Raw genomic sequence first — 72089 nt, forward strand, 5'->3', positions numbered from 1 at the left:
AACGTTTGCTTTTTGGTCTTAATTTAAGTTTAGGGTTAGTCATAATATTAGCAGTGTGGTTAAGATTAGGGTTAACGTTATGGTAAGGTTTGGGGTGGCAGTGGTTAGAGCGTTGGACTAGTAACCGGAAGGTTGCAAGTTCAAATCCCTGAGTTGACAAGGTACAAATCTGTCATTCTGCCCCTGAACAGGCAGTTAACCCACTGTTCCTAGGCCGTCATTGAAAATAAGAATTTATTCTTAACTGACTTGCCTAGTTAAATAAAAAAATAGCTAAAAAAGTTTAAAATAGGAGGTGTTTTAGCCATAATTATGACTTTGTGGCTGTGGTAACTCGTGATGACCAGCAGTGGGTCAATTTCCGCAACAACTATGAGCGTTGAAGTGCGAGGCTCAATTGCACTGCTGTTTTGGTGCCCTGACTAATACGCTGTGAACAGCCTGAAGCGAACCCAATGCACATGCGCTGTGTGTGATTGTTGGAGAGCGAAGTCTTGCATCTCGCTCCTCTCAATATCTGGCTTTTAACTAGATGGGATGCCGCTTTTCTCAGATTTGACTTTTCATAGCAGGTTAGGAGAATTTACGCGAAATGTTAGGATAATTAACGTAGGATAATTATGTTAAGGTTAGGAAAAGGGTAAGGTTAGCTAAAAAAATGTATTTGACAAAAGTTGTAATCCTTCTAGCCATGACCACATATCTGCTTGTGGCGACATCTTTTCGCTGAGTCTACCTTTAATGTTTTAATGTTTTAATGTATGAAAAAATTTGACACACAAAACTTTTTTCAACATGGGAAAATGTGTGGAACATTTAAAGGGGCCACCGCACGATGTCATACTGCCTGCGTAACTACTGAAGTTTGGCGGGACGACTATCGTTAAATTTGAGGCAAATCTATTCCAACGTATCCTACAGATGTACTTCAATAATACGGTTAAGGCTGAGATGAAACCTGTTGAATTGGGACTTTGTGAGATTCAATGTAAACGTTTTTTGTATTATTATTTATCAGTTATATGGTCTTACCGGTTACAGGTGGTAATTTGAGAAGAACACTGAAGTTAGTCATTGGACCTGCCAGCTTTGTGATCTTTGAATAATTCAAATAAGAAGAAAAACATCCTAATATCATTGTTGTTTTAATAAGATGATGTAATAAGCTGAATACAAACATATTTCAAATAAATTTGAGGAGGTATATTTATAATTTATTGTTACACACCAGTGGATGTCGTTGTTCTCTCTTTTTGCTCTGTGACCTCAAGCTCTGCTGGATAACAGGGTCTCACTTCTCTGTTCAAACAGTGAGAGCGTCAGAAAGGGAATGGGACAGACAAGAGACAGAGGTAGACAGAGGTGTGACTGAGAGGAAGACAGAGTCAGGGAAGCTAATAGCGAGCTGGTCCTTCCAATTTATGTCTAGAAACCCAGAAAAGGCAAACTAGCGGTAGATTTTCGTGCGTAAAAAAGAGAGTAGGCTGCCCTCTATATTCTTAAGTTTTACAACACTTCTCTTCCAGGCTGAACAGTTATTCGGAGGTAGTGTCCTCTGTGGAGTTTTCTTTGTCTCGTAAGATGATTTCATTCACATACATGTGCATGACTGTTTGTGTTCATTTGTTTATATGTGGAGAACAAAACACAGAAATGTACATAGGCTATTGATTTAATATTAACATGTGTGAATATTCTGCTTGTTTGTCTTCACCATGGATACTTTCAGATGTAGACTAAATAGCATTTAAATATAGATGGTCACACACACACACACACACACACACACACACACACACATATATATATATATATATATATATATATATATATATATATATATATATATATATATATATATATATATATATATTATTATTGGCTATTCGTTGTGTAATGCATGATATGATAATGTTCCTCTAAATCTATGTAACAAACATCTTAAATATGTCTCTCTTTTTCTACGACTACATTTCAGCGCAAGTGACACTAAAGAGCACGGATTACAATGATAAGGATTTTAGAGGTTTGGGTCACCTCGGTGGCCATTTCTCTGCTGGTTAAGGGGGCTCTTGGAGGTTATGGGATGAGTATGTTTGCTGCCCAGTCGTCCCCTCCAGACCCATGCTATGATGAGAACGGCAACCCCCGGAGGTGCATCCCCGATTTCGTGAACTCTGCTTTCGGGAAGGACGTGCGCGTCTCCAGCACCTGTGGAACCCCGGCCTCAAGGTACTGCGCCGTGACCGAGAAGGGTGAGGAGAGGACAAGGGATTGCCACACCTGCGATTCAGGGGACCCAAAGAAAACTCATCCACCTGCGTATTTAACTGATTTGAACAACCCTCATAACCTCACCTGCTGGCAGTCGGAAAACTATGTCCAGTATCCTCAGAACGTCACGTTCACTTTGTCATTGGGTAAAAAATTTGAGGTCACCTATGTGAGCTTGCAGTTCTGTTCACCCCGACCCGAATCTATGGCTATCTTTAAGTCCATGGACTATGGCAAATCCTGGGTTCCTTTCCAATTCTACTCTACCCAGTGTAAGAAGATGTATAACAAGCAGAATAAGGCGGCAATTACCAAGCAGAACGAACAAGAGGCGATTTGCACCGATTCTCACACGGACATGCACCCGCTGACAGGTGGGCTCATTGCGTTCAGCACCTTGGATGGCAGACCCTCGGCGCACGACTTCGACAACTCTCCGGTGCTGCAGGACTGGGTGACAGCCACCGACATCAAGGTTACGTTCAGCCGACTGCACACGTTTGGGGATGAGAACGAGGACGACTCGGAGCTGGCTAGAGATTCCTACTTTTACGCGGTATCAGACCTGCAGGTTGGCGGGCGGTGCAAGTGCAACGGTCACGCTTCAAAGTGCGTTAAAGAAAGGGAAGGAAACCTGGTATGCGAGTGCAAGCACAACACCGCGGGGCTGGAGTGTGACAGGTGCAAACCTTTCCATTATGACCGTCCTTGGCAGCGCGCAACCGCAAGAGAGGCAAACGAATGTGTTGGTAAGTCAGCTATTTACCTTAATAACTCAAAGCTTTGCGCTATAACGTATTTTTTCGAGATTTAAATGTACTTTCTAAATTGCAAGAATCATAATGATCTAAAGTATTTTGTGTGATTGCGCAGGTTTCTCATTATGCCTAGAAAAACGCATTTTACGCATAGTCTAACGCAGACCTGATTTGTTCATTATTCCGTTTCTTAAATTCAAATTCAATTTAAGCATCTCACATTGATCCAATATGAATTAGGCTTTGTAAACCACCGATTGTTTTGGCTAATTCGTTTTATTTAAATCGTTTAATTGTGTCAAATAAAACAAATGCACCGTGCATTCGTAAATTACACCAGTAAAATTAATTACCCTGTTCAAATATGCCCTATTTGATAACGAATCAAAATGGCAAAACCACAGTAATTGTGAGGAGGGGATTTTATTCAGGTATATCAACCAATTTGTCAGAAAGTCAGCATAATGTATATCAAATGTTGTCGCCTATAACCATATTATTGTGTTAATGTAAAAAATGGATTTTGTTAAAAATTATTTAATTAAATGCTTTGAATTTAATAAAGTGAGGCCTGGTCCGTGTTTCAAACTTTGTTTTATAACTCAAACCACCATACAAAAATGGAATGGCATAGTTAGTTTAATTTACAAACAGTTACCCACGTAAAACCAAACGCTGATTAGCTACACATTGCAACGATTTATGCAAAACGTAAATCAAAACCAAAAATACAGATTCTTTGAAAAATGTAACCACTATGTGTTGGCCTAATTACATTTTTTAAAAACGTTGTTTGTGATATCATTTGTTACACTCATGTCAAAATGCACTGTAATACTCATCAACTTTTGACTAGCCTTGAATTAATTAACATTTAAATCTCCTCCTTTATCTTCATCCTCCTTTAAAAATAATGGACAATATTCAATTCATGAATTGAATAGTATTTCATCTCCTGAATTGACTGAGTTGACACCAACCATGCCAATGACATGTTTGGATAGTTTAGAACAACTCATCATAGATATACATGTAACCACATAAATCATTGGAGAGTAAAATGGTTAGATATTGATATCAACAAATGGAAATACCCCCAAAAAAAAAAAAAAACTTTTTTTTTAACATGTCATCTTTGCACACTATCCATTTTGCATTTTGGAGGACATGAAAACACATAATTACTGTGTAGTCTAAATGCTTTAACTAGGTTTATATTTTACTCTCAGAAATGAGTTCCCCCAAAGGAAGTGCGGGTGCCCAAGTGCCGAATTGCAGTTTGAGCAGCGTTTCCAACTGTAGTAGCAGTTCAGTAGGAAGGAAACATTGGAAGAGAAACATTGCCGAGGTAGAGATAGACCGCAGAGTTATGTTGTGTTTCCGACTGTAGTAGCAGTTCAATAGGAAACATTGCCGCAGTTCAATAGGAAGGAAACATTGCCGAGATAGACCGCAGAGTTATGTTGTGTTTCCGACTGTAGTAGCAGTTCAATAGGAAGGGAAACATTGCCGAGGCAGAGATGCCGAGGTTATGTTGTAGCAGTAGATAGACATTGCGCAGAGATTGTTATGTTGTATTTCCGACTGTAGTAGCAGTTCAATAGGAAGGAAACATTGCCGAGGCAGAGATAGACCGCAGAGTTATGTTGTATTTCCGACTGTAGTAGCAGTTCAATAGGAAGGAAACATTGCCGCAGAGATAGACAGAGATTCAATAGAAGGAAACATTGCCGAGGCAGAAGTTATGTTGTGTTTCCGACTGTAGTAGCAGTTCAATAGGAAGGAAACATTGCCGCTGCAGAGATAGAAGGGAAACCGCAGAGTTATGTTGTGTTTCCGACTGTAGTAGCAGTTCAATAGGAAGGAAACATTGCCGCTGCAGAGATAGACCGCAGAGTTATGTTGTGTTTCCGACTGTAGTAGCAGTTCAGTAGGAAGGAAACATTGCCGCTGCAGAGATAGACCGCAGAGTTATGTTGTGTTTCCGACTGTAGTAGCAGTTCAGTAGGAAGCCGCTGCAGAGATAGACCGCAGAGTTATGCCGCTGCAGAGAGTTCAATAGAAACATTGCCGCTGCAGAGATAGCATGTTGTGTTTCCGACTGTAGTAGCAGTTCAGTGCTTTAGAGCAGTTCAGTACCAAATGTGAATGGGCGGTGCTTTTACCTGAATTTTATTGGCATTTTTGGCACATAGAGAATAAACTGCCACTTTGGGCCAAGTCAACTATTCAGAGAGGGACAAAACACGAGGTACTTTGAAACCAGAACTAAGTTTAATTCCATCAGTAGAGTATATTTTCAACAGATCTGGGTGCTTGTATCAACAGTACCACACAGCATATACACAGAACCACAGAACAAACCTCATCTATAGTGAAACAAAACCTGGAAAAGAAACAAGTTCTGACACCGCCATTGTTTGTTCAATGACACAGAACAAGTGAACAAGTTGTTCCCCTTGCCCTCTGCATTTTGCCTGTGCAAGGCCAGCATGTCAGTGTGTTTTACTGAAACAAAAGGTTATCACTTGTGGCATCCATCATGATGTCAGTATGAGGCCCCTTTCACCACCTCACTTTCTTTGTCAGCAGTGTCATTAGATAAAGCGTCAGAACAGGCAGAATAAGCATGCAGTCCAAGGGGAAGGGAAGGGAATAATAAGGGTGGCTTGACACCTCGTTGTGTGGAATGGGCGAGGGAGGCTGTTATTCACTGGGCTACAGCCCAGCTCAGTGGTCTGGCTAAAGGGGCTCAGAATGGCTACTGCTAATGATCTTTCTGGGATTCCGGTTGGCCCCTGACTTTGAGTACTATCAGAAAGACAGAGAGAGAGGTTGAAAGACAGAGAGAGAAGTGGAGAGACAGAGAGGTAGAAAAACAGAGAGAGAGGTGGAGAGACAGAGAGATGGAAAGACAGAGCGAGAGGAGGAGAAATTGAGAGAAGTGGAGAGACAGAGAAGTTGAGAGAGAGAAGTGGAGAGACAGAGAGAGAGAGAGGTGGAGAGAGAGAGAGAGAGTGAGAGAAAGAGGTGGAGAGAGAAAGAGAGGGGGAGAGAGAGGGAGAGAGAGAGAGAGAGAGAGAGAGAGAAGTGGAGACGGAGAGAAGTGGAGAGACAGAGAGAGAGGTGGAGAGAGAGAAAGAAGTAGAGACAGAGAAATGGACAGAGAGGTGGAGTGAGAGATGTGGAGAGAGAGAAGTGGAGAGACAGAGGGAAGTGGAGAGAGAGAGAGGTGGAGAAAAAGAGCTAGGTGGGGAGACAGAAAGTGAGGTGGAGAGACAGAGATAAGTGGGGAGACAGAAAGAGGTGGAGAGACAGAAAGTGAGGTGGAGAGACAGAGAGAAGTGGGGAGACAGAAAGAGGTGGAGAGACAGAGAAGTGGGGAGACAGAAAGAGGTGGAGAGAGAGAGAGGAGTAGAGACAGAGAGAAGTGGAGAGACAGAGGGAAGTGGAGAGAGAGAGAGAAGTAGAGACAGAGAGCTAAGTGGAGACAGAAAGGGTGGAGTGAGAGATGTGGAGAGACAGAAGTGGAGAGACAGAGGGGAGAGTGAGAGAGAGAGAAAGAGGTGGAGAAAAGAGCTAAGTGGGGAGACAGAAAGTGAGGTGGAGAGACAGAGATAAGTGGGAGACAGAAAGAAGTGGAGAGACAGAAAGAGGTGGAGAGACAGAGAGAAGTGGGGAGACAGAAAGAGGTGGAGAGACAGAGAAAGTGGGGAGACAGAAAGAGGTGGAGAGACAGAGATAAGTGGAGAGACAGAAAGAGTGGGGAGACAGAAAGAGGTGGAGAGACAGAGAGAAGTGGGGAGACAGAAAGAGGTGGAGAGACAGAAAGAGAGTGGAGAGACAGAAAGAGGTGGAGAGACAGAGATAGTGGGGAGACAGAAAGAAGTGGAGAGACAGAAAGAGAGGTGGAGAGACAGAGAGAAGTGGAGAGACAGAAAGAAGTGGAGAGACAGAGAGAAGTGGAGAGACAGAAAGAGGTGGAGAGACAGAGAGAAGTGGAGATACAGAGAGAAGTGGAGAGACAGAAAGAGAGGTGGAGAGACAGAGAGAAGTGGAGAGACAGAAAGAAGTGGAGAGACAGAGAGAAGTGGAGATACAGAGAGAAGTGGAGAGACAGAGAGAGGTGGAGAAACAGAGAGAAGTGGAGAGACAGAAAGAGAGGTGGAGAGACAGAGAGTGAGGTGGAGAGAGAGAAAGTTGAGAGAGAGAGAAGTGTAAAGACAGAGAGAGAGAGCTAGAAAGATAGACAGACAGTGATGGAGAGACAGAGAGATGGAGAGAGAGAGTGTAGAGAGAGAAGTGGAGAGAAAGAGAGAGATGTGGATATGGGTGAGTAGTTGGCTACACTGCAGGTGCTGCACTGGGGAAGTAAAACCATATCCATTTCCCATGTGGCTTTGCATGCGGGGAGGCCATCATATTTAGTGGAAATGCATTCTTATTGGCAGCCGTTACCCTCTCATTGCATTCCCATCCAATGATGTGGCACGCAAAGCAAGTTAGTTCATTTAAACCAAATTAAAATCTTCCTGATTTGATTTGCCTTTCATTTTGCGTCTTAGATGCTATGAGAAAATGCATCTCCATGATCAGCTTAATCTGTTGCCACCACACCCCCAAAGGCCAGTGATTGGTTTATCATTGAAGAGATAAATGAAGGAGATAAATACACACAGAGAATTGGCTCCTCCCCTGACCATCAGGTTTTCTCTTCCAGAAGAGGCACATCTCTTAAATTCATCCCAGCTGCTTTGTATTCCAACCATGCACAGCGTAGCATTGACCCTTTTGCGTCAGACCTACTCTGCTCACTTCGTTGACTGATGGGGTGTGAAGGAAACTGTGGGAAAGACTTGCCTGCCAAGTGGCTTTTGAGGCAAGTTGAAAATGGTAGCCTTAGTCACTCATACTTGTCATTTTGCACTTGTTCAATTTGAACTTTGTTTTGAACAGAGGTTAAATGCAACGCTATTATTTCATTGAGATGGGGCTTTGACCTTACCGGCTTTTACAGTTGTGGAGCATTTGTGCATCCAAGCCTAGTTATTGATTTCATGTTCTCCTCTTTAATGTATGTTATAGGCTTTGGCCCACTGATGTAGAGGGAGAGTTGGAAAATTCCTGCCAAGGCCTGGTAATTCAGCATGGCCTTCTTTTCTCTCTGAGCTGGGATTCTCTGGCAGAGGGGTAGTATCAGTCACAAGCCACTGGCTCCTCCGCCATGTTTGACCTGTTGCCTTACACAGATCTCTGCATGTGTCTAACCCCTAAACTATCAACATAACAAAGAGCCTGTCACAAAGAACCAGAGAGAGAAAGCAATTGAAAAGAAACTGTCCAACCCTATGGTTTATAGTACATACTGTATTACAGGAAAGGACAAAAGTGAATTTCCATGTAGATTGAAAGAGGATACAAACGACGCATGGCATGCACCTGTATTCCCTTTGTGACAAACCTATGAAACAGCCACACTCTCTCACAAGATGCTCTTTTCCCTATAATTGTAATCAGCATGTTTTGTACGCTGTTGAAAGTATTTGGCAGCTATCGAACAGAAACAGAAGTCATTCTTGGTTTGGACTGACACGTCTACCACCTACAGGGATGTTGAATTAGATGTGATTATATCAATATCCCACAGGCTCTCCTCCTGGGCGGTCCAGCACATACTTGGACCGACACTAAAAATAGCGTCAAAGTGTGCTGAATCTTTATGTGAGCTCTTAAATCACCCCGAAAGCCCCACTGGATTGCGTTCACTATGTCTCAAAGGGAACTGATTGGAGAGAACATTTTTAAAGTAGAAGTTCATATTCTACTGCAGAGGTTGTTCAGTCAAAAGACCCTGTTATAGAACACAGAGCTTTGTTTAAACTGTGATATCTCTGGTTGAGCTATCCCACCTGTCTGGTAAAAAGTGAAGAGGAGACAGGCTCCAACAAATCCCAGACCTCTGCTTTGACCGCATGTTGACGAGGCCTTCACTACGTGTGCAGCAGCTCAGTGAGTCTCTCTGCAGGCCTGTTCTTTCTCCATGTGGCTGACTGGGACCATTGACATTGACAGCTCAGTTCTTTCTCCATGTGGCTGACTAGGACCATTGACATTGTTTCTGCTGACTCCAGTCCGGCTGTCTTCCCCTGGGCTGCCAGGCTGGGTCGAGGCCGTGGCTGCCCACCATCTGGGTCTCATTCCGCTTCCTTTGTAGCCCATGTGACAAGAAAAATAACTTCTTGAAAAGATGATGTCATAGATGTTCTTGTAGAGGAACTCTTCGGCCCCAAGCAGCCATCATCTACTGCCAGGGGTTAGGTCCATCTGGATTTGGTGACATGTTTGTAGGTTTTGATTTTTCAAGTTATTAATCCCTATTTTGAATAGTTTTATATGATTGTTATTTCTATTATGTTAATAACCTTTATTTTGTCTGTTTTAACAAATACTTTGTTGGTTAAGGAATATAGCACATTAAGAAAGTATATTGGAGCAAATAACCACTGAAATGCTTTCACTTTATTGAATTACTTCCTACAATGTGATTTTCTGGATTTTCTTTCCTCATTTTGTCTAGTGTACCTATGATTAAAATTACAGGCATCTCTCATCTTTTAAGTGGGAGAACTTGCACAATTGGTGGCTGACTAAATACTTTTTGCCCGACTGTACATGCAGGAGAGCTTTCTGAGCAGTTAATCGGAAGCAGGTGGGTTGCAGCCAGGTCAGTATTGGGAGTCTCTCAACAGACAGATGAAGACACCTTTAAACGCCCCACTGGGAATAGAAGGTCAGTTAGACTGCACTTAGACTAAAATCATATCATTAGGCCCATGTGAAACCATGAGTATAGAGCACAGTGCCAGGGGGAAATATGTACATTGTTTGGCCTCTGTGATTCTTTAAGGAAAAATTATGGTCTGCGCGTTTGTAGAGACACACTGTATATTTTAAAAACTGTCAAATTTGCAGTCTTAAGAAAATTAAAGCATCTGCGGTCAATATCAGGAGTTCTAAAGGGCCACACGATGGACCTCTATGCTAAAAAGGTAATGAATAGCAGTACATTTGGGCTGTTACTCATTCCAAAACATCCCCAGACTAATTCTGTTCCATAACTGAAGTGGAAACTACAGTGTATCTCCATATGGTGGGCCTGCAGGACAGTCCTTTTGGCACATCAGCCTGTGTGCCTGTGGTGAGCTGGGAGGTTTCACTGTATACAGGGAGACTAAAAACAAAGATGTATATTTCTGAGATCTCAAAATCCAAGCTCTGGTGGAATCCAGTGTCCTCTGGGCAAATGCTTCATGTTTCTTGGGATTTTTGTTTTGTTGAGCTTATAATTCAAGACAGACATGAACGTAGAGCCAAAAGAGGCTTTACTCTGCCTTTTAAGACAATAGAGAAAATATTCTATGGCTATGTTGTGGACGGCGGATTGGAGAGGTGGTCCTCAACATTTGGAAGGAAATGGTAGCTTTGGTTTAGGATTCCTTTCTCTTGACTCTGACATCAGACGACCATGAGGGGTCATTTCACACTGCTTCAGGGTGTCAGAGGACACACAGGTCCAGTCTCTGTTTATCTGGGTGGGCACTGTCCTCTCTTCAGGACCTGAAACCGTCAAGTCATTGTCTAGTGTTACTAATATGTGATAACTGCTGACAAGTGTTGCAATATACATATCACAGGTCATATTACGAATGCTTGAGGTGCTGTATCACAAGCCAAGAGGAAATTGTAGAGACTGTATAATTGAGAGATCTCACAGTGAAAACGGAGACAGGTGGGTCTGGCAACTAAATGGAACAGCTGCACACGTTGCTAATCTGTGACCTCATTGTCTCTATGGGGTAACCATGCTGCGGTACATTAGTGATGCTGGGGTGGCTTAAATCAATGCAGGCTTAAATATACAAGGGTTCTCAATGGTCAACAGAGGAGAGGGAGCACACAGGTAGAGCTGGGAGTCTGTCTACTATATATCCATCCTGTGTTGGCATATAAACTGTCCACCAGAATAAAATCTGCAGTCTTGTAATTCCAAAGTAGAGAGCAGGGGATGTGGCAGATGGAGAGGGGATTACATAGTGTTACACTGTTTGCTAGATGGTATTATCTTCTAGTGTCTGAAGAGAAGCCGAGGAAGAGATTGCCACTTCTGTCAAAACAAGCAAATATGCTATATTTATACTGTTGATAACCGTGATGGAATGAATGTCTATTAGTTTGTTTATCTGTGTGTGTTGTTTGGGTGTATCTGTTGACATAGGCATGGGAACCTGATGTGTGTGTGTGTTTGCGTGTTTAACCTACATGGGTTTAACCTCCGCCACCCTCTGCCCGCCTTGGCTGCCACGGCAGTGGCAACAGGACCACCTAGTTTGAGTGTGAGCGCATGGAGCCCCCTACGCGGCGCTGGAGCTGGGGAGTCTGGGAATGATTAATGGCCCAGTGAAATGACACGCTCCGCGCACCACCGCTCAGCTACAGACCCCCCCCACCAGCTCCCCCCACTGTGCTGCCACCCAACACAGCCAGTACTGGGGACGTTACCACCCCCCTGCCCACACACGCACACACACACATACACACACACACACACACACACACACACACACACACACACACACACACACACACACACACACACACACACACACACACACACGCACACACGCACACACACACACACACACACTTCCCTGTGTAATGGCATGGCTGGTTATCGCAATTACCCTATTACCTCAGCATTGTGAAACTCCCAGTAGAAGCCGACCTAACGGCCCTTGGGTGATGCCATCCTCCCTGTTGTTATGGATAGAAACTCCCAGTAGAAGCCACTTAACGGCCCTTGGGTGATGCCATCCTCCCTGTTGTTATGTGGATAGAAACTCCCAGTAGAAGCCGAGCTAACGGCCCTTGGGTGATGCCATCCTCCCTGTTGTTATGTGGGATAGAAACTCCCAGTAGAAGCCGAGCTAACGGCCCTTCTTGGGTGATGCCATCCTCCCTGCTGTTAAGTGTGGATACAGGACCTTTAAACTAATAGACAAAACAACAAATGGCAACTAGCTCTACGGCTGAACGAAGGCTTGACTCATTAGAATCTGGAGACATTCAGCAGGAGGCTTTTCATTTTCACTATGTCGTTTGCGTCAGAGCTAAGAGTTTTCAGCAACTGTTGCTTTTACACCAACAAACTGGACCAACAAGTCAAAGTAAAAATGTTTGACTGATCCATACTGTTGAATGGTAGTGTTGTATCAACACTCAAATCATTTCCGCTGGAAAACGTGTCTTCAGATACAGCAAAGCTTGTGTAGCTTCTAATTGTAAAACGTATCTCTGTTCAGTTTACATGTGCAGACTTCAGCAACTCTTCTCGTCCTCCTCATTAAAAACCACTTCTCTCCAGAACGACTTCAGCGACTCTTCTCGTCCTCCTCATTAGAAACGACTTCAGAACGACTTCAGCGACTCTTCTCGTCCTCCTCATTAGAAACGACTTCTCAGAACAACTTCAGCGACTCTTCTCGTCGTCCTCATTAAAAACCAGTTCTCCCAGAACATTGTAAAACAAACAAACAGCAGACCCAATCACCGCCATGATAAGGAAATGGAGTTGTTCCCACTTTTATTTATTTGTCCAAATAACTTCTACTTGGGCCTCTCCAAGGGTCTTCAGTACTTTTAAATTGATTTCAGTCACCCCTGACACAACACGTCTTTCTCCCATACCCCAGTGACCACCTTTCTCGAATAAGGAACCACTTAGTGGATTTAGGGGAAATCAGGGGGATAAATAGCAGTAGGATATAATCAGTAGGTCTTGAGGACAATGGCTACCAGACCCCCCTCCTTCCCCACAGAACTGTAAATATCCCTGTGTTCCATCTGCTGCAAGAAGTAAAAACCTGGGGGATTCATCAATCGCACTCCTCCTCCTCCTTCTGCTGTGCTGTGTGGAGCCAGACCTCTGTTCTGTTGGCTCCTGGAGCATGGAATCCTGCACAGGCAGAGGATTACGCAGCCTTTCATACGTCTTCCAGTCAAGGAGAGATGGACGAAAACCAGGGAGGCTGTCACTCTGGCCAGGGAACCAGCACTTGCCTGGGGTCATGGTCATTCCACACACCCAAACCCTCAGGCGTTACTTTCTCCCACTCCTGCTGGTCCAAACCCACAGGCAGAGATAACATCCTCCCTGCCATGCTGATGTCTTGGTGATGAACACTGAGTGTACATGTGTGCGTGTTTGTGTGTGCATATAATGTGTGTGCATGGGGTTGGTGAGGTGATGGGGATCATTGGCCTTCTTTTCACAACACTTTTCTTTATGCAAATGGTTTTATTTTCCAAGATATTGAGCTTCGTTTCTTCAGGATAGTGAGTTTGAGATAGGGTATCTGGTTTCCTCATAGACGGGTTTGGGAAATGGAATGAGCTAAGAGGCCCAATAACAAACAGAGACCAAAGCCCAAGTTAGATTACGCTGTGATGAAACAATGGCAGAGTCTTGGCTCTGTAACACAATGTTTTGAACTTCAAGAGTGACATTTCCTCAACACGTATCAAACCCAAAATGGTGGACCTGACCCATCCCATCAACAGATGGAGATGATTCAAAGGAGACACAACCATTTTAATGACCTTATAGGTCACAGCAACTTCCAGGCCACAACCTCAATGTCCATGTTCAAATCACAATGAACACAATAAATAAAACAGTGGCCAGTAGCTTCAGAAGGGTTTCCTCTCCGTATCTCAGGGAATTGCATAAATTACACCAAACCCTTAAAGTTAACATGTCGTATACACACTGCATTCCAGTTTAAATTACCCCCACAATGATCATTAACTAGCCCTGGTTGACTTTTAAGCTTATTTTATTGTTTCATTCTAGGTTTGGCTTCTCACCTAAGAGCAGTTTCTTTAATGACGCTAAGTTTGTCTTGGTCTCCAATCACTCACAACTGACAGACAAATCAACATAACAAGCCTGTAGCATATAGTGTTGCAGTGAAACACATATTGGAACTGTCTAATCTGAATAAGTCATTGTGAAAAGCCAGACAGTTCTGTGATATCTTATCTGGAGACAAGTTGATAATTCTGACCTAAGTGAAAGTGACAGAAATGACAGACATCAATGTGATGTAAGTCTATGTGAAATGTAGGATTAAACTGGATCTGACAGTGATTGGAACCAGATGGTTAAAACGTACAGGTTAGATTGGTGTATTTTCTATCTGGCTCAGGATGTAGTTACTGTAGGTTCATTGGGTTCCCTACGATAACAATACGTTGGCGTGCAGAAGGAGGAACCCTGCCTTTTCCTCTTCAGCCCAATTCCATCTCCTGAAAGCCACCTAGCAACCAGAACAAACTTTGGGACTTTGGTGAAATTAGTATGAAATAACACAACTCACAATGACTTCTCAGTGTTTCCACGAAAACAATCATTAACAATTATTCCATAACATTTTCTTTTCTCTCGCCAGAATGGAACTGCTCAGTCCCTTTTCCCAAGGCAAGCTGGGAAAAGTGCTCAAACATTTCCTCATTTATCTCACATTATGAGCTTTCCACCTGTTTTGATTAATAGAGAAAGCTTAACAAGCCATGAAAAGGAAAGCCTCCAACAACACTGGGATAAGGACCTTTAATGATCCTCTGATTATTGAGAAATAAAATGGCTGGCCTGACACAATCGAAAACACAAAACATATTTGAGAGAGATTTTAACATCGGGAGTTTGCGTGGTTATAAATGAGCCCATGGAGAGAAGGGAGAAAAGCCCATAAACATGTCAGGTTACAATGGATCATCGTTTATGATTTACAGCACAGTGGATTTCTGCTCGCTCGCTACCCACCACGGGGAGACAGTGTGGAGGGCGCGTGTGGCAGAACACTAAAAATCCTCCTCGCGCTGTGGGGAGGATTGGACTGGAAGCCCACCACTGCAGCCCTCAAAATCCCAGAGTGCCCAGGGCAGGAGATGTTCACTGCAAGCTTTCCAGTATATCTCCTCTGGTCTGGAGACTGAATGAATGAGAGACTCCCCTCTGACCACACACTTCACCACACCAGAGCCTGTTTACATTCTGATCGCTGACACCTCAGCCTCAGGACATGGAAGAAGAAGAAAGGTGAAAGGGACCTAAGCCAGGGTATGACAGAGGCTGTGTGTAGATGTTGTGTTCATGGATGTGCAGAATTCATTAATCTCTGATCTGCATTGGCTGTTGTGGACCTTCTTTGCCCCCTCTATGTCATGCCCACCTCACTACTACCTGAAGTTATTTTCACGCCCAGTAAATTACCCTGACGAAAGGTCCCCTGTGGAGCTGCTGCATTCCAATAAAGCAGCGTGGAAACTATCAACATCCACCAAGGAAGGGAAATCATAGGGGGAGGAATGGAAGGCAATGAAGGATGATGACATCTGCACCAGGAGAGAGGGTCTCTCCTGGACCATGACCACATGGATCTCAGAAGGAAAGTCTCAGAGATGAGATGAGGAGTGGATGAGCTATAATGCCGCACATCTGTTGAACTGCCTGTCTAAAACCTGTGTATCGTCAGCATTGCACTAATCATTTCATGATCTTGACTCAGTAATAGTAAATTAACAAAATTATGTGACTGACTTGTGACCATATATAGTCACAAGTCAGTCAGTATATATATATATATATATATATATATATATATATATATATATATAGTCACAAGTCAGTCAGTATATATATATATATTGTGCTGCGTTTTTTTTGGGCCTGGTGTAGTGGATGTTGCTATACACATTTAGAGTAAATCAAGAAGAACTTGAGCCGTACCTCTCATCAACTGACCATTGTGAAAGTTCAGGAAGAGTGTAAACTTTGCTTATTGAGCTTGGTAAGCAAGGATTTTACATCACCTCTCTCACAAACTCAAAAAAATAAACCTGGGGAAGGAAAGGAACAGCCTCCCTGTCAGTTGGTTTCTTCACTTACACACTGGATGTAATACAGTACAAAGAAGTTATATAATAAATTCCACGCAGACAAAATATAGACAAATAAACCAGAAATTATTCATAAGATGATACATCACCTATATTTTATTTAACTAGGCAAGTCAGTTAAGAACAAATTCTTATTTACAATGACGGCCTACCCCGGACAATGCTGGGCCTGGTGCATGGACTCCCAATCACATCCGGTTGCGATACACCCTGGAATTGAACCAGGGTCTGCAGTGACGCCCCTAGCACTGAGATGCAGTGCCTTAGACCGCTGCGCCAGCACTGAGGTACATTTCATGCTGTCGTGTTTCCTCACAGGTGCTGTACAGTACATAGGCCAAAGAGGAAATGCACCCCAGACGACCCGTCAAACCGACATCCCCCCCCATATACACTTGTTTATTTTCTCCCACCGCCCAGCAGCTCATGACACCACAGGATGCTCTGCCACTAGCACGTCAGCCTGATACTTTCATTCGAAATGTTATAGGCCAATGTTTTCCCACATTGACCGCCCAGGCAGCATTTCACATAAGTCACAATTACCCTTAGTGCGGTTGCTAACATCTAATGCACACGCTAAGTCTTAGCAACCTTTATCATTCATAAGTAGCTCCCCGGAGGTGATGAGGACTCCTGACTGTGGGGACCTGGAGTGTTTAAATAGAGCGTGACTCATTCAGACCAGAGGCCATGAGAATAGGTCTGTGGATTGGGAGAGTAGCAGTTTGATTGGGCTCTGTTTGATAGCGAGATCATTTCCACTGAGGTGTTCTCCTGCCTGCTCTTGTCCTGTTCCCAGCCCTGTGCAGGCAGGATAAATGGACTGAGATATGTTGCTCATTATATATTATTATTCACAAGACATGGTGTATTATCATTGGCACCACAACTAGTTGTTGAGGGGAGGGAGCAGACCTCTCTGGCTATTACTGATTGCACAATTATATCATTTTTCTGTTCCATAGTGTCAGGTCTTTTTTTTCTTGTAGTTAGGGGTTAAGGGTTGTGATACAAATCAAATCAAATCAAATGTATTTATATAGCCCTTCGTACATCAGCTGATATCTCAAAGTGCTGTACAGAAACCCAGCCTAAAACCCACAAACAGCAAGCAATGCAGGTGTAGAAGGACGGTGGCTAGGAAAAACTCCCTAGAAAGGCCAAAACCTAGGAGGAAACCTAGAGAGGAACCAGGCTATGAGGGGTGGCCAGTCCTCTTCTGGCTGTGCCGGGTGGAGATTATAACAGAACATAGCCACGAATGTTCAAATGTTCATAAATGACCAGCATGGTCAAATAATAATAATCACATGCAGAACAGTTGAAACTGGAGCAGCAGCATGAGCCAGGTGGACTGGGGACAACAGAGTCATCATGCAGGGTAGTCCTGAGGCATGGTCTGGAGCTCAGGTCCTCCGAGAGAGAAAGAAGAGAGAAGAATTAGAGGCGTGCTTAAATTCACTAGGAGGACAATTAGGAGGCACCGTCTTGTGACCTTGCAGTAGTGTTAGGTATGTACGGCAGGACCAAATGAAGAAGATGGTGAGCAAGCCCATGTAATGCTTTGTAGGTTAGCAGCAAAACACGAAATCAGCCCTTGCCTTGACAGGAAGCCAGTGTGAGAGGCTAGCACTGGGTAATATGATCAATTTTGTCTCATCTTCTGCCCAGCGTATTTAGCACTAACTGAAGTTTATTTCGTGCTTTATCCGGCTTTATACAGAACAGTCTCTGTGGGTTCATGTGTAGGTGATGTGCGGTTCTACTTGAGCTATTCTAAAAGGACAAGGCGGCATACCATACAGTAGCTATGCCTTTTCAATTGATAACACGAGCAAAGGAGTACTTGGGAAAGATGGCTAACACAAACATTGTCATTGAGATCAACAATGGTTTTTGAGAGGATTCCAATGAACTCTCAGACAACATGGATCCAACCCCCACTTCTTGGCATCGTTTAGGCCAATTAACAATGGGTTTTGACAGTGGCACCAGTCACCACCCATCAAACTGAATACATTAGCATTCGCTAATGTCACATTAGATTAGCTAATGTTATGCTCAGAACAGGAGAAACACGGTTTAATTCTGCCTTCGTTCTTAGAGCACGGCTTGGCCTGACATTGGGTGGCTGTTTTTGTTGAGATGCCACGTGCCCGGTCGCCAGGCAACCGCTCTGTTTTACGAGGAGTTACTCACACAAAAGCAGGGGAGGCCTGATTGCTCAGCTAATTGATCTCCACCAGAGATCACAGAGCTGTGCTCGTAAAAAGAGAGCGCTCCCCATGACATCACTGCATAGCGAGGCGGAGGGGAGATGCCTTCCCAGACTGCCTCTGTGTGAGAGAGAGCCCACAGGGAGAGAGGGGTAGGGTGTCCCACTGAGATGGGGAGCAAGGAGCGAACACACACACTGCTATTAAACCTGCGTTAGTAGTGGGAAATGGGAGCCCATTAGGGAGGCTTTGTTGTTGCTAAACACGGCCACAGGGGTTGGTGGTGTAAAGGAGATCCTATTAGTCCTCAGGCACACAGTGCTGCTCAACATACTTCACTTCTGACATTTTGCTGCCAGGTCAAAGGGCCTTTATAAAGGAGTTTTCTGGAACATAGAAATTTGGGCCACTTGATCTAGGACACATAGAACAAGTGTTTTTCAGACTTTCAGTAAAACACAATGTACAGTCATTTAGAGTGCAAGTTCTCATTATGGTACACTATCATAGTCAGGGTCTTTCATGGTGTTATAAACATGAAACATTTGTGTTGTACTATACCACAAAGTTTAGGCAGTCTGATTCTTTTCATGACCATGTAGCGGCTCCTGAAGTTTACGTTTACCTTCAGTAGCAGGTCTTTAACATTCTTCGCGGTGTATTCTCTTGGCAAGAGTGATAGCTTAAAGCTGGAAGGTTATCCTACACTCTGACTTGGTTTAAGGCAAGCAGTTACTGATAAAATCAGCATTTATCTTTCTGAAGACTAAAAAGGGCTAAGCGTTTTGACCCATGCATTGGCCTTTGACATAAGAGGATGCTTGGGTCCTTGGGTCGAATGGAAAAGCATCAGAATCAAACACCATTTCATGACACAGAAATACATTTCATTAGCCTGGCTTATCTCTTCCATCTTCCATCTCAGGGCACAAAGTGCACTCTTGTGTGGTTTGGCAGGTCTTCAAAGGTTAAAGGTGAACTGAGTGATTGATCATCATGTCTCCCTCAGTGTTGTCATGGTAACCAAGCACAAGCCATAGCCCCCCAGGGATTAGACATGTTGGGATTAGACATGTTTCTAAAAGAGAGAGCTACTGAATGCCTAGTGTCAGTGGTATGGCGTGAGGGGCCACTAAGGGGGACAATGCAGATGTTGGACCTTCCAGCGTAGAGAGGTCAGAGAGGTTTCCATTCAGTTCCTATAGTCGAGGAAGGAACTGAGACAGGTGCTGCTTCCACTGCAGATGAACCCCAGCCCCAGGGTTGTTCATCACTGCATCCTGTTTAAACCTCCTCCCTCACCGCCTCCAATGTGTGTCTCAATAATAACGAATCACACATGCTAAAAGTCCTCGTGTTGAAACAGTTGTCTGTCTCAACCTGTCAGCTCTGCTCAGACGGAGTCTTTATACGCTCTTTATCTGCACTCTCGCTTGTTTATTTATTTGTTAGCGTTACGCCGAGGTGACGGGTTGCTATGGAAGAACACCAGGGCCCTTGGCTGAATCAGTCCTCCCAATATGAGACGGTTCCATTTTTTTTCTTACAGTTTCTGTCTTTTCACCCCAGCTCAAGTCATCAAAAGCATTCCGGAAACTCGTAAAATGATTCATCATCTGGATAGCTCATTCCAAAGGGCCTTTGTTGTTTTTTCTCCCTCATCAAAATAGCAGCTGCTCGGCAATGATACCGTCGAAATATTTATTGTGGGAAAATGTTGGTATATGCAGGGCTTGAGACTAGAGCATGGGTGACTGATCTAACGGTGCCCCTGAGAAGGCGTTCAGGGGCGTTTGTGTACCATTAAAGTCACGCAGTATGTATCAACAGCCCAGATGCACAGTTGTATCTCTTAATTCTGTGGTGACAAATCCCTTGGTCCACAATGGGCAAATTACAAGTAGTGTTTGAGGCATGTCTGCTGATTTTTGCATGTTTTTGGCACCAAATGTATAATATATGCGTTTCTCTATTAAACCAGATATTTGTGACAATGATGTATTAGAACTTCATAAGAGTAATGCAGGAGTGATTTTCAGCGGTTGTGATGGCAACATATTGTATCATCCACTTAAAGCTATTGCTATAATTCTTAATGAGCCAAACAGTGACTTCCATGTCCCTCACATTGATGATATGCTGTAATACCATAGGTTCTCATCCTAATAAAACATAACAATTGATTCATTATGTCATGTTGTCAGGCATGCTATTAGTCACTTGTCATTTTTATTGATTAAGTTAAATAGTTACTTGACTTAACTATGACTTCATATATTACATTATGCGATTTGGATATTTTGGGGGAATGAGTGGGAACACTGATTTCATAAGTGCTTTATGAATGTTAATGAATAATTGTGACTCATTTTCTGAAGCTTCACCCACACACCAGGCAGTGTGTTATGCAAGTATTATGCAGGCATCATGTAGGCTCTGTAACAAGCACTTTGAATGAAATGTCACAAAGTTTATTTTACTCTAATTTCAACTAAAACCGCTTATTGGTCTAACTTCACATGATGTCAGGATTTGCTTTTACCAGCACATTGAAACAAATGCTGTTTAACAAACTGCATAGCTCATAAAATGTCCTATAAACATGTGCAAAGTATACACCTATTCTAATTGGGAAATCATTAGGTTCCTGAGGTCATGGCCAACAAGACTTTCAATAAACCAGACTTCAATAAACAAGACTTAAATCTCTGAGTCTGTAGTCTCTCACAGTTAAACCTGATGCCAAGCCACAGCACTGGAGGTTTACAGTAACCAATGTGGTAGTTTCTCTGATGACCCTGATGCACAGCCACCGCACCGGGAGGTTTACAGTAATCAATGTGGGAGTCTCTCACAGTTAGAGCTGATGCCAGCCAAACCCAGCGCTCAGAAATATCAACCTATTAAAATCAAGTGTTGTCATGGAAATAAGGCATTCCTAGACAAAAGGAACACCTATGTGAGAATGTGTTCATTGACTACAGCTCAGCATTCAAGACCATAGTGCCCACAAAAGCTCATCAATAAGCTATGGACCTGGGATTAAACACCTCCCTCTGCAACTGGATCCTGGACTTCCTGACAGGCCGCCCCCAGGTGGTAAGGATAGGGCAACAACACGTCTGCCGCTGATCCTCAACACTGGGGCCCCTCAGAGGTGTGTGAGTCCCCTCCTGTACTCCCTGTTCACCCACGACTGCGTGGCCAAACACAACTCCAACACCATCATTAAGTTTGCTGACGACACAACAGTGGCCTGATCACCGACAATGATGAGACAGCCTATAGGGAGGAGGTCAGAGAACTGGCAGTGTGGTGACAGGACAACAACCTCTCCCTCAACGTGAGCAAGACAAAGGAGCTGATCGTGAACTACAGGAAAAGAGCGGGCGAACAGGCCCCATTAACATCAACAGGGCTGTAGTGGAGCGGGTCGAGAGTTTCAAGTTCCCTTGGTGTCCCATCACCAACAAACTATCATGGTCCAAACACATCAAGACAGTGGTGAAGAGGGCACGGCAAAACCTATTCCCCGTAGGGAGACTGTAAATATTTGGCATGGGTCCCCAGATCCTCAAACAGTTCTACAGCTGCACCATCGAGCATCCTGACCGGTTGCATCACCGCCTGGTAAGGCAACTGCTCGGCATCTGACCGTAGAGTTACAGAGGGGTACGTACAGCCCAGTACATCACTGGGGCCAAGCTTCCTGCCATCCAGGATCTGTATAATAGGTGGTGTCCAGAGGAAAGCCCAAATTAATTATCATAGACTCCAGTCACCCAAGTCATAGACTGTTTTCTTTGCTACCACACGGCAAGCGGTACCGGAGCACCAAGTCTAGGACCAAAAGACTCCTTAATAGCTTCTACACCCAAGCCATAAGACTGCTGAACAATTAATCAAATGGCTTCTGGACTATTTACAATGACACACCACTCTTAACTCTTTCTTGAACTGCACTGTTAGTTAAGAGCCTGTAAGTAAGCATTTCATGGTAAGGTCTACACTTGTTGTTTTCGCGCATGTGACAAATAAAGTTTGATTTGATTTGGATACCTCGGAGAGAATGTGACAGGTATATGAATCTGCTCAGGGCACTGATGTTGTATTTTTCCTCAGATCACTGACAAGGTGAGGATGAGAGGCTTGTTTGGCTTGGCACACAGCATCCTCTCATAATATGGGCCACTATCATTATGGGCCTTCAACTTACTGAGGGACTAATTGATCCCGGATAAACAATAATTCTCTGGCCTTTCCTCTTCATCCTTGAACAAGCGCAGCATTCCTCTCAATACAAATCACACAACTCCTCTGTCTGCGACCTAGGAACACAGGCAGCCGTGTACACAGAGTGTTTGGTTAACATCAGACACCTGGTGACAGGTAGGTTATGCGTGTCTGTGGCAGGGAGGTGCTGAGTCCCTGCAACAATCCAGAACCTGCTATCAATACAGGGCATGTATGGCCTTGAGATTCTCTCACAGAACACAGAATATTAATCCACCTACAGCAAACTGTGGGATGATTCATCATGTCAGCATCTCACTATGCAGTATTACAACACTTGAAAATAAATAGATTGAAATGGTGTACCTCTAAGTATGTTTGACAGTGCTTCGAATAACAACAAAAGGCCCTAGGTGTAGGCTACACTGCCAGGTAGGTAGCCACTGTTACTTATCTCTATTATTGATGTGAAACTACAGAAATCACATTTCCTCCCGTAATTGGACAAAATGCACGTTCTTATTGAACACATATTGAAAACTAGGGATATTTTTGTTTGTTTCTTCACTTGTTGTTTTGTTGTCAGGCTTCCCAGTTGTAAACACAACAGTGTGTGTGTGATAGATGTTGTGAGGGATATTTTGGGCCAGCTGGTCTAAATATAGCTTATCGGTACTTGAGGCCTTGGCACTGAGGGACAATTAGCACCGGCCAGGGAAGTGTGTATGAGATAGCACAGTGCTCATTAGGAGAGGCTGAGGAAGGCCATGGAGATAACGCTTTATTAATCACATGATGCAGACATTCTCTCACACACACACATAGACACCACACATAGTGGGTCACACACAGACTGAAGCAGTATTGTATACACACAGACCGCACAAAGACGTGCTGCTTGTCAAAGTAATAGGAGATCTGGCCTATATTGCATGCAGAATGCATGTGCCCAGATACTTACCTGGTATTTCTTATCTCTCAACTTTCATCTGGCTCACTGTGAAGATTAAAGGAGAATACAGGTAACTGACAAAATCAAAATGAGGTGTACAAAAGTATATTGAAAGCAGGTGCTTCCACACAGGTGTGGTTCCTGAGTTTATTAAGCAATTAACGTCTCATGCATAACGTTCATGCTCATGTTTTAAAAAGCCCACTTACCCATTATTTTGGTTACCATGGCTAGAAGAAGAGGTCTCAGTGACTTTAAAAGAGGGGTCCCCAAGAAGCATGGGGCTTTTAAAGGGTGTGTGTGTGTGTCTCTCAGTCAAGATCTCAACCCATGAACACTTACTGGCGATTCTGCCAATGCGTTTTCCACCACCGTCAACAGAAACCCAAAGGATGGAATTTCTGGTGGAAGAATAGTGTAGCATCCCTCCAATAGAGTTCCAGACACTTGTAGAATATCTATCTGTTCTGGTGGCTCAATGCCCCACTTTATGTTGGTGTTTCCTTTATTTGGGCATTTATCTGTAGGATGTTTTCCTTTGGTTAGAACACTAAGGCCATCCATTTCCCATTCATAAAAAAATCCCACATTTGTACTCACCCACCCAAAGTGGAGATAATATCTGGGATAAGAAGGCGGTAAAGAGCAATGGGGAGAGAGAGGGAAGGGGGGGGGGATAGAGAAGGAGGGAGGGAGCACCCAAAGCTATCTGGTGTTCTCTGAGGTGCTGATCGTGGGGTGAGGTGTGATAAGCCCATGACAGCTGCCAAACACCTCGGTTTGTGTGTGACTGTGCGTTTAAGCCCCAATTTAGAGGAAGCGGCTCTGCCCACCACCTGGGCAACCCTGGTCCCCAATAGCAGGTGTGGAGTTGGCTGGTACGTGATTGGGAGCTGATGAATGTAGCATATGTGCCCTTATCGCTCAGATCTTGTGGCTATAACCTTAAGGCAGGGTGCACTGATGGAGAGATTATCCACAAATAACAAACCATGCGGGCTTCTCCTCCTCCAGCCCTATCACAGCAGTACGTGCCTGGATGAGACTAAAACAAAAAAGCTCAAATGCAAGCCCAAAAAATGGAAGTTCTTTCACAGTGCTTTGGAAGAGAATATCAGTAGAGCAGAGGTGGAAAGTCCACCTGGCTCTAACACACAGAGAGAACTGATGAACTGATGAATGAATCACCCGATTTAATTGGGAAGTTATCCCTCATATTGTTATGACAATAAAACAACTAAGAGAGTTAGTGAAGGCTGCGAGATCTGTGGGAAAGGAAATCTCTCTCCTAACATCCCTATGGGTCAGAGGTCAAATCTATAAGCAGGTGGAGGGGAAAGGAGAGCGTGGAGTCGGACCACACCATTTTACTCATAGAAACTGGATTGCTCACAGCCTGACCAATCCATCTGTTTTCATAACTCATTGTCTCAACTGACATGTCTGAGCAGAGGACTTTGACCCACTGATGTCATTAAAGTAACAGTAACTTTCTCAGGGTCTCCATACACTACAGTTCACTGGCTGTTATTTGGTTCCCCTCCACTAGCTTTTTGGAAATTGGAAAGTAAACGTGGTCAACACCCTACCGTGATATACTGTACATGTGAATGAAATTGCTAAGTTCATCAGTTTTCAGTTCCAGCTTATGAAGCACTAGCTAAACTGCAAGGTTGCATGGTGGGAGTTTTTTCGTGTTGAGTGTTGAGGTTCAGGAGGCCAAAGTCTTCATTAAGTGGGAGGCCAAAGGTGGCCAAAGTCTTCATTACTCAACACCTGTGTAAAAAGCATCCGAACGCACTGACCTCTGTGTTATTCTCCCCCTCGCCTCTCTTTCTCTCCCCCTCTCTCCATCTTTCTGCAGCCTGCCACTGTAACCTGCACGCCCGGCGCTGTCGTTTCAACATGGAGCTGTACAAGCTGTCTGGGCGGAGGAGCGGCGGAGTCTGTCTCAACTGCCGTCACAACACGGCCGGACGCCACTGCCACTACTGCAAGGAGGGCTTCTTCCGGGACATGTCCAAGGCCATCTCCCACAGGAGGGCCTGCAAAGGTAGAGTACCTGGGCTGGGTGTCTGCTGGGTGGGCTACTCAAAATGGCTGCATGACACCCAAACCTCACACTAGTTGATATTCTGCTTCAGTTTTGGACTTTCTTGACGTACCTGTATGTTGTTTGAAAACAGGTTGAATTGTTCTGCCATCATATCTACAAATTCAACAAATTATCAGCATGAAACAAGTCTTCCAACAATCTTTTGATAACTGTATTGCGTATTACTTTCCACAACTTCACTACTATTTATTATTATGTGAGACAGGTGAAAGATAGTTGTAAGACAAAGCTCCCACCTGTGCCAGTGTGAGTGTTGCTGACCTGTGTGACTCTGGTATTTGGAGTCTAGTGGGATTTCCATGACAACACAAGCAAAACAATGTGTGAGCTGATCCGCTGTATAGTTGAGTGGAAACAGATCTCGCTATCATCCCCCATCCCCACACACACACACACACTCACAGGTGTGAGCACCTAAGCCAGGTTTGAGTCCATGCTGTTCAGGATTAGTGTGTGAGGAGAGAAAAGCTTCACTCCCTCTGTCTCCCTGCACCGTGGGGAGAGAAGCCAGGCTGAAGCACTGAGCAAACAAGCCGCTGTCACTCACACACACTTACATGCGCACACACACGTGTCCACACACACATGCACACACACACACGTGCACGCACACACATGCATGCAATGCACACATGCACACATGCACACATGCAATCACACAAACACCAGCACAAGCTGAGGCAGGTTTGAGTGAGTGGATTAATAAAAAGCATATTTTGCGCATTTACCTCAAATGCTTTAACTTCTACCTCTGTTTCTTGTCCAAGTCTCAAGTTATCTCTCTCAAATAGAGGTTACAGGATACAGTAATAACAGCATTTCTGTGGACAGAGCCTTTGAAACAATGTAGTTGAAGTACCTTTATCACTAAAGCAGGGGAGGATCCCAACACTCGGTCCCTAGTGACCACATTTTATTAGACTTTATTTGCTTAACTTGGAGAGATAATGAATCGCCCTGCATTTCTGTGAATTGAAACTGGGGAGGTGGAGAACTCAGAGGATTTCTCTGGGAAAAAAGACGAGTGGCTAACGATAGAAGTGAGATGTGCCATGGAATTCAGGAGTGCAGGAGTTGATTCAAACAGTCTCTTTGAACAAGCCAACCATTTCACCTCAGCATCAGATCCACCAACATCCCACATTACCCTGAACTGGATGACTTCTAGTCTTTCCAAAGAGATATAATACAACAATATCCTACACTCTTAGGAAAAAGTTATTTGGCTGTCCCAATAGGTGAACCCTTTTTGGTTACAGGTAGAACCCTCTGTGGAAAGGGCTCTACCTGGAACCAAAAGGGTTCTACCTGGAACCAAAAAGTGTTCTTCAAAGGGTTCTCCTATGGAGACAGCTGAAAATCGTTTCATGTTCTAGATACAGTAGCACCTTTTTTTCTAAGAGTGTAATATCCTCCTTGTATGAAAGACAGAATATTGTTTCAAGTCGTTTGTTTTCCGGTCCGATTACAACTTCTCAGTGTGCTGTATTACACTGGGACCCAGCTTGCGCTTCAGTGACAAGTGAGTGACTCTGTGCAGACCCGCATATTGTGGTCTCCAACCACAGCCGTGGCTGCATTCCTATTGGCTCAGAGCGGGTTCTCAGAGTACCTATTCTCCAGTGCCCTTCAGCCTGGTCCACCACTAATTAGTCACAGGAACTGCAACATATTACATTTCCTACTACAGACCACAAGGGACCTCCACTCTTAACTCATACTGACTATTCCAAGTCTCACGGAGTGAATGTATCAACACAGTCCACCATCATATATAAAAGTCAGCCACCGACTCAGACTGTTTTGGGGTCGTTTCACAGTGGTGCCTGTCAGAGTTCACACCGAATTGGAGTTCAGGGCAAATGTAGTTCATGTTGTGCTGTTGTTCTTAACACATTTCATGGATCTTTTGCACTTCTTGAAAGTGACTAATGGTTGGGAGCATCATTGTTTCACTGCACGCTGCCAGTCCAAACATTTTTACGTCTATATTTGGGATGCAGTCAGGGCGGGCAGAGGAGGAAGCTATGGGCAGGTTAGTGTTACAGAGGTTCTCTCCTTCCCTAATGAGCTAACCACATACAGCAACCTGTCTTAGGCTTTCTAGAGGGCTGTATCAGTAACCTGAAGGCTTCCAGCTCTGTCCCAACATTTACACTGTTCCATACTCTGGGATCAAACCCAAACAGCCTGATTGCTGTGCTCTCCTCAGGTGACAAACTCAGCGCTTTGTGACATCAGTTAGGGCCCATGGTATTTATTGTTCAACTCAGCCAACCATCTCGCTCTGCTGTTTTTGGACAGGAAACACAATGCTGTGCCAACACAGCCAGGAGGAAGTCTGCTTTCATTCTCCAACCTGAACCCCCAAAATGGAGGATCACCACTCTCTGAAAGGTGGAGGTTACAGAATAGACCCCTCCGCCATAAAGGCCGAAACACCAGCGTTGTGGAATGCCTCATGTTTTATTTCCCAGATGAACGACTTCATCCCTCATCAAGCGCAGTGTAAACACGGGTCTCGGAGCGCAGTGCGGCCCCCGGTGGCCCCCGGCGGCCCCCAGCTCTAACGGTTTGTTTTATTCCCAGTCCTCTCATCCACTCCGCCGTATAAGCCTTTCACCAGGCCCAGGAGCCCACAGCAGTGGAGCAGCCACACGGTCCACTGAATTACACTCCCTCAACCACTCAGCAACTCTTTACCTCCACACCGCAGGGAGCTACACACACGCACAGGGAAATGAATGAACGTTTCCAGTTGGTTCCCAGTGTAGCACTCAGAACATTAAGAGCACAATGCAGTGGTGTGAGCTCAGAGGAAGAGGACTAGATGGTGGCGGTCGGATTGAGTGGAGACGCAGTGGTGCATCGCTATTGTGATTTGTGGTTCGTGGCATCTCTAGAAGTAATATAAAGAAATACAAAAACAACAGTTATTTTAATGTGGCTTTCAAATACAATCCCTTAAAACCCCTTAAGAAATAGACACACATCTTTAGAATACACATGGATGTTACCCACATGCCATCGGGAGGGACAAGAGTGACCTCATGTTTTTTTGTTTTTTTTGTTGTTGGTTCCACCCTGCATTAAAAAGTCATTTGGAAATGCTTTAGAAGATAATTCCCATGAAATCAACAGAAAGCAAGAGCAAGCCTACAGTTTCAGTCCATATACCGTACAGTTTAGAATCCTATCTCTAAATTAATGGGCATATTTATTGTATTCCTGACGTAAGAACCACAATAACATTCTGGCTGGGAATGATGGAGGACTTGATTAGAAACATTACTTTTCATTCATTTTTATTTATTTTTTTGGCAGGATTATTGTATGCTGATTTTATTATACCTCAATAAAATGTGTCAAACAAACTTGACAAGATGTACTTATACTGCAAATTGAGTAGAAAGAGGATAGAAAAGTTTTAGTTTTTTTATTTAACAAGTGACTTCTAATATTGATGAAACCCATTGAATCCCAGCTAATAACACCCAACTCCAGCCTCTGTTGGTTGGACCACTTAAAGCTATTTTCAAATGACTCTTCAGCTACATACAACTCATACAACTCTAATGGAGAGAGCTGGGCTTCCACTTCAAACACAGGCTTTATGGTAAACGTTTGGCAGAGCACATGCACAAACTAAATTCTCACATTTAATGTGCGATCTTCCCGACTAACAACTTAAACAGACGGCTTTGAAGTGTGTTCCACTCTCCCATTAATGGGGAACATTATTCAGATATATTTGCGCAGGAGCTCTTTGCCAAAAAGCTTAGATTGTAAACTCAATCTGAGAGGAGCACAGGCTCTGCTCTGCCCGCCGTGGATCACAACCTCCACAGAGAAACACAAAGACTGGTCACACACGGCTTAAACACACACACGGCTCACACACACACACGACTCACACACACACACACACACACACACACACACACACACACACACACACACACACACACACACACACACACACACACACACACACACACACACACACACACACACACACACACACACACACACACACACACACACACACGGCTCACACACACACACACACGGCTCACACACACACACACACTGGTGCAGTCTCAAAGTGCTAACAGACCAGGCAGAGGAACTGCGCAGTGAATTGTAAATGTGATATTATTTGATAATGTAATATACTGTTCCTCAATACTCATGCCTGATGGCAAGGCCTACAATCGTTAAGAAAAGGGAGTAATTGTAACTTGTTTGAGGTCCCAGTCCCCCATCTGTGGTGGCCTGTGAGTCACTTTAAGGTTGTTCAAAGCTTACTTTGAAGTTCAGAGAGTCAACATTGGAGGAACGAGAGGCAGAGTGAATTGAAAAGGATGCCTTATGCCTAATTGGTTTTAAACCAATACTAGTGAAGACCTAACAGATTTCATCTACATTTTGTTGATGTCATCTCATCTCAGTTTTTCTCCTGCTCTTTCCTCCTGACAGCGTGTGATTGTCATCCAGTTGGCGCAGCCGGCAAGACCTGCAACCAAACCACCGGCCAGTGTCCCTGTAAGGACGGCGTGACCGGCATCACCTGCAACCGCTGTGCCATGGCTACCAGCAGAGCCGCTCTCCTATCGCCCCATGCATAAGTATGACTTGCCTCAGTACTAAGAGAAATGTCCTCAGACAGACCACACAAGTCAGCCCAACCATAGCCCAGCTAGCAACAACACTGGCCCCATCAATAGGAGTAGTCGCTGACAAGTACTCTATCGCACCAAAATCCCATGCTTGTTATGCAGGAATTCATTGCCTGGTTATTTCACCCTGTTCCTTTATTTCTTTGGATGGATATTTTACAGTTAGACCAGAGCTTAAGTAAACAGGGCATAATGTCTAAGCTAACATGGCCTTGTGAGTCGCAGCACCGTTAACAGCCCATCTCCCTATAAATCCACCCAGCCAGTCCAGGGTAATGATGACTGATATGTTTATTGGCAGTATCAGCAGTCCACAGATTCCAACGTCTCGGCGATAAACGACACCTCATACACGAGATGGGCTAATGGGTGGCTAGCACCGCCAACACAGCTGGCATGACCAGATAAGATACCTCGGATGGCTGGGACACATAGACATTTACAATTGGCCACCATTTATACAGCCGTTTCAATTGGTGACATTTCCGATAGAGTTGTATTTGGAAATTCAACAAAGCCATTGTGAAAAGGAATCAGTGTGCTTGGCCAGGATCCACAGCGATAAAATCAATCTGTGAACCCACTGGAATAGGATTTCCTTCATTTCGTTGGGAAAGTAACAAATGTAGTGTAAAAAGATGGAGGAAATGGGGTCTTGAAAATTGAGCTAAAAATATTTGGTTTCTCGTATATTTTTGAGCTAATATGTTTTAGGTTTAATAGCTTAATATTACATTTTTGTAATATCAAACTTCCTGACAACTTCAATTTTAACAAGGCCAGGGGCCCTGGCTCTTTGTACCTTACAATACAGCATGTCACGAATACAAGAGAGTGAAACTCAAATGGGAAACTGGCTATTAATGTGTATTCCAAGTACAATCTCTGTGTCCTAATCATCAATCAATAACATGACAACCTATTAAGGCATACTTGAGAGTATATCACCAATGCTCAGAGGTTCATTTAAACCCCAAGGAAGGCGAGCAGGAAATTGAACTAAGACGTTCTAACAACTTTGCTCTTTTTTCCACATATGAAGCTGTCAAACTGAGTAGTGATGTGAAATGTCATTATGTTTGTGCATTGCTTTCTCTGTTACAGAGATTCCAGTTGCATCGCCCACCTCCACCTATACCAGCTCTGAAGAGTCCTTAGGTGAGTTTGTGACAATGCTGAGCCATGTGGTATCCACAGGGTATGGCAATTATTAAAGCATAGCATAACAAATGTATTGTATTTTAGTACGAGCACAATTCATATCATTCCACAGTTCCTATTTTTTATGTTTTTCTATTTCTACATATTATTTGGGTTCAAGGCCACCTTCATAATTGTAGTATTTTAGTATTTTAAGGGCCACCTTTATAATTGTAGTATTTTAAGGGACACCTTTATAATTGTAGTATTTTAAGGGCCACCTTCATAATTGTAGTATTTTAAGGGCCACCTTCATAATTGTAGTATTTTAAGGGCCACCTTCATAAGTGTATTTTAAGTATTTTAAGGGCCACCTTCATAATTGTAGTATTTTAAGGACCACCTTCAACATTGTAGTATTTTAAGGTTCACCTTCCATAATTGCAGTATTTAAGTGGATGTCTCTGTGTCAGGAGATGTTAAATCCAGGTTTTTGGTCAGCTCTCTCCCCCCAGCCTCCCATTATGTATTCCCACTCAGCCTCCAGCCCATAATCTGATTGCATGCCTCATTTGCACCAGTTTGTTTTCCAATCATCTCTCGCTGCGCTGAGAGGGAAGAGAACCCTTCCCTTGCTCCCTTATTTACAACCCTATTGTTGAAATGCACAGCTCTGAGTCTGCTTGCTATAGTGCAACACTGATTTGAAGTGACATACCACTGTAACATTTAGCTCATACTTTCAGTCACTGCTCAGTCCAAGCTTGTGGGGTAGATCCCCTGGCATGGGTATGAGGAGAAAAGGAGAGGCCTGGAGCAAAATATTGGTCTCTAAAACCTGTTGCCTAAGCCAACTTGTTTTTGGTCCAACTTCTACTTAAGTGGATACTAGCATGCCAGCAGATTCCCATAGACTGACAGTCATTGCTCTAATGCTAGTTAGCAATGGCTCGCAAAACCGCCTCTAACTTCCTTCTTACTGGACACAGAGACATCATTTGACTCTGGGGAAGTAGAAAAAGGGCCTCCTTGCCCAAATCCCGAAGTATTCCTTTAAATTGCCATGCATCTAAAACATATAGGTTCTGTCACTTTTGATAATTAACATGGGACTAACAGTGTGGCTCCACATATTTCACTGATCTTAATGGCCAACCTGCTACATATGTTGGCGACCAGCTGCAATGGGGTTTGGAGTCTTGTCAGGAACCTCACACAGACACCACCCTCCAAATTAAGAGTGGTGTGGTCCCCAGGGATCCTGGAGAATGGCGGTGGCCCCGCTAGAGAGGCCACACAAAGGGGACGTTTGTCCTCCCAGCGGGGGCCGGGGCCTTAATGAGAGCTGTGGGTTTGATGGCCAGTCCTGGGATTGTGCTGCTGGGCTAATGGGCAATGCCAGCTATCAAAGGGAGGTAAGATGAAGGCCTCCAGGGAACAGGGGAGACAAATGGGCCCCGCCCTAGCCACATTTAAATGGAAATCAGGCGTGGTCGATATGGACTCGTCAAATTATTTTACTTTGGGATTTCCCTTCACTTTTTAATTTCTACACCACCCCGAAAGCTGCCAGGCGTTTCACTAGAAATGTTTTCTCCACATACATGCACTTGCTCCCCATCCCCCTGCCTCCGCCCCAATCCGCTTTTTGGGGGGAGCACGTTTTTTTCTCGCTCCGCTGTTACCCGGGCAACCTCATTCACACAGAGTATAAAGGGAAAGAAAGGGGAGGACTGGACAGAGGGCTGGAAGAAATAATGAAGTTTGTCCATATTCAGGCAAGCTGAAAGGTCCCCTCTCCTAACTGCTCCCCCTTTCCCCTGGCCGACCAGCCCCCCATAAAAGAGCATGGGGCTTATTACACTGGGAGGGGGAGCAAAACCAGGAGATGTTCTGGTTCCAATTTGTGTCAGTCAGTGGAAAAGTGGGAACAAACCATTTCCATTTTCAGTTTGGCCTCTCATCCCAGACCCATCTCCCCCATTACAAAAAGTGCCTGGCACCCTGACAACATGACGGTCGGCGGACATCGATAAAGCCTCTTGGCACGCCTGCGAGCCCAGGTCAACACAGCCTGGTGTCAAAGGGATAGCACCAGACCCGAAAGCAATTCATCATAAAACTATGAGCTCTTTCTGGCCACTGGTTTGTAACAGGCTCCTCTCAGAGGCCACAGAGAGATCGGCCACAGAGAGATTGGCCCCGGCCAACGTGAGAGTATTCTCTTTCTTGCCTCAAGTGGGTTGGGTACTGTTTAGGCCCCTGCTAATTTTTGTTAGGCTACTAGCTAATTTCCCTCAGTGACCTCCTTTTGTGAGTGACCTTCCCAACCCTGAGTGCTGACACAATGGATGCCAGGACTCTGACAGACTAGAGATTCTGTGTGGAGAGGTTGGAGGAAGAGAGTGGGAGTGAGCTGACAATAGGATCTGTGTAAAGGCGCCCGCATGCTTCCCATCCTAAACTGCTCCAAACAGTTTGTGAGTATAGTGTACAAAACCATAGGCTGACCAGCTGAATCCAGGTGAAAGCTATGATCCCTTATTGATGTCACCTGTTAAATCCACTTCCAATCAGTTTTTGTGCACTCAGTGTATTATGACATTTTGTGATGTTTTTGTTTGTTTTGGTCTTCGGCAAGGTTTTTATTCCGGCTATTCGTTCACACCACATATTTTCTCGAGGCTATTGCAAGTTCGGTAGCCGAAGTCTACGCCCCTTCTTCGGTCTTTAGTCAACAATAGGGATTCATCAAATGATAGATGACTAATTTTCATGCACATTTTGTTCACTTGAGAAATACTAAACCAAACATCTTAGTTAGATGTAAAATTTTGTGACTCAGATCTTCTCTGCAAAAACATCAAAATGAATGACAGATTTCTTGAGTTATCTTAGATTTATTCAAACTATTTTGAGGAAGTGGATACTGGCTATGGCGCCTCAATATGGACAAACAGTACTATTGCCGCTTTTTCTCATTTTTCAAGCGAAGGTCTTACAAGGGAGTATGTGAGCACACTCGTTCGGTTCGCCTACTAGGCGCCAGCCGAACCGAAGCATGAGGAAGCCTTAAGCCTCCACCAGCTCCACAAGGACACCATAACAGCATAACATGAGACAGTATACCATAAGTACACTACAATGGCCTGGCAATAGCTGTAAGCTTTCAATCCCTTACAGTGAGGGTAGAGTGTAGACCCTTGGATGTACCTAAAAGGCTTTTATTAGATAACATAATTGAGGTCAGTCCATAAACCATGGGAGAGAGAGAATAATTCAAATCTAGATGTTTGTGAAATGTTGGCTGTGCTGTAACCTAATCCACCCATTTTGTCACTCGCTTCCACAGACTGTGATTCTCACTGCAAGGCATCCAAGGGCAAGCTGAAGATCAACATGAAGAAGTACTGCAAGAAAGACTATGGTGAGTCCACTGTGCAGGAATTATATGCCCAGTCGTCGGCCAGCGGTCGAGGGTCAGATGTATTTATTAATCACAGGCATGTCCACTCCCAAGCCCCTCTCTGTGGCTTATTCACGCTCCCAGGATTAGAGTCATTGCATCAAAGGGAAATGGTCTTGGAACTGAGCCCAGGGGACCCCGCTGATGGACAGGTCAGCCAGTATTAGACTGAGGAGTGCTGCTTTCTGGGAAATAAGACATGAAATCTATATATTTCTTGAAGGTTGTGTTACAAAAGTAGACAGCTTTCGACTGTGACGGTGTAAAGCACATTAACAGATGTATCCAGATGTGTCTTCATCTACCATTCCAGTAGTTAATTGCTATATTGTATTTACTTCACCACCATGGCCTATTTATTGCTTTACCTCCCTTATCTTACCTCATTTGCTCACATTGTATATAGACTTTTTGTTTTCCTTGTTTTTCTACTGTATTATTGACTGTATGTTTGTTTATTCCATGTGTAACTCTGTGTTGTTGTATGTGGCGAACTGCTATGCTTCATCTTGGCCAGGTCGCAGTTGCAAATGAGAACTTGTTCTCAACTAGCCTACCTGGTTAAATAAAGGTGAAATAAAAATAAAATAAGTAAATCCAGTCTACTTACACTTTGATTAGTTAGCATGGAAAACATATACATATTACTATCTATCATCTGTAAGCTAGCCACACAAAACCTATGTCTCACATATCCTAACATCCCTGCACTGACATACACTCATTACTATGTGAGATTCACTGGAGGTGGGGAGCTGGACAGAGAGAAGAGTGTTTGCTGGGGGCATCGTCACCGCAGGGCCTCTTCTTTTATCACCAAAGACAGAGATCAGTGGCATCAGTGTCTGGGCAGAGAAACAAAGGGAATATTCAACTCTTACTTCTACATCTTGAGCTCATATCAGTTCCTCCACTCCAGCTGAAACTGTCTTCAGAGATAGGTTGTGGGACGAGCCAGCCCCCTGTTGGTTTGGAGAGCTGCAAAGCTCCGCTCTGCCAGGGTTTAGCTGGAACGATTTGGATTTGTTGTCCCACCTTGACGGATGTGTGTGTGTGTGAGAGTGTGTCTTAGGGGAGTTGTACCTCATAAAGAGAGGGCTCTGAGCTTCAGAGGGCCGCAGAGCAAGCTCCCACTGCGTCCTCTCACAGTCCCTCTCAATTACAGCTAACGGACCATTTCCTCTCCCCTTCCACCTCCCTCTAAGCCCTGTGGATCTGCTCACCCTGGCCCGTGTCCATGGTCTCGGGCAATCCCTGCTCTCAGCCGCCAGCCTCAGTGGGGTCCAGTTTTATTGCTCCATGGTGAAAGGCTGGTGCACCCTGGGAGCATGAGGCTTTGGCTCGGAGTTGGCCCTTAGGAATTGTCAGCAAGCCCCATATGAATAAAATTAGCCAAATAAAATTAGCCAAATCACACATCTGCATCTTAAATACTACAAATGTGCCATGTCATCAATGACCATGCACTGTAGATATCAGGAGTTCATCTGCATCTTAAATATGCACTTCACAGCGATCAAATGTGCCATGCACTGTAGATATCACAGCGTTGTAGATATCACAGCGTTACAGTAAGATATCACAGTGCCATGCACTGTAGATATCACAGCGTTACAGTAAGTGCCATGCACTGTAGATATCACAGCGTTACAGTAAGTGCCATGCACTGTAGATATCACAGCGTTACAGTAAGTGCCATGCACTGTAGATATCACAGCGTTACAGTAAGTGCCGTGCACTGTAGATATCACAGCGTTACAGTAAGTGCCATGCACTGTAGATATCACAGCGTTACAGTAAGTGCCATGCACTGTAGATATCACAGCGTTACAGTAAGTGCCATGCACTGTAGATATCACAGCGTTACAGTAAGTGCCATGCACAGTAGATATCACAGCGTTACATTAAGTGCCAGGCACTGTAGATATCACAGCGTTACAGTAAGTGCCGTGCACTGTAGATATCACAGCATTACAGTAAGTGAGTAATATGAAAACATTCATGTTCAAGCCAAATACAGGTTTTTACATAGCTTGCTATTTTAGTACGGTTTCACAAATGAAATAACTTCTGTACCTTGAAGCTAAAAGGACATTTGAGTTTGATGATGGATGATGCTGGACTTGTATCATTATATTCTGAATCAGCACCACTAGATCTAAAAACAGACAAAAAATAATGAGAAGGGTGGGGGGTAATAAGAGAGACAGTAGAGAGACAGTAGTATTATTAGAGACAGTCCATGGATCCTATCATTGGCCTCCTATATAGTGTTTCATTGTGCTATCCCACTGTGTAGCCTCCATATCTCCATATGGAGAGTGATTCCCTCGCCTCGGAGGGTTTTCCATTCCATTAATCACAGTAGTATTATGGTGCAGATCTCCTATCAGCAGATTCATGTCTGCTAACCACCGTACAAATCTCCCCAACCGCAGCAGCAGCAGCACAAACCCTGAGGCACGTCCAGCACTCTGCCAGCATTTAAGAACAGATCGTACTCCGTATAGCCAAATACCCACATAAGTTTCCTTTATTAAAGACAATGCAAGATCCCTTAGACTCCTGGCATGAGACCTAACTGTACAGTAGGCCTATATCATATTGAATATTTTGGTCACCAATTCCTCTGTAGTTATACCCATTAAATTGGTGTTCAAATTGTTAAGCCTTTGCTTGATAGAATAGATTTGTTCATACAAGACCGTATGTGCTATAATCAGGGTTTGGGGATAGTTCACCCATATTACAAAATGACATATTGGTTTCCTTACCCTGTAAGCAGTCTATTGACAAGGAATGACGACAGTCCATGCTTTGATGTAGTTTCCCTGGCACTGTTTTCTACTTTCACTGTTCACATGACAATGTTTTAGCAATTTGTGACACAAATCCCATTCAAGTCAACTAAACCAAAGCATGGATTGCTGTGATACCTTGTCCATAGACTGCTTACAGGGTAAGGAAACCACTGTGTCATTTTTTTATTTTGGCGAACTATCCCTTTAATACTTAGTTCAGTGTTCTCTCTAATGAAACACATCCAGCTGCATTGGCCTCACTGTTCCCCTTCATAGCTGTCACATGTCCAAAAAGCCTCATCATCAATCATAGTTCATCAATCAAACAGAGCGACACATCAGAGACTTTTAACAAAGTTTCAATACATAAATGGCCAAATGTTCTTCTTTTCTCAATCAATATTGTGCAACACACAGAGAGACAATAATGTGAGCTCCTTGTTTCAGTTCCCCAGAAAACTGAACAGCCATCAGAATACATATTTTCATTCATTTAATCTTGCTTGTCATCCATGAAAAGAACGGACAAATCTATAAATCACAAGACTGATTCATGAAAAGCAGAAGCTTGGTTTTTCAAGAGTTCATCAAAACAGCTGAGTGCAGATGATTCTCCTTTGGCTGAGCTGGGGCTTTATGAAGAGACCAATCCTCAGGGGGCTTTTCCTCTGCCTCAATCTAATTCATTTCTCAGGGCTGTCCCTGGGCCTTTGTGGGGTTCACAGTGTCTCTGTTCTTTGGGGCCATGACCCCCCTGTGTGAGTGGTGCTGCGGGCCTCCCGGGGTCGCGGGAAGAGGCCCCCTGTTTAAACACAGTGGTGCACTCTGCCGGCTCGGAGCATTCCACAGGGCCCAAACAGGTGGTAAATTAGGCCGACGCTGACGGATTGCCACCCGGAGAGAAAGAAATATGTTGTGTTTATTCATTTTTATTTTCCATCGCGGCCGTAGCTACGGCGATGGCAGCCACAGAGGGTTATATTCTGGGCTGACACCCCTCCAGCGGGGAGGACAATGAATCAAAGAGCTTTTGCAGACGTTCAGGGCCAGCGGTGAAAGGAAGGGTCACACAGCCCCGCCACCCGGCGGTCCCTGTGAGCTCACCCTGGGGGCAGCAGGGCCCAGATCAGTCACTCAGCTGATAACCAGATGGGACAGGGGCCTCAGTATTGAAATTAAACACGCTCTAATTTGATTAGAGCCCCTTGTCGGCGGTGTGCGGGTCAAGCCCCAGCACACTGCTCAGAGAGGGGACCCAGCAGGAGGCTTGGCTGCCATTGTGTTTATTATACCCCTCTCTTTCTCCCTCTTCCTCTCTCTCCCTCTTCCTCTCCTCCCTCCCTCTGTGCTACCCTGCTAAGATGGTCCAAGTAGTACTGATGTACCATATTGTCTGCTAACAGAAAAACAGAAGTTTAGTTTCCTAGATCTCCATTCATGAGCTCAACTCAACACTAGCCCCATGGGCGCTTTGGACTTCATTGGGTGAGGAGCAGGACTGAAGCATTGTGCAGAGGTTTGAGGACTCAGCTGCTTGGTCTTTCCAGCTAACATCCATGATTAGTACTACATACTTTGCTCCCGTCATGGGCTGGAATCTCAGTCCAGTATAACAGTATTTTACTATCTGCTTAGAGAACCACCAATTTCCTGAGCGGCCCATAGAGTGACAGAGGGTTCTGCATTGATGTCAGACAGCAGAGAGCTGAGTCTGGTCCATTCACCCGGGGAGCTCGTTAGCCAGTCGGTCAGTAAGAGCGACCCAGAGAGAAGAGGGCTATCTCTGCTGGATTCTCACGCTGCTCTTGGATGGGGCTCTGGGAGCAGAACCCGGATAGCTCATGAGGTCGGAACACATCCCGATTCTTCTGGAAGCCTCTCTGTGGCTGGGAAGATAAATAGTGGCCCACTCCACCACCCCACACACCCATTATGTGTTTGGATGAAGGAGTAGGCTCCAGCCCAGAGACACATTGTTAATGAATGGCAGGACTGTGAGAGCGTGCTCTACTCAGCCCAACAGGCCTCCTTTCTTCTGAAATTGTGTACAATTTGCTCACACTAGCAGGGCCTCCCTTCCTGTTCTCTTAGAACGTTCCAGGCTGTAATGGGGGACAATCGATGCGGCTCGCAATAGAGAGCGTTGGCATTCAGAGAGAGAGAGACAAGGAGAAAAAAATACTTCCTGTGCTATTTTCAGCCACCTATATTTTTTTAACATTAGTCCACACACAAGTGCGTGTGTGTATGTGTGCACTTGTGTGTCTGCGGGTGCATGTATGCATTTGTGTGTGTGTATTTATTAGTGTGTTTGAAACATTTCACACCATCCACACACTGTTTCCCAAATTGGGTCAATTCGAACAATTGTGAGTGGAAACTATTCAGGTTGGTTCATTTTCCCCCTACTTTAGTCCAATCGTAAATAGCATATTCCCAACTAAACCACTTCACCTCAAGCACAGATTATCTCCTAACCCAGTGGGTTCAGTTGTTTCCCCCTTGTTGCAATGACTGAGGCGTTTTTGCAATCAGAGTGATGAAGTAATGGTAGATTTATGTGACAGAGAAATCCATGCAGGGGAGCTGATTTAAGGGGGGTCTGTATTTCTGTCTGCTCTAAGGGTCAAATTCTTGGGAGAAAGGATCAATGGCTACCACGTCCAGGTTGCTCTAGCCCAGGGTTCTTAAGATGTGCAGCGTCCTGCTTAACAGTTGAAAGGCCATTCTATCAAAAGCACAGGAATGGCTTTGCTTCAGAGCTTTTACCTCAAGCAGATGTGGTATTTTTTTAGTAAAGGTTGAATGCTGCACTTTCACTGTTGGACTTTCTGAGTTGAACCCAGTATACCAGCCACTTCTTTTTCTCCAGGCTTGTCAGTTGAGGAAAGGAAAGCGTTTCTAAGGATACGTCCACAGCAGTCAAACATTACAGCCAGTCTCAGGGAGGTGCTCATTCAAATGTACTCTAGCGGGCACCCATTGTCTTTATCCTGGGGAGCACTATGGCAACTGTTGCTGTAATACGGAGCATGCTAGCCAACACAACAAGGAGAGGTCAGGGGTAATGGCTGAGGGGAGGGACCAGGGGAACAATCTCCACACTGGGTCAGTAATTCCTGAATCATACTCAAACATTGGAGCAGTTATTGGAGCTATAGTAAAACAGGACATTTACAGCTCAGGGCTCACCCCCAGGCCAGTCTGGACCCCAGGAACAGAAACCCACAGGCTGCTATGGATTCCCTGCTTAGTTACCCTGTGTGTTATTAAGTGGATCTATGTTTTACTGTACATGAACTTTTAACTGGATCTCTTATACTCAAGAGTTGCTTGCTTTATTGTGACATTTTCTTATTCCACCTTCACTCCTTCTTCTCATTGGTCATCCAGCTGTCCAAGTGCACGTCCTCAAAGGAGACAAGGCAGGGGAGTGGTGGAAGTTTACCGTGAACATCATCTCCGTCTACAAGCAAGGTGAACAACGCATCCGGCGCGGCGACCAGCTCCTGTGGGTGCGTGCCAAGGACGTGGCCTGCAAGTGCCCCAAGATCAAGCTTGGCAGGAAGTACCTGCTGCTGGGCACGGATGACGACTCCCCCGGGCAGGCAGGCGTGGTGGCGGACAAGGGCAGCCTGCTCATCCCCTGGAAGGACCTGTGGGGCCGGAGACTGAGGAAGTTCCAACAGCGTGACAAAAGGGGCAAGTGTTAAGAGGAGCCAGAGAGGAGAGAAAGAGAGGGGGCTCACCTTGAGTCTGAGGAACACAGGAGGAGGAGAAAGAAAGAGGAAACACCAGAGGGAGAGAGGAAAGAGGGAGAGGTGAAGTGAACAGAGAGAGAGAGAGAGAGAGAGAGAGAGAAAGTGACTGAGTGCTGCTGCTTTGAGTGGAAGAAAAAAGAATATTAGTTTTAGAAACGTTTGTGTGAAGGAGCTCTTTTACAGTTGCTGTTCTGTTTGTCCTTCAAGGTTTGTTTCATTGTGGAATTGCAGTTTGCACCTAATATTTCAGATAAGTTACTTATTTTTTGTTTTATTCATGATACCGTTATTTTTATATTTCCAGTTCATTTCTACAGAACATCAGAAAAAAATCTACTGTATCAGATTTCTGTGTTTAAAAAAAAATATATATACATATATATATATATATATATATATATATATATATATATATATATATATATATATATATATATATATATATATATATGTATATTGTTTAAAGTTTTTCTAGCAAGCTGAGGTGGCACGGCATGGCTTAAGGGGAATCTCTCTCATGTTTAATGAGTGGCTCCTGCTTGCCAGGCCTTGTCAAGATAAACTGTGTAAACTGCTAAGAGTGTTAACACGTTAAATTGATCATTTAAACTAGGTTTTACTGTGGTTTCGGAATATACTTGTAAAAATGGGAGAGAAAAAACAGAAACAAAAACAAGCCAGCTATTGCCAGTTACCTTTCTTCTTTAAGAGCTCCTCATGTGGTTGTTACCTCATTATTACTGCTAACTATGTAATCAAAATGAAAGTACCATGAAGAAGTTGCTCCTCAGATACTAGCATTGGGAAAGAGTCTGTTAAATGATACATTTCCTTGCCATCCTGACAGTGTGGTTGTGACCTCAGCAAAATAAAAGTACCAGTAGGCATGATATAATTATACAATATTTTTGTATTTAGACAGCACTCTGTTCTCAACTAGAACTAAAATAGATGAGTTGACCGTGCACTTAATGTTTCGTCATTTAGTATTCAACAGTATTCAGAACATATAAGATATGTTCAGTGTTTAATGGCACCTTGCAGGATACAAACAAACATACTGTATGGTTTTAGAAACATCATCAAAGAACTAATGTATGTCCATTCATGATTGTTCAAACTGAGATCACACATTTCACTGATTATGTGCTGCCTTTGGCCTTTGGTCCTGGAACCTAATGTCCTCTGACTCTGTGTCATTGATTGATGCATTTGGTTTGCTATCCTGTTCACGTTTGTTAAAATACAAAGTACTGCTTGAACATCCCACTGAGCATTGACCTGTTTCTGCTGGTAAAGGACTGATTATGGGGGGGGGGGGGCATTCTGATGTCTTCAACAGTGAATCACCTCATGTAGTTTGATAAGACCTATCAAAATGAACCTACGTTTTGTTAAAATAATAGATGCATGCTGACTACTTAGCTGACTAAGCTAACCAAATTGTGGATGGCAGTATGTACAGTATGTATATGCTGTATAAAGATACATGCATTATGTTGTAAAAGAAAACCTGTGGGGTGATGAAATATCACAGGAGTCAAGCTGTGTGATCAACACACTGTGTCAGCATCTGATTCTCACTTCAAACCTTGCAGACATTCCATTTTCAAGACGTTACTTGGTACTCAACAAAAGGGGTGACCGGCTGTTTAAATGTTATATAGCTGTATAGTTTGTTACTATTTTTTGTTACACATTTACTAGACGTATGTCCATGTGTTATTAACCAGAGTTTTAAATACCATAGGCTTAATAAATGGGTAGACAAATGAATGAGAAAGAGGCAGATTTCTCTTGTTTACAAGTTATGCATACCCAGGAGTGTATTTCAGCAGAGAGAGGCTTATCTACAACCTGTAATAAACAGTCCCAAAAATATTTGGGAAATGCATAACACACATAAATGCAAGCAGATTCACACCTGCTCACACACACACACACACACACACACACACACACACACACACACACACACACACACACACACACACACACACACACACACTTTTTTAAAACATATTTGTATTGACATTTTTATTGCAATCCATTTCAAAAGTTCTTGTGCCAGTGCATCCATCTCTGGATCTACACATATCAAAGCTGTCAGTGTGTAAAGTTAGACCACTTTTCCACACATTTGGAGAATGGTACTCAGTCATGACCAGATATCTGCTACAAAAATATATCTGAATGTTGCTTGTGTTCATACTTGGGCTTGTAAATGTTGTTTAGCTTTGTCCATTGCAAAAGTTTGTGTAATTTCCTGTAATGCGTACTAATATATTATGTTTATCACAAATGAATATATTTAATGACACATGAAACAATGTGGCTTTTGTTTTTGCCTGTTTTTATTTTTGGTTACTCTTTGCTTTGGATAATAGACGGCTGTAATGAAAAAGTAAAAGACTGTAGCTATTGAACAGCCTAGTAAATCTGAAATAAAGCTCTGTAAAAGTACTTGTGGACTTTCAACTGTTTCTCATCATCTCATCTGTGTCTCATTGGTAGTTCTGTACTTCAGTGAGCCATTTGGGATTGACATGGGCTAAATGGTGTGGGCTAAATGGTGTGGGCTAAATGGTGTGGCCCAATAAGACCACAGTCTGTGATAACCCTAAGAGACTGCATCAGCCTTTGTCTGTTTTCCTCCTGCAATAACAGTGAATTACAGTTGGGAATATTAAATGAAACATTAAGAGTGGTGCAGCGGTCTAAGGCACTATAGACACCCTGGTTCAAATCCAGGCTGTATCACAACCGGCCGTGATCGGGAGTCCCATAGGGCGGCGCACAATTGGCCCAGCGTCGTCCGGGTTTGGCCGGTGGAGGCCATTGTAAATGTGTTCTTGACTGACTTACCTAGTTAAATAAAGGTTGAAAAAATATATATAATAATAATCTAAACAGCACCAAGTTCCTAGTTAAAGAGGTCATTTCAGTACAGTCAGCACAGAGGGTGACTACAGAAAACAGCAATACTAAGAGTTGTTCACTGAGTAAATGTATTCAACATTTATTAGACATTACCGCCCAAGAGCTCCAGTCATTTACAACAACACAAAGTAGTTAACTCAGCAATTCCTTCTCATCATTGGTTTTAGATCCCTGAACTCTATAACCTTCACAGACAATAAGTACTCGATATTAAGCTGATTATATCGCTACGCTTTTAGTTCATGCGCAGCACAGATGGAACTGTGGGGTGGAGGCATTGTAGTCATCGGATGACATCCTGAACTTCATTCTCAACAAAGTGTTCATGGCCAAAAGTAGCCCTGCTTTAATCATCATACAAATGACCCATCCCCAACTCAAGTCCTTAGTTCGTTTTTTGTCTGTTATGGGAGTTTGTACCAACACTACAGTAGGATTGATTGGTCATAGGCTAGGCCTACTCAAGAGAAACACAATCCAAAATACTCCCAAGGATCCAACCAACCGCCCCTTTATAAAAGGCTGTGCTCTTCATTAGTGAAAGGGACCACAACCAATAACATGACTGGCCGACATGGCAGTAAAAAGATCCCAACTAAAGAGCCTTAAAGATGGAGGAGAGAAAGACAGAGGATGAGGTCACTATGGATGAGCGTAAACTCATAATGCTCATTCAGACACTCAAAAGATGTGATGTGTCTGGAGTTGCACAAGGCTCTTGCTCCTTTCTCTATGTGCTGCTATTGGTTTCTATTGGTTTTGCTGGCTGCCAGGATGACTGTCCCTGCTATCCAAACTCCAGGCCTCCTCCACAAAAACACAGTTCAGTCCTGAACACCCAAAACAACTCTTTCACTTCAGACTAAAAAGTTCAGACTGTTTTATGATGTGCTCTCCCTCTATTCATTGTGTAATAGGGAGGGATGGGAAATGAGGTGAAAGGGGATCTGGGTGTGTGTGAGCCTCACTCTCAGTGTGAGAACAGGAGGATCTGGAGCAACACATGGCTCTACTCCAGGATGCAGAGAGAGACGGCTGTGGAGTGACATTGGGAGGAGGAATGATTTCAGCTCGCATGCAGGCAGTCTCCAGTAGACTGCAGCAGGGTGGGATTCCCGCCTTTAGCCCTGTACATTCCATAAACATCCAGCCCAGGGCCAGGCACACTCCTGCCATTGTTTCCCTGTTAACAGGCTGCAGACTCCTCTGAAAACAAAGGCTACCGCCAGCACGTCTGACAGGGACCAAACTAACAGCATGACAGGACAGGCCTGGACAGTGTCCCTATGCCCCCACTGGTCTACAGCCACTGACAGGAAATGGGGGAGCCTCCCATCACATGACCATCCATGTTTTCAGTTCCCAGTCGGTTGTTTTAGTGCCAGAGGACCGTGTTCTTAAGACCATATTTTTTGTCACAATCAGATATTCAAATGCTTCAAACTCTGAAATCTCTATTTCACTCCTTGCTCCCTGGCTTCACTCTGAAACATTTGAGGGGCATAGAATTACCATCTGCTTCCCCTTTCTCTGTTATTGTGGAGACAGTGATGTTCGAAGGTAAAATTAAAACAAAGTAAATGAAGCAAAGGACCCCTCCACCTGCTATTAGTAAATTAGAAGGTAGTAGAAATAAGGTCTGAGCACATTGCTGTTGAACTTTTCACATCATATCCAGGAATAGATTCCAACCCCCATTATCCTGGTCACACCTCTTGTGAAGCACCACTTCACTGTTGTGATTAACTACCACACAACTCTGACTCACATACACACTCCAGCCTCCCACCTACACCACCCAACACCATTGCACACCATTCGGAGGCTGTTTGAGATACAAACCATCGACGGGAATGCTATGGGGTTGGGTGGATGGTGAAGGGCTGAGGGGAGGTCTGAGGCTTGGAGAGTGGATTAGCCTGGAGAGAAGAGGTGCCGTGAGAAACTCTCAGACCCAATACAACCAGGGCCCTCAGCAGGCAGTAGGGCCTCTAGCGCCACCATGGTTAATCTGACACTAGTAAAGCCCTTCCTTTCTCCCCCTCTGCTCCACTCCTCTCTTGAGGGGAAGTGACTCTGTGAAACAGAGACTTCATTTAACTTTTTAGAAGAGTGTCCACATTTTATTCGAGAGAAAGGGTGTGTTTAAATCAGGTAGAACCAGAGCCATGGGGTTCTGATCCCCTTCTCTCTGAAAAGTAGATGCAATCAGTGCCCTTTGTTTCTGGAACACATCCCCCCCCGCTACATTTTCTTAACACTCCGTAAAACCCTTCCAAACAGCCAACCAAATAAAGAAGAATATAACCCAATGTTTCCTCAGCAAACTTATTTTTCAAGCGTTATTTGCTTTAGAACATCTGAGGATAGGATCATGTCAGTCAGTATGAAGACTGCTATAGGGACACAATCGCTTTATGATGGTGATGAACACTAATGTCAAATCCAAATGTATTTGTTACATGCCTAGCAAACAACAGGTGTAGACCAACCATAAAATGCTTACGGGCCCTTTCCAACAATGCAGAGAGAAAAACTGAAAAATAATAGAACGATAATAACACAAGAAATAAATACACAATGAATAGGTTATATACACAGGGTACCATGTGCAGGGGCATGAGGAAATTGAGGTAGATAGCTAGGTACATATAGGTAGGGGTAAAGTGACCAGGCAACAGGATAGATAATGTGCAGTATCAGCAGTGTATTTTTTATTTTTATTTTACCTTTATTTAACTAGGCAAGTAGACTGCAGACTCAGTTAATCTACAGCCTAGTGGGTTAACTGCCTGTTCAGGGGCAGAACAACAGATTTGTACCTTGTCAGCTCGGGGATATGAACTTGCAACCTTTCGGTTACTAGTCCAATGCTCTAACAACTAGGCTACCCTGCCGCCCCGATGTGATGAGTCAAAGTTAGTGCTAAAGGGTGGGTTAATGTAGATAGTCTGGGTAGCTGTTTGGTTAACTAATTAGCAGGCTTATTATTTGGGGATAGAAGCTGTTTAGGGTCCTGTTGTTTCCAGACTTGGCGCATTGGTACCACTTGCCGTGCGGTAGCAGAAGCGGTACCAGAGAGAACAGTCTATGGATGAAGTGTTTGACCATTTTTAGGGCCTTCCTCTGATACCGCCTGGTATAGAGTAGTATAGAGTAGGGTACAGGGCCGTACATACCACCCTTTGTAGCACCTTGCGGTCGGATGCCAATCAGTTGCCATACCAAACGGCGATGTAGTCAGTCAAGATGCTCTCAATGTTGTAGCTGTAGAACTTTTTGAGGATCTGAGGGCCCATGAAAATTATTTTCAACCTCCTGAGGGGGAAGAAGCGTTGTCATGCCTTCTTCACAACTGTGTTGGGGTGTGTGGACCAATGTTCGCTCAAAGAAATGTCGGCATCTGAGCAAATTCCAGGTCTGCTGAGCGTAAACTTGAACGTTGTGAAAATTCTGTGCAACTTCTAGCGCATATTTATTGTGAACACTGAGGATGTACCCGCTTAGTTACAGTTATAACAGTGGCCAAGTAGGCTACTGTGGCTATTTGATCCTAATGTAGGCCTATCAGAGTGGCCTACCATCGAAAACAATGGAGGAAATGCATCCCATAATATTTTAACATGGAAATAGCTTTTCTGTCAGCCTACTGTAGCAGCCAATGTGTGGTGTTCAATGTAGGCCTACATTCCGTGAGACGTTTGGAAAAAATATGCAGGGCTTGACATTAACCTGTTAATCCACTTGTCCTTCACTGAAAATGTGATGTTTGATGCAAGAAACCACTTTACAAAATAAAGTTAATTATTATTCCCATAACATTATTACAGAGAATCAGACAAATTATGCTACCCTCTGCCTATTGGCTACTTAGCTTATTTAAGCCTGTCTCAAAATACAACATTGCCTCTTTAAGACAGAAAACACGCTGTTTACCTGACTCGCTTTTCAAAGATGGCTAGAAATGTACACGTTTGTGCTCTTTTTGGAAGCAACCACTCCCCATTGCTGACTATAAATGAGCTATAACTGGGCTCATAACTCACTTACTAGCAAATAACATGAACAAATGAGCACAAATGGCTACATGCAGCTCTCACCTTGATCTCAAAACAAGCACATCTACTTGCGACCACTCATTCTGTAAAAACAGTCCAGTTCAAAATGAATGGCACAGATCCATATATGGCAATGGTCACAACGGTCTGTAGAATTGTGCCTGTCAATGTAATAGAATCCTAGTCTGGTGTGTTCTGCCTAGAAGAAAATCTCTTGCATAGTTTTTTTTGCATGCTAAGTCTTGCATAGTTCGTTTTGTTTCGGTATGTATTGGTATGCATTGAAAGTGGCTAATATTGTCAATTCCCACAGTAGTTGAAAATTTGATAGTGTTAACTAAAGGGGAAAACTAGAAAGTTGAGAGAAGAATCTCGTGCTTCTCTGCATGGGCTGATTTTTATTCCCAGGGGAGCTGCACGCCCATGCACAGCTTAGAGGGAACATTGGTGTGGACCATGCTCATTCTTTAGTGAAGTGGACACAGAGGAACTCGAAGCTCTTAACCTGCTCCACTACAAACTGGTCGATGTGGATGGGGGCATGCTCCGCCATCCATTTTCTGTAGTCCATGATCAGCTCCTTTGTCTTGCTGACTTTGAGGGAAAGGTTGTTGTCCTGGAGCCACACTGCCAGGTCACTGACATCCTGAGATGATGGCGTTGATGTGAGTCATGAACAGCCTTTCAAAGAATTTCATGGCTACAGATGTGAGTGCTACGGGGCGATAGTCATTTAGACAGGTTACCTTGGCATTCAGGGACTATGTTGGTCTGGTTGAAACATATAGGTATTAAAGACATGGTCAGGGAGAGGTTGAAAATGTCAGCAAAGACATTTGCCAGCTGCTCTGAGTATGCGTTCCTGGTAATCCATCTGGCCCTGCTGCCTTGTGAATGTTAACCTGTCTAAATGTCTTACTCACATCGGCTACGGAGAGCGAAATCACACAGTCATCCGGAACAGCTGGTACCACTCATGCATGGTTCAGTGTTGAATCCCTTGCAGTAGTATCTAACAATTCACACAAATCCAAAAGTAAAAGAATGGAATTAAGAAATATATACATGTAATTAAGAAATATATCAATATTAGGACGAGAACACTCCATACACTGGAGTTTGTTCTCCAGTGACTGTACATTCATGAACAGAACAGAGCCTAATGGCGACCAATTTGTTTGGCGATGTAATCTCTTCAGGAGGCTGCCTCGCCGGCCTCTTTTTCTCCACCACTTCCTCCTTTGAGTCCCGGGGATTAGTACCTGGTAAGCAGAATGTTTAGAGCTGCTGACTGACTCATTGAAGTAGAAATCTTCATCCAAATCGAGGTTAGTGACCGCTGTGCAGATGTCCAGAAGCCGTTTCGGTCATAGGAAAGGATGGCAGAGAAAGTTAAGATCAGCATTAAAAAAAAAACACAAAATAGCGGAATTGGTCGGGAATGTAAAACGGCTGCTATCCACTGTAACGCCATTACAAATACATTACTGTACTAATTTTACGCAAATGTTTTATAGATATCAACTCACAGACATAAAATAAGACTGGCTAGTATGGTCTCCTTGATGAACTTCTGCACACCAGGTCACGTACACATACAGTAACATGGTTAAGATGCTGCGACACACTGGCCTCCAATTCTACAATACAGTAATACGAGTCTATTCACCAGTCAATAGTTTAGAAATAATACACATACACAACCTTTCCAGTTTCTATTTTCCAGGCCCTCTTCCATCCCTCAATCGTTCACACCCTTCATTCACAGTGAGGTTTAAGCATGGGAGAATGGGACTCTATGAAACAGAGAACGAAGCACCTTAATGGAGTCTAAATCAAGGGAGGCCTCAAAGAAGCACTTGATGTCATCCCATTTCATCCCATTTCTCTCTTTCTTTCAACGCCTATGGTTCAAAAGCTGTATTTCTGGCTTACTAGATTGGAGCACAAAGGCTTTTCTCATGCATCTTGGAGAAGCCCCACTAGAGGCCTACATTCCTGCCTGGGTGCCCAAGAGCACATAGAGAGGGTTGGTTTTCATTCTTCTCATGACCATTTACATACAGGATTAAGCCACTTGGCTTTTGGATGGTGTATACAATATTTTTCAGCCACCCCCTCACGATTCTCAGAGGCCTGAGGTGAATTATGGGTAAGACAATCAGCTCATAAACTAGCTCTTTTAATGTCTATTCACACACACTGTCAGGGCCAAAGTAGGTATGAGTGGAATAACATGTCAATGGTGGTGAAAGGATCTGCTCAACTAGGAAAGCCTTTCAGCTGCCTCACAGTAAACCGCTGTTCTCGTCTTCCACCGTTTAAATAGACTATCCAAGAGACCAAATAAAGCAAGGAAGAAACTATCAACAATTTTTTGCCACTATTTTGGACACCTGATTGACGTGAAAATTACATTGACTTCTAAACTTTTCTGCTGTGACCATTCTGAAATAAAACAGGGAAGAGGGTCAGAAAATACTGGGTGAAATTGGAATGTTCCTGGCCCAGAATCCCCCTCTTTCCCCTTCACTTCATCAGAATACATTAATATCCGCAAGTGTTGGCTCAGGCGAAAAATACTCATGGACTCAACAAAGTGCACAGTGACTTTGGGGTCTGGGATCTTCAAATAAACCCTCACTTGGTGTCATGGGGACCAGGAAGTGGAATTAACTGCTATATTAGCTGACCTTCATCTTGTTGTTTCTTCAGACCTGCCTGGCTGGGCCCCATGGTGGCCTGTAACCACGGTCTCCAGGCCCAACAATGTGGGCATTTCCCTCAGCAAAACACAGGCCTGGGGTTTACTGAGCAAACAAGCCGAGCTCTGCCAAATACACTTGCTCCCACATTTCACAATCACTTTTCCCCTTTTGCTGTTGCCCCACCGAGGAGCCAAAAGAAACCACTGTACAACTCTGGGTATATATGGTGTGAAAGGCCTGAAGATGATAGTGAAGTTGATTCAAGGCATACATTTAGTGAGAGCGAGGTAGACAACCTATATTCTCAGGGTGACTTGGTATGCTCAGTGCTTCTAGCATGCTTGTAAAGCCTCCAAAAGTGCTGCCCTACGATTTCCATAAAGTAAATGTGTCACAACACATATTGTTGAGACACTGCTGAAGATATCAGTCTCAGCATCTGGAAAGATGGTCTGTGTGGAGAATTAACTTGTACACATTGAATCACTATACAATGAAAATGTTAGAAACTGAACCAAGAAAACTCTTACCATGCTGCAGTATGTTTAGGGGCATGGGTCTGGTTTTGCCATTACTGACTGCCTGTAGTTCCTTCCTACTAAAAGCACAGTCAAAGCAAACTGCTCATAGGATGCTAATAAATCAGGCCTTTTGGTTGTCGGATTAATACAGGAAGACATCAAACTGTCACAAAGGAACATAACTGTACCTGCAGAACCGATGGAGGACTAGGAAATCAGTCTCCTTTACTACTTGACTGCCTCATAGTCCCTGTAACGAATAGAGCATCAGGTACTGCATTGATTGTTCATGTAAAAGAGAGATTTATCTTAGAAATAGAGTAAAGAGTGCAGAGCTCTGTGGCGACAGTAGGCCTTAAACCTTTTAGCTGAAGAGTCAGCTTGGTGACACATCTGCAGTCAGGATCAAAGAGGAACAGACTCCTCCACTTTGGAAATCAACTCTAATGCAGCTACTCCAAGAAGAAGGGGTGATGTTCCAATACAAGTTCAGCATCGGCATCAAAACAGCATTGACATCAAAAGCCAAGCATCAATACAACATCAAAAACACCTAAGATGGCAATCTTCCACGGGATCAGAGGAGGAAAGCTTGGGTCAGACAGGAGGCTTAGCCACGGGGAAGGCCAATTCCAGCCCCCTGCCTTTACTGAGAGCACAACAAACACGTCTCTGGAAAATTACCTTAGACTACCAGGGCACCAGAAACTTTGATCTGCCTGGTTGCCAGATTTGTGAATTCATTTTTAAAAAGTTGATACTGTATGTGTGCACTTTAAGGGATCTATTTTTGCTGCCATTAAGCAGCGATAGTGTCAAACGCATATTAGTTTGTAACTTTGTCACGTAAAAACTGGCGCACTGTCATTTTCCGGCCCGAATACCAGGTTCGGCAGTTTACTTGTCTTATATCAGCTCTCTTGGGCTCAGTTAGGCGGGGTGGAAATATGGTCCCTAAAAACATGATCCACAGTAAAATATCAGGCAGCGCTGATGGGAATATTTAAGACCAACCAAAAGCTGGTTTTATTTAAAAAAAGTAATAATAATAATGTAATTGAACCTTTATTTAACTTACTAGTTACCAACGCAGTTGGTTATGGCATGAATTTTGACAGCGGAAACGCAGCCTATCCAGCCGTGATGCACACTGCACATATTCACATTGAACAACAGTAGTTCAATGTGCTTTTGGTGCCTGTATATTCCCCATTTTGTTTTATTTGAATAAAACCAAGCATGGCCTCCCCTGCTCTCAATTAATGCTTTTTTTGTCTGCCCAATGCAATAGCGAAGTAGTCAAGACTGTGAATAAATGGTTTGGCTCCTGAGACAGCTTGGAAATACATATTTATCACCAAAGCTTTATTAAAATATCAAGTTTGAGAGGAGTAAAACAGTGAGCTGACATTCCCTTTATATCTATGCACAGTAGGCAGGCGCTCATTATTTTAGCCATGCATGTGCGTAAATCCCCCTCCATGATGTAGGCTACGTGTCCATGCCCATCATGAAATGAGAGATGAGAACCTGGGGAGGCAGGTAGCTTAGTGGTTAGAGCATTTGCCCAGTAACTGAAAAGTTGCTGGATCGAATCCCAGACCTGACAAGCTATAATTCAATGTTCTGAACAAGGCCATTAACCCACAGTTCCCCGGTAGGCCATTATTGTAAATAAGAATCTGTTCTTAACTGACTTGCCTAGGTTAATAAAGTTTACGTTCACCGGTGAACCTGGTATTAAGAATTTATCTGTAACCTGTTACAATTGTCTTGTATTCCGTTTCATATGTTCAAAACCCAAGACGTCCCTTAGACCTACTATAACGAAGGCTGGTTCAACAGCAATGCGTGTCTTTTTTAAACTGCCGATTTTATGATATCATTACATTTTATTCACCATACTGGTATTATGGTGACAATATCTGTGGCTCGCTTGCAATGCAACTTCTGGAGATGTGTGAATGCTTTCTAATCTGCAAAATGATTCCGATTATGTTCATAAAACACAGGCCTATTTGGGAGCAGTGTAATGGTGAGTGGACATTCTCCCTTTCTATTTATATTGGATCTGTGTCCAGCTACTGTGAAAAGTTTGGATGTGCGTAAACCATCCACAGTTTGCAATGTTTTAACATTATATGCACATGGGGAGAAACTATGGTGCCTGTAAGTGCGACATAGCCTATTTAAAACCTCTTGAAACTAGGGGGCACTATTTTCATTTTTGGAAAAATAACGTTCCCAAAGTAAACTGCCTATTTCTCAGGACCAGATGCTAGAATATGCATATAATTGACAGCTTAGGATAGAAAACACTCTAAAGCTTCCAAAACAGTCAAAATATTGTCTGTGAGTATAACAGAACTGATATTGCAGGCGAAAGCCTAAGAAAAATCCAATCAGGAAGTGACTCATGTTTTGAAACCATTGTCTTCCTATGCACCCCTATTGGCCACTGAAAGGGATATCAAACAGATTCCATTTTCTACTTATTCCCTAAGTTGTCTACAGCATTGTGACGTAGTTTCACGCCTTTATGTTCAAGAATGAGCGTAAACGACTACATTACGTAAGTGGCCAGCTGAGGGCTCTCAGAGTGATTCTTGCATAAAAGACAGAGGTAGTCATTTTTCCTCTCGCTCCTACTGAAAAGCCAATTGTCCTGGTTGATATATTATCAAATAGATATTTGAAAAACACCTTGAGGATTAATTATAAAAAACATTTGCCATGTTTCTGTCGATATTATGGATATAATTAGATTTTTTTTCCCGGCGTTGTCGTGACCGCTATTTCTGGTGGATTTCTGAACATAACGTGACAAGCAAACGGAGGAATTGTGGGTATAAAAATTATCTTTATGGAACAAAAGGAACATTTGCTGTCTAACTGGGAGTCTCGTCAGTGAAAACATCTGAAGATCATCAAAGGTAAACGGTTAATTTGATTGCTTTTCTGATTTTCGTTACCAAGCTTCCTGCTGCTAGCTGGACATAATGCTATGCTAGGCTATCGATATACTTACACAAACGCTTGTCTTGCTTTGGCTGTAAAGCATAATTTCAAAATCTGAGATGACAGGGTGATTAACAAAAGGCTAAGCTGTGTTTCACTATATTTCACTTGTGATTTCATGAATATGAATCATTTCTAGTAAGATTTTTTTGACCATTACGCTATGCTAATTAATGTAGTTGATGACAATTCTCCCGGATCCGGGATGGGTAGTTCTAAGAGTTATTAAAACAAGTTGTTGCTGTCATGATCCCTGGTCCTGCTGCTCATTCTGTTCACCAGCTCAGGTGGTCTAAGTCATCGGCCTTCGAGGCGTCACTGAACTGGATTCATTACCACCAACCTGGGACTATCTTGTCTTATTACACACACCTGGTTCCCATTCCCCCTGATTAGTATGTGTATATATATGTGCCCTCTGTTCCCTATTGTCTTTGTCGATAATTGTCCCATGTCCGTTGGTCTTGTGAGTATCTGTTGTATCGGCTTTCGTGCAATGTGTTATTGCGCACTTGGTATTACGGGTCTCGTCCCGTGTATTATTTAGAGGTTTACACCTCGCTCTTTTGTTATATATATATATATATATATATATATATATATATATATATATATGTATATATACATACACCCATGTTGGAAGTTTACATACACTTAGGTTAGAGTCATTAACTCATTCTTCAACCACTCCATACATTTCTTGTTAACAAACTATAATTTTGGCATGCCGGTTAGGACATCTACTTTGTGCATGACAAAAGTAATTTTTCCAACAATTGTTTACAGACAGATTATTTCACTTAATTCACTGTATCACAATTCCAGTGGGTCAGAAGTTTACATACACTAGGTTTTAAACAGCTTGGAAAATTCCAGAAAAGGATGTCATGGCTTTAGAAGCTTCTGCTAATTAACAATTGGAGGTGTACCTGTGGATGTATTTCAAGGCCTACCTTCAAACTCCATGCCTCTTGCTTGACGTCATGGGAAAATCAAAAGAAATCAGCCAAGACCTCAGAAAAAAATGGTAGACCTCCACAAGTCTGGTTCATCCTTGGGAGCAATTTCCAAACGCCTGAAGGTACCACGTTCATCTGTACAAACAACAGTACACAAGTATAAACACTGTGGGACCACGCAGCCATCATACCGCTCAGGAAGGAGACGAGATGAACGTACTTTGGTGTGAAAAGTGCAAATCAATCCCAGAACAACAGCAAAGAAGATGCTGGAGGAAACAGGTACAAAAGTATATATATCCACAGTAAAATGAGTCCTATATCGACATAACCTGAAAGGCCGCTCAGCAAGGAAGAAGCCACTGCTCCAAAACCGCCATTAAAAAAAAGCCAGACTACGGTTTGCAACTGCACATGGGGTCAAAGATCATACTTTTTGGAGAAATGTCCTCTGGTCTGATGAAACAAAAATATAACTGTTTGGCCATAATGACCATCGTTATGTTTGGAGGAAAAAGGGGGAGGATTGCAAGCCGAAGAACACCATCTCAACTGTGAAGCACGGGAGTGGCAGCATCATGTTGTTGGGGTGCTTTGGTGCAGGAGGGTCTGGTGCACTTCACAAAATAGATGGCATCATGAGGAAAATGATGTGGAAATATTGGAATAACATCTCAAGACATCAGTTAAAGTTAAAGTTAAAGCTTGGTCGCAAATGGGTCTTCCAAATTGACGATGACCCCAAGCATACTTCCAAAGTTGGGGCAAAATGGCTTAAGGACAACAAAGTCAAGGTATAGGAGTGGCCATCGCAAAGCCCTGACCTCAATCCTATAGAACATTTGTGGGCAGAACTGAAAAAGCATGTGTGAGCAAGGAGGCCTACAAACCTGACTCAGTTACACCAGCTCTGCCAGGAGGAATGGGCCAAAATTTACCCGACTTATTGTGGAAGGCTACCTGAAACATTTGACCTAAGTTTAAATTTAAAGGCAATGCTACCACACACTCAATTAGTATATGTACATTTCTGACCCACTGGGAATGTGCTGAAAGAAATAAAAGCTGAAATAAATCATTCTCTCTAATATTATTCTGACATTTCACATTCTTAAAATAAAGTGATGATCCTAACTGACCAAAGACAGACAATTTTTACTTGGGTTAAATGTCAGGAATTGTGAAACAGAGTTTAAATGTATTTGGCTAAGGTGTATGTAAACGTAAACAATGTGGTCATTGTCATGACGTACTTTATTTTGGGTGTAGAAATAAAAAAAACAATTATGTATTCCTGCACCTGTCTCCTATCATTATACAGCGTGACAGTTGCTTCGTTTTTATTAAGAATTTCATTTGAATTATTAGTTCACTTTTCAGGCCTTATCAATAATTGAATCTTGCTTATTGACAATGTTTGGTATGTCCATGCTCAGCCATAATACAATTTACAGTAGGCCTAGCCCCTATATCAGTTTGAATGCTTTTGAAGCCATGCAATTACTTAGAACAATGTGGAATGCTAGTTAACATATTTAGCAAAGATATGTCTAAATGTTGTTATTTCGTTTCTGTAAGCCATTTAACTATAACAGAGTAACATTAGAATTGGAGTTGATTTCAAGACAATACATAAGACTGTAAATACACAATTTGAAGCAACCAAATATTTCGAGCATGGAACACGTTCTGATTGGCCAGGGAGGGGCCAAGCCTACACACACCCACAACTTGTTTATTCATCAAAACCCAGCCCTTTTGCACCAACGCCAGCAAGTGTGCCAAAATAAATCTGACACACCCCTGAACCTAGAGTTAACTCCTGCGCTTATATTTACCATTGCTTTAGGTTTGTTAAAATAGAGCCATAAGAGTAATATTTTTGTTGTATTTACTAGTAAAAATAAACATGTTTCATGTGTTCCTGAAGTATTAAGGCAGTGTGAATATAAACTCAGTAAAAAAAGAAGCATCCTCTCACTGTCAACTGCGTTTATTTTCAGCAAACTTAACATGTGTAAATATTTGTATGAACATAAGAGTCAACAACTGAGACATAAATTGAAAAATTGAATAATGTGTCCCTGAACAAAGGGGGGGTCAAAATCAAAACAACAGTCAGTATCTGGTGTGGCTACCAGCTGCATTAAGTACTGCAGTGCATCTCCTCCTCATGGACTGCACCAGATTTGCCAGTTCTTGCTGTGAATGTTACCCAACTCTTCCACCAAAGCACCTGCAAGTTCCTGGACATTTCTGGGGGGAATGGCCTTAGCCAACCCTCCGACCCAACAGGTCCCAGATGTGCTCAATCGGATTGAGATCCGGGCTCTTCGCTGGCCATGGCAGAACACTGACATTCCTGTCTTGTAGGAAATCACACACAGAACGAACAGTATGGCTGGTGGCATTGTCATGCTGGAGGGTCATGTCAGGATGAGCCTGCAGGAAGGGTACCACATCAGGGAGGAGGATGTCTTCCCTGTAACGCACAGCGTTGAGATTGCCTGCAGTGACAACAAGCTCGGTCCGATGATGCTGTGACACACCGCCCCAGACCATGACGGACCCTCCACCTCCAAATCGTTCTCGCTCCAGAGTACAGGCCTCGGTGTAATGCTCATTCCTTCGAGAGATAAACGGAAATCCGACCATCACTCCTGGTGAGACAAAACCGTGACTCGTCAGTGAAGAGCACTTTTTGCCAGTCCTGTCTGGTCCAGTGACGGTGGGTTTGTGCCCATAGGCAATGTTGTTGCTGGTGATGTCTGGTGAGGACCTGCCTTATACAACAGGCCTACAAGCCCTCAGTCCAGCCTCTCTCGGCCTATTGCGGACAGTCTGAGAACTGATGGAGGGATTGTGCATTCCTGGTGTAACTCGGGCAGTTGTTGTTGCCATCCTTTACCTGTCCCGCGGGTGTTATTTTTGGATGTGCCGATCCTGTGCAAGTGTTGCTACATGTGGTCTGCCACTGCGAGGACGATCAGCTGTCCGTCCTGTCTCCCTGTAGCGCTGTGTTAGGCATCTCACAGTACGGACATTGCAATTTATTGCCCTGGCCACATCTGCAGTCCTAATGCCTCCTTGCAGCATGCCTAAGTCACGTTCACGCAGATGAGCAGGGACCCTCAGCATCTTTCTTTTGGTGTTTTTCAGAGTCAGTAGAAAGGCTTCTTTAGTGTCCTAAGTTTTCATAACTGTGACTTTAATTGTCTACTGTCTATAAGCTGTTAGTGTCTTAACGACAGTTCCACAGGTGCATGTTCTTTAATTGTTTATGGCTCATCGAACAAGCATGGGAAACCATGTTTAAACCCTTTACAATTAAGATCTGTGAAGTTATTTAGATTTTTAGGAATTATCTTTGAAAGACAGGGTCCTGAAAAATGGACGTTTCTTTTATTGCTGAGTTTACAATAGTTAAAGGTTATGGAATCTTTACAAATGGCTCAAATGCCTATTGCCTTGCTCCAATGATCACCAGCATCCCTTCTCATGCAGGGAAAGGCCTGTGGTGCCAGCTGTGGTCGGGGCAATCTCTGTCATTACAATGCTATGGGAGGGTCAGGAAACCAACACAATGATTCCTGGTCCCACCCAGTGCTGGACATGTCATGTTAGATGCCTGACAGAGAGAGGGATGTAGACTAATGGCTCCCATCTGGACACAGCTCCTTCTTTCCATTGTGATGGAGGACAGAGTGTGATAAACATGCCTGGGAAATGGCTGCCTTTGTCGGCTCAAAGATACCATCCCCGTGAAAGACCACAGCTCTGAAACCCTTTCAGTTCAATGGTTCTGCATGGGGTGACACTGTGCGACACCTGCCACACGTGCATGCCAGCCCGCACACAAATGATGGAGAAAGCCATGCAGTATATTATCTGTTTACTGTACACAGCACGTAAATCAACAGGTATTCTATTTGTTTTGTTGAGAAAATAACAAGCACTCAACATCCAGAACATTTGAATTTAGAGGCAAGCTGATGAACTGAATCCCTCTGATGGCACGGTTCCACTAACAGAGTGTGGCAGTGCATCTCAGCCCAATGTTCTGCTAATCACACAAAGGGTGGCGTGAATCTTTCAGCATCTTAATAAGCTGTGTCTAGTTGTCTCCACCTGAGTCACTGCATCATATTATTATCCTGTGTCTGGTAAAACAACTCCCGCTAAATGGAAAACTACTTTTGATCATAACATTGAGATTGAAATGCAGAAACTCAAAGTCTAAAGGGAAAGTTCACCCATTTATACATGTGGCCTTATTTTCATTCTTTCTGTGCTTGTAGTTGATCCCCCAAAACGTTGTTTAAAAAATATATATTTTGTTTCTGTTATGACTTCCGCCGAAGTCGGATTCATCTCCTTGTTCGGGCGGCGTTCGGCGGTCTATGTCACCGGTTTTCTAGCCACCACCGATCCACCTTTCATTTTCCATTTGTTTTGTCTTCTTTTCCCACACACCTGGTTTACATTTCCCTCATTACTTGTCGTGTATTTAACCCTCTGTTCCCCCCATGTCTGTGTGTGAAATTGTTTGTTGTAAGTGCACATTTTCACTGGTGCGTGACGGGTTTTGTACCCATATTTTGTATTTCTGGATGCCGTTGGTTTTGATAATTAAACTGCTCCGGTTGTTACCCAGTTCTGCTCTCCTCAGTCTGACTTCCCTGCCACCAGTTACGCACCCCTTACAGTTTCATTAAATAGACAATTGATTGTTACATTTTGCTGACTTTCCATTCATTATAATGGAATATGCAAATATGTCTAACAAATTAGAAAACACGCCACACCAACTCATATAAAACCCTTCTGGGTTCCATGTAGAACCCTCTGTAGAAAGGGTTCTACATGGAACCCTATAGGGTTCGACTTGGAACCAAAGGGGTTATTCAACGGGTTCTCCTCTGAGGACAGCTGAAGAACCCTTTAAGGTTCTACAATGCACCTTTTTTTCTACGAGTGTACATCAGAATCCCATTCTGAATAAAGACTGTGCACTAACTTTTTGAAAACATTTTCCACTGTGCCTTAAATCCATGTTTGAATGATACTGTTTACAAACAACAAAAAGATGCAACTAAGGGCATTTGAGGAAAAAAAACTTTAGCGCAGAGACATGATTCAGAAAGGGATTGTGATGTAATATGAGTTGGTGTGGAGTGTTTTAGAGCGTTTTCTAACATGCTTTAGACACATTTTCATACTGCATTATAGTGAGGGCATGTGATGACTCAGTCAATTGAAGGTGTGCGTGTTTTGCTGGGTTGCATGCAGAGGCTGTGTTTCAGGGTCAGTCTCCTGGGCTGTTCCTGAGTCATTCTCACCTCATTGTTTGTATCTAAGTGATAACCATTAAAGCCTAGTTTTCTCTTTGATCACTTAAACTCCTTTTCCCTTTAAGTCTGTAATTACATCCAGCAGCCAGCTATCCTTTCTGACTCAGAGAATTCATTAGTGCTCACCAGTGGAGACTCCTCAGAGGAGGAAGGGGAGGACCATCCTCCTCAGTGAAATTTCAAAAAATTGTGAAACTTTAAAAAGTTATCATTTTTAGATAAAACTATACTCAATATATTCATGTCACCAAATAATTGATTAAAACACACTGCTTTGCAATGAAGGTCTATTGTAAACTTCAACAGCACTGTCTGGGGTAGCATCATGGTGTAGCCATGATACATTGACTTCAATACAAAATCTTGAAGGCTCGTAGGCCTCACCCCTTCCACAGACCTACATGGTAATTATGACGACCTCCAACCAATCAAAGCTTTTGCAGTATGAACTCACATGTTGTCCATCCAATCATAGGATTAGGATCAGAGAATTAACCTAATATGTTGTATTGGGGTTGTGCTGCAGAGCGTTATGGGGGGTGATTCTACGTGTGATAGGTTGGAGAGTTGGGGAAATTATTGGATAGAGATTGAAAAGTGATAGTCGAGCATTTTTTATGGATATTACTCAATTGAAATTAGTTTCTTGAAATTACAGGAGATGGAGGAGGTAGATTATAAATCGTTTTCGTGATTTGAAATTAGTTTCTTGAAATTACAGGAGATGGAGGAGGTAGATTATAAATCGTTTTCGTGATTTTAGAACTTTCTTTTTATGCCCAGTTAGTGCAATTTATACCTTTGGGGTACAAGGAAAAGGTGCGAATTAAAACCAAGGGTCGACCTCTTCCTGAGATCAGTTTCACGAAGGAGGAAAAGGTGAGGGCGTTCAATACCAACTGGTATCACAAGTATAGCTGGTTAACAAGGAGACTTTCATCAAGCAGCCTGTATTGCTGGCCTTGCCTGCTTTATGGTCTGAGCCTTATGTGAAAGGGCAGTACAGTCGTCTCTGGAACAGCTATCGTTTAGCTAAACGGCTAAACAAAAGCAGGGAGCATACAAAAGCCCACATCAGATGTAAGCTTCTGGGGAAAAGCCGCATAGATCTTGACGAAGGTTTGCGTACTCAAACAGCGCAACACAACGAGAAAGTAAGAAGAAACAGGGATTTTCTCAAGCGGTGTATTAACACCGCTGCGTTTTTGGGCATGCAAGTAGCTTGTAGTGGTAATTGCACGTTACGATGCTTTACTTGCTGAACATATGGAACTTTTGACTTTCTTTTCTGGGATGTCGAAATCTATTCAGAATGATTTGATAGCTTCCATCGCATCATCCATTAAAAGTTAGATTAAAGAGAGAGGTTGACGCAGCGCATTTTTTTTTTGCGCGCGCTCAAGTAGGCTTTCCACTTTCCTCCGGTATTTATTTAGCAAAGATGATTACACACAATCACTCCGTACAGACACAAACGACTTACATAAATGTTGCAGCAGCCTAGGCTACACCTAAACATTAGAGATCTAACATGCTGTATGGGATGAAAACGAGACAATTTTTCAGTCTGATCAACTGTAGGCTACTAATAAGAGCAACTGCATACAATCTACAGTATGTGCAGTGTCCATTTGGTCAGGGTAAAATCATTGGTAACATTATGGATTTATAGTCCCATTTAAGGGCTTGTAAGTAAGCATTTTACTGTAAGGTCTACACCTGTTGTATTCGGAGCATGTGACAAATAACATTTGATTTGAACTCATTCTTAGCATTTTTGTCTTAACTGTGTAGTGTGTTGTGTTATTGTTTTTTGTCTTCCCAGTCAAATCCTTTCCTGCACTGAAGTCAAGCCTCTGAACACCTCAACTCATGCCTCATACAGTCACTGCTGTGATCCCTTTCCAACACTGTATGTAGCCCTCTCATTCCCATTCCCCATAATATTGTACTATACATTTCTTTATTAAATGCTTTAGGTTAAAATAATTAGTCTTTGACGATTTTTGAAACACTCTTTGTCTTCTCCGTGCGTTCCGTGCCGATACCTTGGGTCTCGGATCCTCCTCAATTTTCAAGTCACCAGCCTCCACTGGTGCTCACCCCCTTCCTACATCTTGGAGGTGGCCAGGCTCCAATGAGAATCACCCTCTTGGGCTGAATGAGGATGTATGTGATGCCTCTCCTCTTTGATCCTTACAGAACCAGGATGTAATACAGAGAAAAGGAAAGGGTGGTATCACTGTGTTCTCTGGCCTCTGCCAGCCTTCCGGTCTGGATTGGAGTAACATGGGGATTACTGACAGTCACATTCCAACTCTGTGTGCTGTGGTCACTCACAGAGGCATTCGCACAACATCATCACATACTGCATCACTGCTGAATGCCTATCAGGAAGCAATTGTCTCAAAACGAAGAGGTTGGACTCCTTTGTTGGCCTTCCAGTCACGACACCTTGTTTTCCTCCATCATTTATATTTTACAGTGTCTGTAACAGTGTGACCAAACCCAGTGCTTAAAGACAGTGTTATTCACGCTTCTGTTTAGAGTTTACAAGGTTTCTATTAACACGTATTTCTCGTAAGCCGCATCTGGTTTGGGCATTAATTTAAGCTGCATGTTTCATATTGTATCTAAGCCATCACAACACCTCACAAGCACCCAGCCCAGGTATTATATTTCCAAGAGCCAAAGACCAAATTGAGTAGATCATTGAGTCACTGTTTACTTCTATATCAAGGAGAAGTCATGCACTATTTTGATAATATTCACCACTTTCAATGGACTTTGCTCAAGAGAATCATAGGTCAAAGTGTCCAGACATTGACTTCCCTTGGAGCGATCCTTCCGATGGGGGATTACTGGTATGACAGCTGTAACAAACTGAAAGATGGGAATCATTAACCACTTTAAATAAGATGTCAGATCCTTGAGGTCAGGACAGCATCAATAAGACTGCAGACCACGAGCACCGGAACCTGTACGTGACTTTTACTGGGACAGGCAGATCATATCGAATAGATAGATGTGGGCCAGAATCCTATTTATTAGAGTACGTTCCACATCAATGAAAAACTGTCTGGAAACACTCTCCTCATAGACGCAACAAGGGATCAGTGTCTCTGAATGTGTATGTGTGTTGTGTGCGTGAGAGTGTGTGCGTGTGTGTCCATGGGTGTGTATACACTGATTTGTATGTGACTACAGTATGTGCAAGTGAGAGGCCTGACCACGCCCCCTCTCCTCTCTGGGGGACGTGGTGTGAAAACTCCAGGGTGTCTCTCTGAAGTGTCTGTGAACACATGAAGTCATTAGTTCCACCTCCGGCTGGACCCCTGCCTGCCTGATCCACACTGATGTGATCTCACAAGGGCCAGGGCGGCAGGGCAAGCCCTCCCTGGAGACGCATAACCACACGGGCACCAGAACAAATAGCTCAGGGCTTACTCATGTCTCTGGACCTCTTTATTGCAGGTGATTTCTAACCTTTTCAGAGAACGCCGAACTTCAAAGTACCGCCAGTCACCCCATTCCTTCTCTCGCCTTTCTCTCTCTTCCCTCCTCACGGCACCACGTAGCTGATTCCTACTCATAACCGAGTAGTGAGACATAAAAACAATAACAGCAGGAATCATTGAGCTATGTGTTAGTATGGCCACTTTGAAGCTGAGGGGGTCTTCAGCATTGGACCACAAGGTGAATTGGGACATCTGGAGGATGCTGTATAGTGTTGGTCTTAGATATACTACCAGTCTTATTCATATGGAGAGACATTTAGCATATTCTATTGTCAATGTAAACAAAAGTCAATCAGTTTTGATCCAGTTGATCAAGGCGTTTTGAGGAAAACTGATAATTAAGCTGTCATTTTTGTCAGCCTTGGAACATGGAGCCAGGAGTTGATCAGTGACCTGATACTATTGAAGTAGAATAAAGGCTGAGAGATGACTGTACTGATACAGATATCCCTTTGAATAGTCAGCTCCCATTCAGTTCGAGTAAATCAACATCTAGCTGCCTATATGATAGGCTGTCAGAGGTGGGTGGTAGATAAACCTGCTCTACAGATGTGAGCCACTATCGTTAGCAGTAAAGAACACATGACCTCACCCCTCTAAGGTCAGACCTGTCTTTAACTATTTGCCACAGGACAAATCCAACATTCTAAGCCCATGCTATATACAAGTTAGGTGACTGTTGTTTGATCCTGTTCAATATGCCACATACTGTATCTATTAAAGTGCATCTATTTTTATATAATATGCAATAAAGAAATTACTGGTACCTAATTTGTCCTTAACTCCACTATTTGTTGATGTGTAACAAATGCATACATATAATTGGAGGCTGCTTGTTGCTGATACTATACCGTAAGCTTTGCATGTCTTAATGTAATCTAGCACTTGCTGGATCAAAGTTAAAATAGCAATTTGCTTGATTACGTAGGAATGCCTTTAATTTCATATTCATTTAATTTCCTTCAGCCTGAGATCATGGAACAGAGCGAGCCAGCGTATAGGCTAACATGTTGGCCATCTTTTGAAGTGTTGAAATGGGGGAAAGGAGGAGATGGAGAGCGGGAAATGGATGGCAGAGAAGAGATGCGTGAGGCATTGGAGGTTATCCACCAGCTGAGGAAACACGGAGGCTGGCTGGGAGAGGTTGTTTGTGGTGAACACAAGCTCTGCAGCCAATGAAAATGTTTTGGTAGAAAGAGCTTGAAACAACTTCACATCAGCACAGGAAGAGAGATCCCTCTTCAGTGATAGGAAACACTCGTACTTACACACACAGACAGACATAACTGACATAACTCATGTCATCTTCTTGGCTTGGTGGGTATGATTCATTTGGACCAGAAATAATCTGCACCATATGAAAATAGCTCATTACTCAAGAATTGCACTATGGAGCAACTGCACTATGCACACATTCCTCCAGTAACTTCCCCACTATGTCTGAACAATCCCCTAGATCACAGGTTAATAATCCCCATTGCTCCTGGGAGACAACTGGAGCTCCTGTGGTGCTATTGGATAGTGTTCAATAGGCTTCCTGCTGTGACCAACAGCCTCAGCCTCTCCTCCCTCTTCCCAGTCAAACAGGGGAGCACGCTTTCTTCAATCTGCCGTGAAATCGGGGACACCGTCCCCTCGCTGAGCCAGCACACAGCACACAGCCTGCTGCGGCCATGCCAACAACTGCCTTACGCTGAGCTACTATTTGCCACTGGCACCCACAGGAAGACAAGCCAAGCAGCCACTGTTATCTCTTCTCCTCTTAAACTTTTAAGGGTGCAAATGTATTCAGATGGAAAGGTATTTCAAGGCAGGACATACATATAGTGAATATTTTACTATTCATATTTTAAACTTCTAAATCTATCTCTGAAAACTGTGAAAATGACTCAATGGCTAAACCAGTCACACAATTCATAACTTAGCAATTCTTTATGTTAAATGAATGGGCATTAAAAAAGTATTGAAAATGAATGGATTGTCGTCACTTGATTATTGAAATGCCTGTGTCTTACAATGGTCCAAACCTTGCACCCTATGACACCTAGCAGATGCTCTGGCAGTGGTAGGGAGAGGGCATTGAAACCTCCAACAGACACACTCGACATGTTCTGTCTCCCAGAATGATAGATGGACCGATGATCTCTTTTCCATGTCCATCTCTTTTCCAACAACTATTTTGCCTCCTCCGTAACCTCTGACCTCAGCCGCTGTGATGGAGACCCTGGGGCCACAGCCGTCCCAGAGCCCCTGGCTACTACTGAAGGCCCCTCCACTGAGCCTAACCTGCCAATAATGGATGTAACCAAGAAGAGGAGCGAGAGGAGGTAATAGCCTGGTGGTGCACACATCTGCTCTCCTGCTATTCTACTGGGGGAAAGTTTTAAAATCCTCATCCATCAGATCTGTCTATGACTGATCAGGATAGAGGTATGATTCAACCTCCAACTAGTAAAGCATCATCATCCTATCCGATCATTGCTTATGGGTTGAGGAAAAACCAAAGAGATTGTTTTCAGTGACAGAGGAACAGTTGGACAAGGAGCAAGAGAAAAAGAGCCAAAGGACGAGCCCAAATCTGTTCTGTTGAAACTCCACACAATGGAGATGAGAAAGAAAGAGACTGTGGACCTGTGGATGACATCACTGATCCAGGCTCTGTTGCCAGACAATCAATATAGGAGAGATTTCTGCCAAATCTTGGCAAGAGGGATATGTTACACACAAGCCTTCTTCATTGCCATTTACCCCTCTGCCAAACCTTGTCGAAAAGCACATAGTTGGAGAAGATGGATACATGTGAAACTGAAACGAGACTCCCAGTACAGTACTCTTGCCTCTACAATCACTCAGCCCTCTCTCTGTTTAATCATGAAAAATGTCTCTGTCTTGCTGACAGGGACCCAGAGTTGATCATGTAGATAAAGTATTTCCCTCCTAAGAGACCACAGAGAGTTGTGCTGTTACAGTACAGTAGTATCTCATCATGCTGCCAGTAGAGGTGCTGAGGGACTGCAGCATCCCACCACTGAGTCTGACCCACAACCCGACACTGTTATGTACACGAGTGCCGTGGAGAGGGGAGCGGGCCCGGATGAGATTGGGCCGCCGCTCACCGCTCCACCCGCAGGTCATAAATCCATTGTCAGACAGGCAGGCTGATGCTGGAACGTTTAGGCACTGTGGGTCAGGTGATTTATGGATAGATATAACCACGGGAGTTTAAAAATAACGAGAGCAAATGAAGCACTTCTGAACTGATATAACCACTTTGGAGAGTTTATCCACTGTAGAGTTGAATTATGTGAGACAGATAGTGATGTTTTAAAATGGCTTCAAGCTTACATTACAATGAAATGGTGGTGTGGAATCAGAATAGCACAGTTGACTTACTCTTGGACTCAGCTAGACACAGAGGCTGTTAATTAAAAGCCAGATAACAGAATAATTGGACCTTACAGTTAACAGCTCTGATGCTCACCAGTTCAGCCAAACCAATTTCCTTAGATACTTCAGTGTTTCAGTTTATTTCTCCAGTACCTCCAGTCCAACATCACTCACTCCTACCAAGAACCCCTTCCCACCCTAAAGGCAGGACCTGCAGGACATGGGGACTGAATGTAACTCACGTTGTGGCAGGTCCCAGGGTCAGGGTCTGGCTGCATGAAGACCTTCTCCTGCCCAGCATTTATTCTACATGACATATCCTGTTCTTCCCTGTGTCCTGCTCTTCAGGGGCCCAGCCTCCCCTCCATATTTCTCCAGGCCAAATGCAGCTAAACCTACAGCCTGAGCCCAGAGATCTTATTTCATCAACAGAGCTTCTAAATGCTTCTCTAAAAGCTACTGTAGTAAAGGTTGTCTGGTATTCACAGACTAGGTAGAGACAATCAAATTGTGTAAATCAAAAAAATGATTTAATGACCAACCTAGTTATTCCAAAGTATAATGGTCCACTTGTAGGATGACTAGTTTTAAGTCCCTGTCCCTACTAGTGCAACACACAGATGTATTTGGATTGTGTTTTGTTCACCCTGCAGCTTTTTATAACGACATTCTCTATTCTCAGTAACAGCCTGTTCATCGTCTATGGTAAATTCCTAGAACAGCCTGTTTTCTTTCCTTAAGTAAAAAAAAGAAGAAAAACATGAAGCAATGTTGAAATGATCCTCTTTCTACGAAAGGTAAGAGAAGTGCAAACAACAGTAAAGTGAACAATGCCAGATGCTGTTATCACAGCCTAGTCATACCCAAATTAACACATTTTATTTTTGGTATCCTGAGGCTTTGTAAATCAGGAATGTAATATGAAAGAATAGGCCTACAAGACTAAAGAAATACAGAGCACTGTTGTTCTACTCATCACTCAAATAGCACACTGTGGTAGGATGGTGTCATGTCCTAAATGATGCTCTACTACTCCAGGCTGCTGTCGTGTCCTAAATGATGCTCTACTACTCCAGGCTGCTGTCATGTCCTAAATGATGCTCTACCACACCAGGCTGCTGTCATGTCCTAAATGATAGTCTCTGGTGATGCTCACTGTTGACAAGTTGATGGTCGTACCACAGAGGACCTCTAGACACACACTAACTCATTCAGATGCACACAGACGTATACACATTCACAAAGACATCTCCACCATCTGGAGAAGTTGAACATGTGGTTTAAACAGCTGGCAACAAACCACCACCCCAACGGGAACCCACAGATACCCCCTGTGTCCTCTTCCCTGGTTTATGCCATGCCTTAGCCAACATGTTCAGCCACCACTGTGTAACACTGATATTTTAACATTTATCAGTAATGCATGGTTGTATGCTACAGTATGTGTGATAGGCTTTGTGTGAACGGACTCCAGATTCATATGGAAACATCTGTACAACTTATGGCTATAGTAACTGGAGATTACCACTCACTCCCGGATGAGTGGAGGAGCGATCAATTACTCTGTTGGCCTGTGTGGGTATACTTTATAAACACTTCTGTGCTGTCTCAGAGAAGGCTGCTGGAATGACAGTCTACAGGCAGTGCAGGGCCATTGAAGCCAGATGAGAAAGAGTTTATTTGTGGTTTGGTAAAAAACAACTGTATTTCACAGTATGTGGACTTTATGTAAATTGAGGCAATCCAAGTAGAATAACAGAGACTTCAACACTTGTCTACATTGTCCTTTCAGATTTGTTTAAATCTCTTAATTTTATTTTAATTATGTCTGATTCCAATCAAAACATGATTAAAAAATATGCTTACATGAGGTCAAAATGGTCACATACTCCACAGTACCCAAATCAGATTAAATCATTATCATCTGAATGCATCCTGTTAGTTATCTTTAGTGAGTCATGTTTCTGTTGTCCATAATGTTTACTAAGTATTTTACCAAAGGACCGATCTCTGCCTCCCTGTGCCTCTGATCCAGCAGGGCGGAGATAGTGTGAAGATTAAAAGCTTATCCAATTAGCCACCCGCTGAGACCTGCTGAGCCAATCAGGCCCATCTAAAGCCTGTGGTCACACTGGAGTGCTGCCGGACAGGCCCCGATCAGCTGGGTCAAACAGAGGAGAATGTCTCAGGGCTGCCCATGCAAGGGGAACTACATTGTCTTAGAATGGGGGAGCCCTGTCTCCTCTCTTTCCTGGCTAATCTTCAATGAACACGCTGTTCCTCAAATAGTTCTTGAACAACGATATCAGAGGGGGGGAAAGCTTAGATTACTCGAGCGTAACTACTGTAACATCACCACTGCACACAGAGACCCCACACTGTGCTTTTTAGACCACTGTTTAGGCTGACTTAAAACTGAGGGGTTCTGTGTGACGGATTTGTCTGTTCACTTTCAATTATATGGGGATCAGTTTAAGATCCAGCTATGTTTTGTTGGTCTAGATATTTCAGTGATGACATGGTGTCCTATTGTCCTACACCTCTTCTGTCTTTTTACACATCTATCTGCAGGAATGGCTGTGTTCTGACTGTCCTCCGGTTTTATCTTCTGGACTGAATTGTCATTGTTGCATCCAACAATATGACTCAACAATATCAAACCTGTCTTTATTTAAAAAAAAGACAGGATAAATAGAGGACATGAGTCAATGGGCACTAAAATTGACACTCACAAAATCACAGTGAGACCATTGTGAGAAGGTCCCTGACACATTACGACCAATCATGTGTCTCTACCTAGTCCTCTTCGTCCCGGGTGGGACATAAAGCCACAACAATCTTCTTCCACTGGTGTCTGTCTTTGGCCACAGTCCCATGACAGTCATAACAAGCAGGGAGCACATTCATCAGGATTTGTGCTGACACTGTGGTCACAAAATCTGCAGAATGAAAAACAATTCAGTGAACCCATCGTTTCCTTTAAAACACTGCCCTCTGCAGGAAATGAGGGTTAAACAGAAATCATGACAGTTCGGCATTTGGCAGAAAAGGTCTTTCAGGCTATTAGGCATATGGAGGTCCGTATTAGGCTATACCAAATACTTAATCTTTGGTGTGAGTCATTCTAAAGAGGGAGTGATTCTTGTATCTTCAATGTTCTTCGTATTTCTCCTGACGATGCGGGTCTAGAGGTCAAATGCATCTTTTCACTAAATACGCTCTTTCATTAGGGTGCCAAAGGTCATAGGATTATGACTTTTCCCCCCTCATTTGTCATCATGGCAAAGACAAGCCTGCACTCCAGCTCACATGGTCATGAATGGGTGTCTTCCACACAGCTGGGTGGTCTGAGCCGGATGTGACCCCAATAAAGACCCCTACACTGAACGGTGGCTGCCCTTGCATGACCATCACTTTTGTTGAGGCTTCAAAAGGGGCATTGAGTCACAACACATTAAGCAAAAAAGGACAGCTATGAAGTCAGCCAATGTACCCACCTGCGTCATTCTTGTTCTTGGAGGAGCCATGGAAGGAGAAGCAGAGGAGAGTGTGCTTGCCTGGACAGTGGAGCGTAATCTCAAGCACAATTGAAATGAAATATAATATTGTTAGAGGTTCTGACAAACTTACCACACAATTCACGTTGCAGCATGAGTCATTGGACAAAATCGAGTCCCTTGAAAGGTTTGAAACATTGTAATCTCTCCCTCAACGGGGTCAAATATGGGTCAAATGTTTCGTCTGTGCATGCACAGAGGCTCCTGGGCCAACCGTTGCTACCTCGATGGCTATGAGAAAAGTTTAGTAGGAAATCAGTGTCGAAGCTAAAAAGTGAGAGTGCTTCGTAAACGTTTACCAGTAGGTTGGATGTACACAAAATGTTTCACTTATTGCTCTTGATCTTATTGCCCTATATTGCTTTAAGTACAATTTTCTACACCCAGAGGGCCAACATAACAAGACTTCCGGGAACACTTACCAAGCAGACTCGGCAGACCAGACCGGGGATTGAGAAGTCAATGACAGAGGTGAAATATATTCCTAGTTGTCCATTTTTTAAGTCTAAAAGGCACAACCTAGACTTGAGGCCAATGTCTTAAAGGGAAATTAAACCCCAAACTAACTTTTTGTATTTGTTTCATTAGTCCATTGCTGATATACAGTGGTAAGAGAAAGAATGTGAACTCTTTGGAATTACCTGGACTTCTGCATC

The 72089-nt window shown here is 43.5% G+C and overlaps 1 protein-coding gene across 1 annotated transcript; it reads left to right on the forward strand.

Moving 5' to 3' along the window:
• The first annotated feature begins 1303 nt into the window (after nucleotides 1-1303).
• Nucleotides 1304-41574, forward strand: LOC112247017 (netrin-1). The gene is given in 8 exon segments (XM_042307523.1): nucleotides 1304-1576; nucleotides 1979-3023; nucleotides 25318-25506; nucleotides 30049-30153; nucleotides 30156-30197; nucleotides 31353-31406; nucleotides 34741-34815; nucleotides 41049-41574. Coding segments are annotated over 7 exon segments (1800 nt in total). The 5' UTR covers nucleotides 1304-1576; nucleotides 1979-2008; the 3' UTR covers nucleotides 41369-41574.
• Nucleotides 41575-72089: the final 30515 nt, after the last annotated feature.

The sequence above is a fragment of the Oncorhynchus tshawytscha genome, linkage group LG27 (genome assembly GCF_018296145.1).
Source record: "Oncorhynchus tshawytscha isolate Ot180627B linkage group LG27, Otsh_v2.0, whole genome shotgun sequence".
NCBI classification, from domain to species: domain Eukaryota; kingdom Metazoa; phylum Chordata; class Actinopteri; order Salmoniformes; family Salmonidae; genus Oncorhynchus; species Oncorhynchus tshawytscha.